Here is a 72,089-nt window from a genome sequence, read left to right as displayed (position 1 = left end):
GAAGCTGGTTATTTCCCGCCGTTTCCAGTCTTTATGCTAAGCTAAGTAGCTGGATCTTGCTGTATATATGTACCATAGAGACATGCCAGTGGTATGATCTTCCCATCTCAACAAGAACGCAAATAAAGCGTTCCCAAAAGCAGCGAACTGTACCTTTAAATAAAAGTCTACTCAAGTAATATGAATGATTGTAGACTTAACCAGGAAACAAAAGAACATGCAGGTTTGTCTACCTTATAAAACCAGTTTAAAACCCAACTATTACACTATGAACTGACTGTGAAGAGTCCCTCACGTGTTAGTATGCAGCCAGCATATACAATAAGACCCCAGTACCTCTCACCTCCCATCAGCCCTATCTGTAAAAGTAAGCCATTCTCTGACTACTCAAGCGTGAAGCGGAGGTCTTTTTTCTCCGAGCACAGTGGAAAGTTTACCTTGTGACCAAGGTGTGCTGCTGTGCTGATTACGCAAACATCCCACAGCCAGCAGGAGCCATTACACACACCAAAACGCATGCATTCACCTGACTCACGTATGACGTCACGTGCGACAGGTGCCTACCCGGGCTACAGCAGGACCTGAGGCAGCGAAGGCGCGTTTGTGTGTGGGTGTGTGTTCGTATGCATGCACTCTTTGAGTTGTTTGCGGTGTTTACACACAACAGCGCGATCGTTAAGAGTGCGTAGCCGATCACGCGTCAGGGGAACTGGGAAACAGTGAGCACTAAGAGGAGCCGGTGATGTGACACCGTCATCACCGAAGGAAAATGTTGTGCAATACCTGCGTCACTCTGCACCGGGACAACAGCAGGTCGAAGCCGGGAGCCGGCTGGTCAACCTCTAAACAACATCTGTCACATGGAGGCCTGCAGTCAGCACAGAGGCAGCGCTGTAGTGCTGCTGGTTAGTCAAGGGCCAGTGACTTATACTGCATTAGTAGGTGGAAAGCACCGTGCTGTCCAGCTAAGAAAGATAATCGGATGACTGTTGGAGGCACTTCAGATGACCAAATACTGTGGTATGTTTGTAAAAGGAAGTAACACAACCCCAAATTCAGCTGCCGTTCCTGTAGCTGCTACACACACACACACACACACTCCTTAAAAAGACACAACGATCGATTCTGTCCAGTCCAGTCAATGTGAGACCAATCTTTGTGTTCATTTTTTCCCCCTCTTAAAATCTCCTCTTGGAGGATGAGGCCAGGTCAGCCGTGAGTCACCCAGAAACAATGCTCTACGGCGCGGGTAGAAAACAAGAGCACGCTGGCCCAACCACAGAGCTACACTTCTGGGTCCTGGGCAGGTGAAAAAGATGCGATGAGATTATATGATGCCGACGGAGGCTCTTGCATTCACATCCGTTGGTGGAGTTTCCCTCGCTGTCCAGGTAGTGGAGCACCTGTTAGGAGGAACGTTGCTTTATGGCAAACAAACACAACATCAAATCCAACTGAGTTTCTTGGTGCATGTTAAAAAAACACACATGTATATATATGTATGTATATATATATACATACATATGTATGTATATGTGTAGGTATATACGTATAAACATACATGTACACACACATATATATATATATGTATTTATAGCGTTGATATTGAGCGCATATATTAAGCCTTGACCTCCTCAATGAATCATCATTACTCATGATCTGTATCACTCATATTCAGAGCGTTGACCTTTCCCCTAGTTAATTTTTCGATGCCGTTACGTATAGTTATGGCACCAAAATGTGACAAAAAAATGACTAAACGGCGCCGCTGTGGGCTGATTTGACCGCCGTTTCAAATTAGCCACGCGAACCACCGAATGGCTGTTGGATCGACCCCCTCTGCTGATTGGTGGTTGTCGGAAAGGAAGAGAGTCATGGTGACTCAAGCATAACGCCATTTTTGGACACCTGCCCAGAGTGCCAGTTGGGTTGCCATCTGCATTTTGCAGAGGCCTCCATTCACATTCTGCCTGTATGAGAAGAGGTTTTCACAGCTCACGGAGACATGTTGGCTGGAGGACTGTTACCTTCAAGGAAGGGCTGGTTTTCATGTGGACATGGAAGACGAGCTGACAGTATTTGTGGACACTGCCACCATGTGGCTCCCCTCCCCGTCCAGTGAGCCGGGGAGGCTGGTCCCTGCAAATCCTTCTCACCATCAACAAAAGGACAAAAGTTAAATATCAGCAGCTGCGAAATTGGGTATCACCTTCTATGAAGCCCATTTCTATAATGCATTATAAACATACTAATAATGTGTTATAATCTGCTTATAGCACTGTATAATCATAGTTATAAGCACTCATGTATATTCATAATGCTTTATAACAATAATCATAACACAAGTAGTATAGTATAATTCCCATAGTTGTAATACATTATAATCTTTTTATTATGCATCATAATGTGATTATAAGTTACTCTAAGTGGTAATTGAAAAATAAAAGTGGAAAATAAACTAAATACATTTTTTACTTAAAGCCAACAATGACCACTTAAGAGTAATTTATAATCACATCATAGGGAGTTATAATACACTATGATCATTGCAATAAAAACTATGTCAGCGAGTGACCAGCAATATGATACAATGGTATTAATTTATGATGCTTGACCTTATAAGTCTTTGTAAAACGCTTCATAGTGTGTTATGATTCTTGTTATAAGACAATATGAATGTGCATGAATTTTTATTTAAAAAATTATAAATACATGCACGTCTTTAGGATGGGCACTGCAGAGCTTTAATGGAACAGGGACAGTGATATCCTGCTAATCCCTTTTTACATGGTCAGAATGGCTATGAGAGAATATATATATATATATATATATATATATTTATTAATGATAAAGGACGTTCATGTATTTATGCAGAGTGTTTAGGACCAGTGAATGACACCGATTTAAATTGCTGTGAAAGCTAATCAGGTTTTTCATGTCATGCATCGAAATAATCTTCTCCAACATTTATTAGCGTCAATCTTCAGTCTTTTTGCTAAATTATTATTTGAAATTTCTTTGCTTCACATTTGAGTTCTGTGAGAGCTAAATCATCTCATGCTAATCATATTACGGTCGTATAATTAATATTAACAGAACCACAACCAACCCTGACCGCATCAGAAAGAGCAGCTAAATAATTTCCCCCTGGACATGTTTATGTCGTGATTCAGAGCCCAACTCAACGCCCACTATTGCAACCTCATGCTCTCATAGTTCATTTATAAAGAGGGAACAAAACTAACTTTTTTCCAGCAGCGTGATAAGAGACAATGGTAATATCGTCCTGCCACATGCCAGAGTGACAAAACCTCTCAAAACCTCTTAATTTCCTGTGAAATAAATGACCAGTTTTGTCTGGCAGAGATATCTTTGTGGTGATCGGCGATGAAAGGACAGGATTTGGTTAACAGCAAAGATGCCAAAGCGATCCAACTGTCTTTATGCCTGCAGGCAGTCAGACACTGTTGAAAGGAGACGGGATGGATTCATGTTTCTACTAGAATCCTTTCATTATCCTTTGAGCAGGAAATCCTCTCATCACATTGCTCTCTCTCTCTCTCTCTAAAAGTAATTAGGGGAGCAGTCGTGTTGATGAAGCACAGTGTTTTCACTGTTTTCTTTTTTCATTTCCAAATGCTCTGCAGTCCTTGCTTTCCATTCATTTCTTTATGGTATGCAAATCAATTAGCGGGCTCCTGGAAATTGCTTAAAGAGCCTAAAATCTAGATTTTTTAAATAATAACAGTGCACTGACTGGCAATGTGAAAAGGGTCGCTCATAGTGATGAAACAGAGAATCATCAGCTGAATCTGCAGCTCTGCTCGGCTTTACGGAGCTTTATTGTTTAGCCATTCAGCCCACAACTCTATTGTTCTGGTTCACTCTCAGCGCTCTAACAGCGTCGCTTTCATAGAAACAAAAAACTATGTATCCTGATACAACGGTTCATATAATATCCAAGTTACTCCTCATTTTTCATGCGTTTTCCTACGAAAGCCAGCAACACGTGTCTATCTCCGCTCCTTTTCAAAATAAACTTCCGTCTTCACCGGAAACAACTATGTTGGGTTTAGACAACCAAACTATTTAGTTAGGTTTGGGAAAAGATCGCTGTTTGGGTTCAAATAACCACGTAAGTGTCGTTACTGAAGTGTGCAAGTTACGTGACAAATAAATCAACGTTGATTCCTCGTTTCACACGGGGAGCGAACAGAAGTCTCCTGGAGGAAAGGTCGCAACATATCGTACCATAAGTCCATGAAATAAAAAGAATCAATGTCACGACCACATATCGTACGATAAGTCCATAAGTTAGATGTTGTGACAGGCCCAGCAGCATGGAAGAGTCAACGCATGATTCACTTACGACATACACCACAATAAGAACGGATCTTAGAGGCATGAAAGAGAAAAGCCTGACGGTTATCAGGGTGCATGTACTGTAAAAAGGAGATGTTGCCAAGTGCAACAACTCTGTGGACAGATCATCCATCTAGATGATCCTGTATGATGGCTGTTAGGAACATTGATCTGATGGCTGCAATGACTCTACATGCACAACAGAGGCATTGTTGTACATCGACTACGTGCACCGCCTGGACCTACAACGCTGCTCTCACATGCAACCACTCTAAAAGGAGGTGATGCTTCATAATGAGTACTTTTCCTTTACACACACACACACACACTTTAGTGAGAGTGTGTGCGCAAGATCACAAGGCACTCATGAAGTTAACTTGATGCTTCCTGTGACTCACAGCTCCAAAACCCTCGGACTCATCCGAGAGGAATCCAGGGGACTTCTGCCACATGTAGACCTTGTTGTTGCTTTGGCACATGAGAATGTGGATGCCTTCAGGAGACATAACGGGGAGATACGGCCGCAGCGTCCTCCGTCACCTCCTGACAATACAGGTGCAGCGCGATCCAGTGCATCCAGTCCATGTGTGTTAAGATGGATGTCACATTTCTTCTCTATTTGTTCTAACATTGGCAAAAATAGGTTTTAAATAGCATTGCTGGAAAATGTAAAATACGGAACATTTGCGCTCCGCTTGTATATTTGCCAATAAAAATAAATAATTTCAAAAAGATGGATGTCACAGAGGCTGCAGACCACGTGTGCCTCTTCCTTCCATTTCTGCCTTTTAGCCGTGACATTCAGCAGCAGTGGTGCAAAGTACACTTACTTAAGTACCGCACTTAAGTACAATTCTGAGGTACTTTCCTTTAGAATGTCCTTTTTCTTCTACTCCACTACATCTCAGAGGGAAATATTTGAAGTTCTGCTTACTATATCAATTACAAATGAAGATTTGGAAAACAAATGATTTGCCTGCAGCCTATATAAGAGTTTATAATTATCAACATACTGCTTACTCCTTCATGGGCGACTGTGGCGAAGTGGATAGAGGATCGGCGGTTCGATCCCCGGCTCAGGCGGCTTAGTCGCATGTCGATGTGTCCTTGAGCAAGACACTTAACAAAATCGCTCCTGTAGCTATGCAAAGGTGTCTGATACTGTAATGTAATGCATAATAATCCAATTATATGACATGCTAAGATAACATACGCCATTTCTTATCAGTTATACTTCTTCAAGTACATTTTGCTGGAGATAGTTTTTACTTTAACTTGTAAAAAAGTATTTTTATGATTTGTTGTTTTTGTTTTTTTGCTTAAGTAAAGAAGTTATGAGGGAACAGAGGACAAACACTGCCTGGATATTGAAAGTTGCATTCATAAAAACTAACAGGGGAGCATGCAGCACTAGACACTCTGATGAGCTGTGCGAGGTAACTAAATACATTTACTCGATTACTAAGGCTACCATTCTTAGCTTTAGGATTATAATTTAGGAGGCTGAATTTGAGAAATATTGTACTATGTTACACTTTTTATCTGAAATTAAAGATTTTGTTGTACACTGAATATCACAGTTTTTGGATAAATGGATCCTCAACATGTCGAGTCATCATGAGCTCTTTCTGGACATCATCTGAAGAGCTGCAGAGGTTCCTCTCCACCTCGTCAGGTCATGTCGAAGCAGAAGATTCACATTGTGGAATCAATGGTTTCTGTTTTTGTTGCCTGTCAGAGTGACACAGCATGCCTTTAGGGGACTTTACTCTCCGATGAGTAATCTAACCTTTTTATTGAAGTGCATTTACCGAAAACAACATATTTTTGAATGCAGGACTTCTTTGCTTTTCATACATTATGTCCCCATTGTTTATACCTTAATATAATAATTCAACTCTACATAAAAAACTCATAACTTCCACAGGAAATGAGTCACGAGTTTGATTACTCATGCCGGGACTTTTTTTTCACACCTAATAATAATAATGTCATGAATGGACGCTTTAAATGTCAGATATCTTCATTCATTCGTTCATTGGCACTTTACGCTCCGTGTTTACAATAACAGAAGACTTTCCGGTTTTTTCCCCCAAGTTGAAACGTTTGCGGTATAGCTTATTCATCCCGACAATAAACTCCGCCGTTTCCTCGCGCCCTGCACGAGACGCACGCGACCCACCGCGACGGCGCTGAGTCCTGTTGAGTCACCGGACCGCACCGGGGCGGCTGCCTATTTCTGGGCCGTATATATAAAGAGCTGACCGGGGCTGATGATGCGGCACTGCGGAGACTCACCAGCCTCAGTTAACATCCAGCGTATTCATATCTACAGAAGCTCATAGTTTATTCAAAAGAAGCAGTCGTTATTAAATAATAAATCAAAGGAAGTTAGAGGTTATGAAGATATGAAGAGCTCAACGAGGAGAATGTTTATTTAAAAATGTTCAATTATTGATTCATGTGAAAGATTGTTTTTAAATGTTGCAACTAATAAGGATGATGCCATACTGTTCTATAAAACGATCATAATTAATAACATTTTATGAGTTTGAATATATTTTTGTGTATATTTACTTGAAACTGCAGCTGTCAAATACAAGTAATTACATTCTCTCTCTCTCTGAAATGAAGGAGAATTGAAGCATGTTCACAGTACGGTTGCATTCAATTGAATTACTTGAGTGCAAAAATGATTTCATTGACATTATTGTGAAGTACAGCACTTGAAAATGTGAAAACGTCACTTTTTCACCTTTGCATTTAGGACATTTGTATGGATTCTTAGAATTTAATTCAATTTATTATGAATCAGATACTTGAATACTTCTGGCTACTTCCTGTAATATTATGTAGTTTTTACATAACTTTGATTAATGAACTTTACCCACAGAAACCAGGCTCATGATTATATTCAAACTAAAACTTTTCTTAATTTATCTCGATAACGAATAGAAATGAAGTCGGGCGACTCTGCAGATGAGAACGTTTGTTGGTGGGAGTCAGTCAGAGAGCATCCACTGCCTCGTCACACTTGAGATATTTGGCCTTCTGCATTAACGGTAGCCTGCGCTCCTCTCAGACACATTCCTCACTAACCCGACGCGTCCACAAATGACTATGATTTCCTCTTGGCTGCTGAAAGCACTTGATCCGCACAGTCCAAGAAATATAATGTTTGCCCCTCTGTATATCCACTTCCTGTTCTAAAACATTTGCATATGTTTTTCTCTGTCAACTCGAGTGTGAGTCACTTTTGGTTTAAAGAGTAAAAACAAATACACGCTGACTCACACGAGTGACTAAGACATCTGGAATACACCTTCAGGATTTAGGAACAGCTTTGATCCTCTTTAATAGTGTGTGTGTGTGTGTGTCAGACAAGTTAGCATCCATCTTTTTTGTTAATAGCTACAGTGACATCTGCTGGCTCCAGGTTACACTGGCTCTTGTTTCTGTTGACTTCTGGGCTTCCTATCTGTGTGAGGACATCATGGAGGTATAGTGCACCGTGTATTATCGTGTATCACATACTCTAGACTGCACGTTACATGGAACTCTTACTGCACTTGGCCCCAGTGTGTGCAGGTCAATGGGCATGGCCTCTCGTGGAGAACGGGACTCACTTCAAGTCTCATTTAAAGTCAATGGTTCTCTGAATAGCCAGCATATAATACAGTGAACATGCAGCTTTTAAGCCTTGCATGTTTGGCCTTCACAGTTCAGAACGATAAAGTGGTGTTGAAGCCCGCAGCGCGCAAACACTGAAAATGGACTTGTATTTTTCAATGCTGAGTGTTTTTGTCAAACATGTCTGGAGGAGATCTTTAAATACTTTATTCTCCTTCCTTTGGCCTTATTATATCTATATATTCGGCTCCGTCCTCTGCCCTGAAGCTCATCGTCTTCATCTTCCTCTCAGGTCGTCCCTCATCTGAACCGGATGAGCCGCTGCGCTCACTCTCTGCAGCTCTGACGTCGAGAGGAATAACATTAACAGATAACATTAAAGCACCCACAACGTAAAGTTCAATTATGCCTAATAGTTTCACAATAAAAGCAACACAACTTCAGTCATTCTCCTTCATCTGTTAAGACTTAAATAGTACAAAATAATATGTTATGCTTTAACTTGTGTGCCGCATCAACACCAACAGAAACTAGTTTTAAAAGGCAATATGTTAAAAATAAAAACTCCTCAAACATTGTAAACCTGCAAAAACATGCTGATTTAAAAAGTCTTTTAATAAATGAGGTTGTCTGTTTCTGTCATAATAAAAATCATTGAAGGATTCAGTGCAATACTCACTTTCTTTTAGATCTATTTTAGTCTAAAATAACTCGTTCACCAGCTACTCACAGACTTTGTCTTTCAGCTGCTGGACACGTAGACTTCAGTGGATTTTTCTAACAACAACAAAACGGTAACAAAAACATTAATATTCTACTGCCGATGCCAAACCCAGAGCATTAACACATTTTTGTTGCAAACTTGAACCTCATAATTACGTCCATATGCAAAAGGCAAAGTATTTAAAAGAGAAAAAGGGAGTCCAACTGCGTCCTTCTGTTAGAAACTGGCTCATATATAAAACACAGAGCGGCCTCGGCTCCCAGCTCTAAAATGTTCTTAAATGTCAGCCCCGCCCCCCCCCCCCCTTCTCATTTTTTTTAGGCAAGTGGGGAAAAAAAAGTGAACCTGAAAATTCAAAAGAGCTCATGAATAAATGAAAGGCGTTTTGGCTGAAGTGGTTGTCAGTCCATCAGACCGACGCAGCCACCTGTGGTCGTGATAAGGAAATAACTGTCGAGCACAAAGCCTGCAGGAGCCGCTGAACGATCCCACACTCATTTCACACAATGGCCGTCAGCGAGCAACAATGAAATCCTCCATCAAATGCTTTCTAAAGTTTAGAGAGAAAGGTTCAAGTGAGGGAAGACTGCTGTTGAATGATTCCGGCACCATAAATGACCAAAGAATTTCACTGATATTATAAGTCATTATTCACGCATTTCACACCCGGTGACCAAGTGTTCATGGAAAAGGTTTTCACACCAACTCAATCTGCATTTGACAGGTTTTTTTGGGTACTTGTGCTGAAAAAAAACACACCTCAGATCAGTGAAACAAAAACTGACTTTCTTACTGTTTTAATCTACGTTGGGTTGATTGGTGGATGTCTCCGGGACAGGTTGTAACCACAGACTGTATATAAGAAGTGGACGTAGTCATCGTGATGTCACCCGTTGGTTTGTGGACTGACGTTTTGAAGCCTCGAGTTCGGGGAATTAGCCGTCGCCATCTTGGATTACGGCCGTCACCATGTTGCTTTACCCTATTTGGAATGAGGAGGAGTGACGTAGAGACGCCTTATACGTCTATGGTAGCGTCAGCGACCTGTCAATCACAGAAAGCCCGCCCTAAAGCACTGTGGTCTATTTGGCTCTAAATGAACCATAATTTACTAAATGAACATCATGCTGTATTGAAGAAGACTTGAAACTAGAGAGTGAGACCATAAACTCATGTTTACAATGTTTACTGAGGTAATAAATCAAGAGAGAAGTAGAGTCATTTTCTCATAGACTTCTATACAACCGGAGGAGTCGCCCCCTGGTGGTCAGTAGACAGAATGCAGGTTATAAAACACTTCCACATCGGCTTCACTCGGCAGAACCAGAGGTTGCCGCCTGTTTGTAACATCGGGGTGAAATGTTTCGTGGGGAATCTGACATTTGATCTGCAGTGTCGGCATCCGTGTTGCCGTCCTGTCTCTCTTCTTCTTCGTCATACTCCTCATCTTTGTCTACAGGCGGGCGAGGTGAAACATACAGGCAGACGAAACTTTGTCTATCTTGTTGCTTCCCGTGGAAAAGCTGTAATGGCCATGAGGCTGAGAGACAAACATCTGGAAGATGAACAGTCTCCCTGTGACCTGAGCGAAAACAGCTAGATCTGACGGTTCAGGTTCAATTAAAAGCATCAGGCAATATATTATTATCATTGTCAATGAAAACCATGAATCATTAGTCCATCCCTCAATACTTTCCAATATGCCTGTCCTGTCCGTGGCTCTCAGCCCGAAGCACCGTTCGTGCAAAATAATGCACTATACAGAAATGCACTACAGCTTAGTTTGGTTTTGTCTGTCATGCGTTTGTCATGAATGGGCTACAAGTGAATTTCTTCGTGCATCCCTGTGTTGCATAATGATAATAAAAAAACAGTCCTTGAATCCTTGAAATAAGTTTATAAAGCTTTCTGCTTCATCTGAATACAAAGAAACTTTGACAGTGAAAACCGGAAAGCTGGACTCAAAAAAACAAAAGAATCCTGCCGTCAGGTGTTCTGGTGTGAACCAGCAATTTGTGACTGAACGCTTTCCTCCTGCTGTGGTTTGAGTGATGGGCGAGATGCATTAATAGCTTTAATCTTCACACATGTAGAGATAAATAACAATCATTTAAATACATTTCTCTGAGCCCAGTTCTTACAGCACTTTTTAGTCAAAGAGATTTACAAGTATTAAAGTAAGAGGGCTGTCTATTTTAATGTACAAGGCCATCGGCAGGTTACCCATGTACATATGCGTTACGTTTGTACAAAATACAATCTTAGGTCCAATAACTGGCTGGGCTTTGAGCTGCCACCGGCCCTTTTATTGAGGCAGTTGGAATGATTTTGGTCGAGTCTCAATCTGGAGTCCCTCGTCTCTCTCTGGCTTTAATCAGCAGTTATCTGACTTTAACTTCAAACTGTTCTTGCAACAATGCGGAACAATTTTGTCACGTCTTGTTGCCTTTTTGTCCGTATGTACCGAACACTATCTGTGTTTGTTAAACCTCTTCTTAACAATTGCACAGAAATTGTGAATTAAAGAAAGTCTGTGGATACCAGGCCGGTGCAACACGCGTTTAAGCCACGTGCCGGTAAATGAAATAACCCGAATCAACAGTCAAATAAAACATCAAGAAGGCAACGCAAACAAAGTACAGCAACAACACAACTTCACAGCCTCTACACAACTTGGAGTTCTTGCAACATCGACGTCCTCCTCTGAAGAGAGTCACTTGTTGCACTCACCTGTCTGCACGTCATCCTGTGAGTCTCGTGCGCCCTGGAGTTCCTCCTCTCGGTCTGCAGAAATTCGTTAAACATCATTTCCGGAGTGTCAGCTGACGTCTCCTCACGGAAAATCTGCCCCCCTGTGGCCGCAGACACACCAGCAGCATCGGACAGACAGACAGGTCAGGTGTGCAGACACACACAGACACACAGACACACAGACACAGACACACACAGACACACACACACACACACACACACACACACACACACACACACACACACACACACACACACACACACACACACACACACACACACACACACACACACACACACACACACACACACACACACACACACACCTGTATTTCATGTGGCTTTTGTGTTTAGCCTACTATGTAACGGATGCGACTTGAAATGTAGCGAATAGTTACAATATAAATATAACTTTTGCCGAAAAATATTTTTTAGCTCTTTTTTTTTAAACAAGGCTTATATGTGCCGATATTCATGTATTCTATTAATTCTTCCTGGTTCTACCTCTGGTTTGCTGAGTTTTACTGTTCCATAACAGTGGGTTGTATCAGGACTCCATTAAGCAGCATTAGCAGCAATTAGAGACCAATCAGCACAGCTAGTGACTATCATTATTCCAGTGCATAGGAGCATAAAGAGAGGGGGGGTGTAAGGAGCTGCGGGGAGTGGTTTTACATGAATAGGGCTACTGAGCAAAGATGTGATGACGTGATCGGCCTGCTAACATGCTGATGTTTTAGCAGGCATGATGTTTACCATGTCCATGATCTGAGTTTAGCATGTTCGCATGCTTTCATGAGCCACTTAGCACAAACACAAAGTATTTTTTGATGGAAAGATGAAAAGTCAAAGGTATTAAAATGTATGCCGAGGGGAACATTTTATCACGATCCACCCAACTGTTTTATTGTTTTACACAAAATCACAACGTTCAACCTCTTGGTGGCATTAGAGGATGCACCCTAATGATGTTTGACCTTTCCTCTGAGAAACATAAATCTCTCTACAAAATGATTTAATGGCAGTCCATCCAGTAGTTGTTGAAGATGATTGAGTCTGAACCACCCAACATTAGAGCCCTGCATGGCCAACAACACTTTCATTGTGACTGAACTCATGTTTTACATCACAGCATGCTGATAGTGTCAGACTAAATCCAGCATGGCAGAGGACTGTTACACACGGGCCACAAATAGTCACAAAACAATAATCCCTTGATTATTTATTATTCATGTTGCATTATTTTCTTTTTTATCCACTCAACCACGGAGGAAGCAAATGCTTTCTGTTCCTCTTTTACAAACCGACAATTTTCAGAGTTCCTCTTTTCATCTCCCGTAAACCGTGGCATCACCGGGTCTTTTTTTAGGAGGCTGTAAAGTAAATCTTGTGCAGAACCTTAAAACTGAGCTGCACACCGTTTAATAAGACGACCCACTGAGTCCCGACACAGCACGTGCATTGATTACAGTCAGGAACATCAGAAGAGCTTTTGATTTCTCACAGCCACTTTGTTCTGATTCATTATTTTCTCCCTCTGCTGCTCATGGACTTCATTCAGATAAAAATAGTCCCCCCCCCACCCCCACCGGAGACCCGACCCCGTCAACTGGATGCACCATGTGGGCCTTTAATGAGGCATTATGTCTTTGTTATGGTGCAGGGATCTGACTGCATGTCTGCGGTGGACTGTATGTGGTGCAGATTCAGGGCACAATTTGCAGGGATAACAGGCTCCCAGAATGCAGTGCACCAAACCCAGCGGATGAGACTTTAGCTGTGTGGATGAAACAACGCTCCCATGAAAAAGAGAAGAAACATGAAAACCATGTTCTTTTTCATTATTGCAATGTCCACCCATTACAGCTATTATTAACTCCTTAATAAACCAAAAGCTTTTTTCTTTTTTATCTCAAGCGGCCTGAACATGTAAAACTGCTTCCATAACGACTCGTTCGTCTGCGATCTGCCATCTGTATTCTTCTCACTTGCTCGGGAGCCCAGAACCGTTTCTTCCATTTGCTTCTGGTTCAGATCCAACAGCAGGAGACTCTGATTTTTCTACATTTTTAGCCACAATCAAACACAAACCTGTGTAGTTTGGGACGTCGGTGTTTGCCTGGTTACTAATTATACATTTAAAGCTATACCCTGACTGACGCAGTGCCAAGATATTTCCAGAACCACTTGAAACAATGAAAGAAAGATTGAAGTACTCTACGTGAGAGACAAGTTTTAATGGTCCTCCTGGTGATCCATTTGGCAACGTTTGAATTCTCTCGACAGCCTGCTGAGGACGAGTAAGACCAGCTGAGACGGACAAATAGCAGCCGAGAACATGCCAGAGCCTCTCTGTGTTCTTCACGCAGGACAGTTGTACATTTAACAATGAACGTCTTTGTTGAGACGACACAATCCTCAGATGGCTAAAAATGAAAAGCCAAAGTTTGTTTTTGATCCACTTGTGTGAGGTAAATATGGGAACAAAAAACACCCAAATAAAACGTAACAATACATCCAAAAGTAGTTTGGAGTCGTTACAATAAGGTGTCAGTCGCCCAGCTTTAGCTTTGAAAAGCCGATCACTCTCGCTGCTTCAGTTAGGCCCCAGAAATCAGGACAAATGCCGATGGGTAAAGATCGAGATAACGGCATCGAGTGAAACCTCAAACAGCTCGTTCACTTCGATACCGTTCTCCACGTTGGAGGAGCTCCAGGTTCTACTTCTCCAGCCGAGCGAGCACCGATCAACACTGACCTCCTGGATTATGTAAAAGAAACAATAAGTGCAACAGAGCTGCAGATGTAAATAAAGACAGTTCTTGTTTATTGACTCATAAAACATCCTTCAAACAATAAACCCATTTCAAGGTAAGGTCTCTGTACAATGCTTACTAAGCAGTTTTATGTTTATAGAAAACGTATGAGGGGCCAAGCTTAAAATCACAAGGCTCCTTCAAATTTAATGGCAGGTACTCTGGAAAAAATTACAGCATTCCATCAACAAATATTTTCAAGCAATAAATATGCATTTATAAATAGTGTAAATTTACATCAAAATAAAAAAAACAACTAATTAAAGTTCACTCTCTCGTCTATGTGCAACCCTTTTTCTTTGTGACTTGGCTGTTTGTCTACACGACTTCCTCTCCCCCAACACAAAGCAATCAAAACATCATCGTAGTTCCAGCAAAATAAAATCGAAATGTTTTAATAGATTGGAAAAAAAAAATAAAAAATGGGGGGAAATGTTGCAAATGTCTCACTCAACTTTTCACATTACAAAAGAGTTTTTTATGTGGTTCTCCCGTCTATCTAACATACAAAAGACCGGCTATGCTAACGACTCGTCTCATGGAGGGAGGGAGCAAAGCTCTTGTGTCAAACTCACCAACAGAATACAAAAATGGAAAAAGGAAAACTATCAAGTCAGTAGTCTTTGCGTGACGATGCTGCCATTTAAAACATATTATGTACAAAACTGTAATTCATCTTTTTTTTTCTTCTTCTTTTTTCTTTATGTGGGATTTTGTGTATTTTCTAGTGGAGTCCAGCTCATCCAGCAGTAGAACAGTCTGGTCATGACGACAGGAGGAGCTGCCACCCCCCTCCGGTCCACCGGGGGGAGGCAGGTTGCATAGACACACAGCTTTCACGCAGCTGCCTTGTGGGATCGCTACAGAGCGCCGTTTGAGGACCGCCGGCTTACTTCCTGAATATCAGAAAAAAAAAAAAAAAAAAAAAAAAAAAAGAGGTTTCCGGAGAGTTTCCGATTAAGTCCATTGTGGTTCAAACTGTCCTCAGAACAACAGTGTTAGCATCAAGAGGAAGAAGGCAGGGGACTCGCCTGTAGACAGATACAGGAAGAACACACTGAGCTCTGCAGACATGAAAGCATGTTTAACTGTTACCTCCTTGGGCGATGGATATTGAGTCAGACATTTATTTAAACAAAAAACTTAGAGATTGCGGCTTTAAAAGTCTCCTTTGTGTTTAAAGTGATCCGCTGTGGTTCTGAGTGAGACCGGTACAGCTGGTGGTTTTGTGCACGGTACTTACCAGAGTGAACTGGTCATAAACCTGCATGAGGTCGTCTATCTTGTACTGCTCCAGCACCACGAAGTTGTCCAGGTTAGCGCTCCCCCTACGGGCGCAGTCCTGGCAGTGCACCACATACGTTTTCCTGCTGTTGCTCTCCGTGGTTACAAACAGCAGGTCGAACACCTCCACCTGGACGGGAGGTTGACAGGGAGGGTTTCAAGTGCCGCTGACACAAAATACAGCAAAAAAAACAACCCACTCATGTAGGCGTGGTGGTTTAGGATACGCGCGCTTACCTCACAGATGCTGCAGTAATGCGCCGGCTCGCTCTGGGTCCTCCCGTGCCACACCAGCTCTTTCCCAGCAGCCAGCAGCAGTTCCCGCTGCATCTGACACTGCTTCAGAGTCCGGAGCAAACAATACCTGACATACAGAAACACACGTGTTGGGAAACAGTCGCATCAGCTGCTGGGTTTTGTGGTTTCAGAGAGAGTCCTCACTTGATCATCTCAAAGAGCCGGTGGTCCGACACTTTGATGTTCCTGGCCATGTTCCAGGAGAGGTGGATCATGGGAACGATGGATTTGACGCTCTGCAGCTTGTTCCACTCGTAACGCTCCACTGCCAGCTTGTACTGATGTGCTGAGGACAAAAAAGCAAAACAAGAGGCACTCGTCATTTAATCCGTACATCAGGGGGAGTTTACAAGTTTACAGAGCCTACAGGCTCGTGCCTTTTCTCACCTGTGAGGGGTCCAACATTCCACGCGATATTGTTGCACCAGCCAATGGCCTGAACCCAGTGAATGGTGCCCGTGTTGAGCCACACCAAGTCTCCAGGTCGCTGGATGAACCGATAGACGGGCACGTTGGTCTCGTACAGGTCCTCCAGGTTGGGCCACCAGGATCCCATCAGGAAGTTGATGTTGTTCCTGCAAGAGGAGGGTGGATTGAATTAAAAACGCGTCTCCGGAGGCTGGCTGAGAAACTCTCGAGTCGTCATTTCTGGTGACGTACTTTTCGCAGAAGTCGGTGATGACGCCCCAGTACGTTTCAGGCACCGCGAACCACTCGCAGTCCCCAGGGCCGATGTTGATGTTGACCGAACAGAAATTGTTGTTCTCTTGGTGACCTGCGAATAAAAAAAAAACAAAAAAAAGGATGGGATTACTAACAGAGTGAGACAAATACAGAGCGGTATTTGGTAGGATTGTCAATGAATAATCTAAATGTGAATATATATTATATTCAGTCATATTTGAATATGAAAATGTACTCTGATTGTAAAAACAAAACAAAAAGCAGCACCGCCGAGGCCGTCTGCCTCGCGAGCACAATCTCACTTTCATTAATTGAAAATGAAAAGTAACGCTCGGCCGAGCTCAACGATGAATAATTCAACAGCAACCGCCATGACGGCAGAGAACTCGTGTCCTAACAGCAAGCGCTACGGTACATCAGGTAAACAAACCACGTACCCATATCCCTGGAGACGTGACCACTTAAAAAGATGGCCGAGTGGGATCCTTCGACGCACATTTTATATCGTGATCTTTACTGCAAATGCCGTGCAATAAAAACAGCAGCAGGAAGGAAACTACCCGCTGCAGTGCAATGAGGAAGTACCCTATAGATTACTCTTCATCTCAACTTCTCAACTCGGCCGTTCCTCGTTCATTGCGGCGCTTTCTAAGCCAGCGACAGGAGTCAGTTAGTTCGAACTTATGTGTTATTTAAGGGCAAATACTCGAATGTCATTATTGGCTATTTTTGACAGCCCTAGTATTTAATCTGTCCGTGTGTACCTGGTGTCCTGCTCCCTGGAACCTTCATGTAGAGCTGGACGGTGTTCATGCCCAGGATGGTGTGTCCCACGTGGCTGAGCAGGTTACCGGCCGACACCACTCGGGCAAAAGCTGGCAGTTTGGACAACTCCTGAAGCTGCTGTTTCCACCTGGACGAGGGCAAAGGTTGCATGAATATTAATATTATATTCCTTGTTTCCAACTACCTGAGGAGAAGATGTGTGGTGGTCTATGCATACAGATGTTTTTGTGTGGAGGGAAACACAGTTCACTCACTTCTTTTCATCAGAGAGGTCGATGTTGGTGCCAAACTTAATGTGTTTGAAAGACCCCTTCCTTCGACGCATCGCACTGAGAGCGCATGAGAGTTGAATACAGTTAATAAATAGGAAAAAAACAAAAAAAACATGCACATTTAAATCTGAGGAGACAAGAAGGAAAAGAAAACTCACCTGTCTGAGGAACCTGCTTCTGTCTCCGGCTCCTTCTTCTTCTCATTCTCCTCCTATCACAAAGAAAAAGCATCGGAAGAATTAGAAACTTTTGGAGGAAGTCTTAAGAAGCTCGCCAAACATCCATTAAGTCAGTGCAGTTTAATCTGGACTGCTGACAGGAACCCACGCTATATGTCGGGCCCAGTTGTTATCACACCAACAATGATGGCTGGCATACAATCTCTCTCTGGTAACCCAATGTGTGCCCCGCATCATGGATACAACATGTCAACGGTTTATGGTTTCGTGACAGACGCACTTGTTCAACTCCGGTTTATCTGTTGCACAGATCAGTTTTCCTGCACACAGTATTAGTGTGTCTGTGGTGTGTGTGTGTGTGCGTGTGTGTGTTCCTCTCCCACTGACCCGCAGAGACTCCTGGAAGGACGAGGCCTGATACTGGGCGTACTTGATGACGGTGGTGTGGGAGCGGCTGCTCTCGCAGCGCCACATCTTCCTGCTGCCACTGGGGTCCCAGTTCTCGTCTGTGGGCTGGGCCAACTGGGTCCGCACCTCCACCAGATGGTCTGGGTTGGCCTCCACCAACGTCTTGGTGGAGAACAGGCCCAGATCTATGCGCGGCGGATGGGAAGAAAGAGAGGAGCCAAAGAAGGAGTTTTAGTTTCAACAGTTACCTAAAAAAGAAAAAGAGATTTCTATGAATCAAGCTTTTGTGCGTTTTCATTTTTTATACTTTTCCTTGACATTCGTACATAAACGTTTTAAACACTTTGTTGTCTTCTTATTAAAGGACAGCAACGTGAGACACTAACATTCGAGGCGATTGTCAATCTCACATCTGTAGTGCAGCAGGGTTAGGCGCCTCATTGTAGGCTGTGCGGTTCTATGTTTATTTACTCTTTTTTAAACTTTGGCCACATAACTGCTTCACAAATAAGCACGGAATAATCTGCCAGATGAGAGCATTACATAACGGGGCAGCAAGTCATTATAATAGAGGAGCAGATGTTTGTACATTCTTGGCAAAGCCAACTAGTTCTCTCAACAGCAAACACGTGCAGTAACATTCTCCACTTGCAGGTGGTGCTGTTGTAATACACGTCAAAATCCATCCACACACACACACACACACACACACACTCCACACTCATGATTAGAGACACACCCACAGAGCCACGTGAGAGTTGAGCAGACAGCAACATCCAGTTGCACATGCTCAAAGCTGCCCGTCACCATCGCAGTTTAAATCAAATAACAGCAAAAATCAAACACATTTAGATGCAGAGTGCGATGCACAGCCTCGTACCTAGCTTGAGTGCTCCAGCCAGTCCTCTGATGACGGTGACCGGGTTGGAAGGGTTGGTGCAGAACTGATGGAGGGGGGGGAAGAAGGCGTCCCTCTTGTTTTCGAGCTGTAACGTGAGAGGAGACACAGGAGCGGTCAGACATCGTGGACTGACTCCTGGCTTTATCGTAACATCGAAACATTAAAGAGGAGCCGAGTGTTTGCATTTGGCTCTGTGTGGCCGAGGTGCTGTTAATCTGACATGGCACACAATAACAGCATGGCTACTTCTCCTTCTACGGTGCGGCTGCGCTCACATAAATACTGGGTGTTGGGGGATTGAGTTTGTCCTTTGGCAGTGGAGGAGAGGGCGGGCGAGGGGGGCGCGGCGGGGGACACTTGTCCAGGAGGATGCTGCTCGTCGACAGGCCGTTCTTCCCCAGGTTCCTGCAGCCGGAGAGAGAGATCAGTCAGTTCATCAGCTAAAAGGTAGAAACAAGCCACCTGTCGCTGACAATAAACAACTAGACGCACTGTGCAACACAACGTGGTGTGAGGAACAGGCCACTAAAGAAAACAGAGCATCTGCAAGCGAAAAACCACAGTGCACAGTTTGCCCCCATGAAACCTCCCCCCTTCCACAGAACACTGAACTATGTTACGTCACCTCACTGAGCTTCAAAACACAAAACACAACATTAGGGAGAAGATTCTAGTTCACAGAATCAGGACCTGAGAAACACTGAGACGGAGGTTACCCTCTCCAGGGTAAATAGCACCGCAGACAATCGTTATCCACCGATATACAGTCAAATATGTGATCAGGACGTCGATATTTATGCTTTTCTCGTCACCGATCTCTGATAATGTTACATTGTAAATAACCACTCTGTGTTTAAACTGACAGGAGGAGAACGAAGGGCCATGTTCAGTGAAAATGAGTATTGGGTGAAGGTAAATTATAACGTTATTATGATCTCGTAAAATGTAGTGTTGGTGAGAAACTTGAATAAATCCAGATGTTTGAAGGAGATGTTTCACAGCAACATAAAACTATATTAGAGCGGGAATGATGACCTGTTTACACTAGCTCGAATTAGCTTATAATAAATGACTTTTGGGACGGTGGCAAACTAAATGAGTGTGTATTCTTGTAGAGCAGCTGCTATAATCAAACAACGATATGGATCATCAATGGTCGATAATTGGTATCGGCAGCAGAAAAAAAGAGATCAGGGATCTCTAAAAGTTATATTTGCTTTTTTTGTTGATCCGTGATACGAGCCGTACTGAGTTTTATGATCCATTGCACCACTACCAAACAGTGAGGCAGAGCAGGGACATTCACAGCTGATTAAAGCTTTTGTAAATGAATCAGTTCTGCCAAATAATGCCTGATTTCCTGTGTTTATTGTTAAATACTAGAGTATGCCAGAGGGGGTGAAAGCTAAGTGTTTGTATTCATGGCTGCTGCATATTTTCAACTTGTGCAAACCAACAGGTGCCTAAAGCTACATTCATGCAATGTCTGCAGAATGGAAACACTTCTGGTTACCCCTGCTTAGGACTGTCCACACATTATCTGCAAAGTGGTGTAAACATTGTATTTACACCATGTTAAAAAGGCCCAGATCAGCTACTTTTGTTTGGGTTCATGTTTACAGTGTATAGTTAACAGAACCGATTGTATTCAGTGTTAACATTGGATACATCAGGGTGCATCTCCCAGTGATGGAGGCTCTACAGCCAATTTCTCCAGCAGTTTGTTGACACTTCTCTATTTCTTTTCGCCAAGTAGGAGAAATTGTATCTGTCCGACTCTGAATTACAACTCGAAGGCTGTTTTTTTCTGACTTGGCAGCTCATAATGATGGTCTGAATGATGAGATGTGAACATGGCGCCCTGCATGAAGAGTGGCCTGAAACTAGTGACGAGACCAAGTCTAGAGCACCATGACAGCTCCCCACTGGATTCAAAACGCAAGCAGCTGCACCCACACATCGGGAGATGAACTCCGGCTCAGGGCTCATGATGGCACGGTGGGAGTTATGCAATCCAGCCTCAAAGACACAACGTGCCAGTTTTCCTCCAAACAAGATGAGGGTGAGAACAACCGGCGTGGGGTCAACATGCCACGTCATGTTCCCGAACGCAGCGAAAGCATCAACACATTACTCACTTCTACGCGTCGCTGCTGCGTAACCGCCACGAACATTCAGTGTCGCACGGCGTCGTCTTTCTCAGTTGACAACGAGCCGGCGCGAGCAGCGTTTTGCACACGACTCATTCAATTGCACAGCCTCTGATTTCACCAACTCATTTTTCAAGCTGTGAGCTCAACCACATGAGTCAGCGGCTTCTAAACATTCAACGACTAATATCTTTTGGGGGTTAAAAAAAACAAAACAACAAGCACAAAAATACCAATAAAGGATTCAGCACACAAAAGAGTTCTTTTAACAAGTAGTGTGACTCGTGCAGGCTTCTTACCTGCATGCTTTGAGCACCTCGCTGGAGCTGGGGTAGATGGAAACCGAGGACCAGGGTGCCAGACCAGCAGGGACAGTGTGTCTCTGAGCTCCTCCAGAAGACTCCACCTTCAGTGGGCTCTGGGAGTCCTCCGGCCCCTTCCCATTAACCGTGGGCCCCTGGCTGTTGGTGTTGGACGGGCTGTTAAGGCAGGAGAGGCTGTTGGTGCTGTGAGGGTCTGCTGAGCGCGGAGAGGGAGTGGCGGCGGCTAGCAGGGGCGCCGCCGCCGCCGACTGCTCCGACGTTGGCTTGTCGGCACCGTGGAGACCCGGGTGGACGTTGTTGATTTTCTCTGAGGAAGGCCCTCTGTGGTTACTGTTATTGTTATCGTCATTACTGGTAGCATTGGCTTTTCCCTTTAGCAAGGCGGAGAGCTGAGGATTGTCTGAAGTGAGCACGCCGGGGGCAGGAGAGCCGGGCCGAGACAGGCTAGCAGAGCTGTCCGTCACCCGCGGCTGGACGTGATTAGTCAATCCCTGCGCGGGGGTGGTGCTGGGACTTAGGGGCGTCCCTGCGGAATGCCTGACAGCGGCCTCCGGACCTGATGGCAAAGCGGCAGCGGCACCGTTGCTGCAGCTTTTGCCCCCTGAAGGCGTGGCGTCTTTGGTGTGGACCCCTGAGGTAGTAGCGGCGTGGGGGGGCGAGGACAAGTGGTTGGGTGTGGTCTGGGGGGAGGTGGGGGACAAAGAGGAGGCTGAGGAGGAGGCAGTACAGGGCCCGGAGGAATGTCCAACCTGATTCAGAATGCCAGAGGAAGAGAACGAGGTCTGAGGGGAGGAGGAGGAAGAGAAAAGGGGTTCTCCATTGGGACCTGCCGAATGTGAACCTGGACCTTTGTGAAGCCCCTGGAGCGAGAGGAAGAGCAAAGAAACACACAATGACCAACACGTTCAAGCATAAAAACAGATCTTTGTTACATTTCAACATCAAAAAACAAAGCAGTGACTTCAATTGAAAATAAGACTTGCACATAATCATTTAAATCACAGAGGAACAGCCAGAGGAGCAGCGGGGTACCTGAGTGGTAGTGTTGCGTTGTTGGCTCCTCCATGTGTCGTCTGCGTGACTGGGACTACTGGTAGTGCTGCTGGTGCTGGGGTGACTGGCGGCTGTGCAGTTGTGAGGTAGAGAGTTCTGCTGCGGGTAAGGCACGTTTCCGTTGCTCGCGCCACCACCTCCCAGTCCCAGGGTGTGATTTTTGTCCAGGTGTCCCAGCGGCCCCGCCGAAGGACTCGAAGAACAGGATCCGTTGGCGGTGGGCTGCGTGGCACACGGGGGCCGGATGGCTGCGTGGTTGAGGGGGGAGGTGCGGGGGAGCCCTGCGTGGTGGTGGGAGGACTCGGCCAAAGGACCATTGGGAAGGCCGGGCTGCGGCTGGCCGCTCGCTGCTGCCTGCTGCCTCATCTGACAGAGGAGGAGAGAAGACTCAGACCCGGAGCTTTACGTAGCATACATACTAGTCAGAGGTAACTGCGGTTTGGTATAATCTACGTTGTGTGTGTGTGTGTGTGTGTGTGTGTACCTGCTGCTGATGCTGCTGCATGAGGGAGAACTGGTTCTCCAGCTGCTCCAGCATCTGCACCTGGGGGGGCTTGAGGTTTGCTCGATTCGTCCGCATGTGATCCAGGTGCTGCACATTCGACAACAGTGTTGGATTAATTCAGCAGCTCACAGTTTCAAGTCACGTAAAGGGAAATTGTGGCACTTTTCAAGCTGGACCCAATTTTCCCACGTTTTTTTATGTCTAGATGACTAATAAGGGGACAATCACTTTAGAAATTGGTTCAGTGTTGAAGGAGAACACTGCGGTGTGATCCTAACGTGCAATGCCTCGCCGCCAACGTAAAAGCACTTGCAGGATCCTACAAAGAAATGAAAGCTTCTTTCTTTGTTATCGTGTCATGTTGCCTGAAGACACCGCTGGAAACGCGAGTGAGAGTTGGAGAGAGGAGCGACGGTGTTGTCAGTTTGTATTTGTGGAGCACAGACAGCGTCGCTTAGTGTTATCCGATAGATTTTCAATGTCATGGCTGAATATTTAGATGATTTCAACGATGCAATTTCAGACAGACTTCTCAGAGTCTTTTCCATCATGCTGTCAGACCCCTATAATAACACTTTGTGCAAAACAAGCACGTTCAGTAAATGTAAATTGACTGTGAGGAATTGCCCGATAAGATTACACCGCAGCTCTTTCAGCCTTCTGCTTCAATACAGGACCAATATTTAAAAACAAATTTGTATAAGTCACAAAAAGTAGGGTCCCAGTTGAAACATACCGAAGTTACTCTCTCAAGACACCAACCAACACCCCTGGTTCGTTCCAGCTAGGAAGCTTTGTGTAATCTCTTTCTCCCTTACTCCTTGCTCTAACCCATTTTTTGAGGAGGTTCAGTGTAGCTACAGAGGCTACATGCTAACACGATAATACAAAAACAAAATATTTCCTACCTGAAGCTTCTGTGGCGTTAGGTACCAGCTGGGGATCGGCGGCTGATTGGTGCTTTCTGTCCACGAGTCTGCCGCACCCTGTAAGTAGGACAAAACAATGTGGACCACGTCTCGCCTTCTCAACTGTCCTGCAGAATAGTACCGTTAACATTCTTAGCCGTACCTTAGCTGGGCTGGCGGTGCGTTTCCTCTTGGCAGGACTGGCCTGTGGGTCTGTGTGATTGCTGGCGGGCTGGCCTCCCTCCCCCTTACAGGCCTAGAGAAGCCAGCACAGAGACACAGCTCGTGAGGACACGCTGGACTGACAATAATAGCAGCGCTTTGTAGCAGTAGTACAAAATGAGCCCTAACATAGTACAAACAAACATTAAGTCAAGCTTTTCTGCACAGTGACGATGGAGGATAAATTTACTACAATAACATGCACAACAATTTGTGCATTTGAATGTAGGACAATACTCCGATTGAAATATGATTCATGTTATCACCTTAATCCAATTCAAAAGGAGGTTGATTAAGGTCATAATCAGAGTATTCATGCTGTGATTAAGATGTGGGATGATGCAACATCAGTTGCATCAGTGGAGGGTTGTTTGGACATGCAGATCACGTGTTCTGGTCTCCCACTGGTTGTTTACACATTCTCATCATCTATTATGCTTACCGATTGGTTACGTTACTCAATCGCACCTCAAACTGCAATAACTGACTGAGCAAAGATTTGTGTTTATTAAAAACTACATTTCAGTTTGCTGCCGTTTCTCTGTGTGCAGATCAAGCCAGTGCTGATGAGGGAAATGATGTTCTTCATCAAACGAGGATGATGTCAATGTTAAAGCTTAGAATACACAAAACTGCATGAAAACAAATTGGAACGAGGAAAATAAGAGGACTAAATAAAACTGATATGTTGATGGTGCGGTCAGCCTTCAGATGGAATGTGCATGACTGAGATATGCCTCATTCTCAAAGATGTAAAAAAAACTATCTGTGCCACTTTTAAAGCCTTTCTTTAAAAAGGAAAATTCAGCTACAAAAAGTGTCAAATACATGACACTGAATAGATGCATTGTTTAGACGTAAACTGTATCCATTAAGCATGCATTCTGCCAAATACATTTGTAATGACCGCACAAGATTTGTGCTTTTTCGCATCAAGGATGAGAGCTGTGGGACTTAACGAGCCCCTTGGAGCTTTGCTTTGTAATTTGCACACTTGTCATGTGACACGGGGAGGCACAATGAAGGACGACTACACTCTGGTAATTAGATTATCGTAATATGGGCCTCGCTCCAATTCCTTCAGACTGCATCCCCTTTTATCTTTCGGCCCAGAAGTCTAACGAATGCAAAGTTGCAAACCAGGATTTCGGAATAATCGATACGGTCTGATGCAGATTTAAACGTCTGAAAGTATGAGAGCGAGGCCTCAGCTTCAATAGTCCTCGTAAAATGTTTTGTTCAAGTAATTTCCAAGAGGCTGTAGTCTCACCTGCTGTGCTTGTGCAGTGTTCAAGGCCCCCTGCCTGGACGTGAGCTCAGCAGGAATGGGTAGGCTCCATGCCTCCTCAATACTAGGAAGCATTTTACTCTTATTCTGCAGACTACCTGGCTGTAGGTTACACAACTGAGCCTAGGAGAAATTGTGTAAGACACAAACTTTAGTGCTGAGCTTGGGTTTCACAAGAAAGCCACTACAAAGACTACTGCTTACTTATAGGCGGTGCTTAAGGTAACTGTATACAGAATATAACAGAAATGTTCAATGCCATGAAGGTATGCTTTACAATTACAAGTGAGAAAAATGTGTTTAAACACAAATATGAATTAGCATTCATATTTTAGTGGTCAGAAATCAAAATGACAAAAACACAATCTGCATTTTTTTTAAAAGCTGATTGCTTCGGCAATAAACACGGCACTTCAATACACGCACACGTACATACACACCAAAATACTGCACAACAGCAGGGGGTTGGTTGATGGGTGTTAATGTAGAGGCCGGGCCTACCTGCAGCAGCTTGATGCGTTGTGTGAGTGCAGCGGTGTTGAGGCAGGCCTTGCTGCGCGTGGCGTTGATGTAACACTTGATAGCGTCGTGCGGCTGGCCGCAGGATTCGTAGAGGGTGCCCAGGTCCATCCAGGCGGCCGCGTGGCTGTGGTCCAGTTGAACAGCACAGATGTAGGCCTGCAGTGCATCCATAGGCTGGTTCTGCTGCTGGTAGAGCACCCTGGAGGCAAAGGAGGAGGGGGATTATTCTCTTGCCATCTTCCTGGATTTAGGTCTTTATCTTTCTGAGCCATCCCAACTCTCAAGAGGACATACGCCACCCTTCATACATCTATCTATAGATCCCGTCTGAATCCCCTACTGCTCGGTTATCCACCCTCTCCCTGCGTCCTCTGTCGCACTGCAGCTGCTGCACATTCACGAGGCGCTTTGACAGCCACTGATGCCCTGAGCACAAAGCACCCTAGAACAGATGAACTGTTATAAACCAGCGACTTCTCCCTCTTTCACAAACTCACAGATGTTAAGAGAAGTCGAGATGTTGGCACCCCTATCAGGGCTCGGTATCGTTAAGAAAAACTGACGATACCAGTACCTCTAAAGAGATACCGATACGAGTACATTTGATACTTTTACTGGGTTATTTCGGTCGAGTTCCAGTACTCAGCCCTAACCCCCAAGCTTGTGACCTTTACTATGCATCTCAGTATAAAAATATACTGTCCTTACCCTATGGAGCACCAGGTGTCAGCGCTGGCCTCTGACTTATCAATGGACTGACGGTAAGAGATGAAGGCATCCTGCACCTTCCCGATACTTGAGTAGCACCTGGAGGGGAGAAGATGGACAAATCGACGTGAGGTATTAGAGACAAAAGCAAAGTTAAAAAACGTGACCGTGACATCACCTACTGGTTTGTGAGTTTGGCATTTTGGACATGGCCAACTTGATTTTTTGAAACCAGAAGTGACCATATTTGGACGAGAGGGTGGAGCCTAAGAGGCCCGACCGGTACTGTTAGCAGCTAACGCTACCTAGCTAGCTTAGTGAATCATGTTAACTGTGATATTAAATGGGATGCTACTTTTGGTTTGCAAAAAACAGGCATAAAATATGCTTCTTAATTTTGTGCACCAGATTGATTTAACTTTAAAATGTAGCCTACAAAATTAGGGGAGAATATTCCTGCAACTTTCATATTGAAATCAATGAATAATCATGTTAAACAATCAATAAACCTGATCCAAATGTTGGCGATAATCGTGCAGCCCTAGAAATAACAGAACAACGCTGACATGGTTCCACACAGACAGCTTTTTAATGGCCAGGATGTAGCCAAGCCTAGCGTACAACTAAAAGGGACAGCGTGGATCTTAAGGGGGGGGTGTTGTATGCTCATCCGCTCCAACGCCTGTGTGCTTTTAGGCTGCCTATTTGGCCCAAGGAGAAACCGCTACAGACTGTATTCAGCCAACAAAAAGCTCATGTAGCCAAGATGATTATCACAGCACACTGGCAGATGGCTTCTAGGTAAAACAAACAGTCCAATCTGGACTCCCGAAAACGTCCCCGGCTCCGACAGGTTAGAGGCTAGCCCTGCAAAACACAGACACACACACACACACACACACACACACACACACACACACACACACACAGGCCCTTGTTTGTCTTACCTGCCGAGAAAGTACCAGGACTGGCCAGAGTTTGGGTCCGCTTCTAAAGACTTCTGCAGACACTGGATGGCATAGCTGTCCTTGGTGCCTTTATCCCCCAGCTGCTCCACCGTGTGATGCATCCAGCCTGGAGGAGCAGAGCAAAAAAGTCCAGGGGTGAGTCTTCCGGACACAACAGCTGGCTTTGCCCTCGCTGCTGAGCTAGAGCACCAGAGAAGCAGCTGTTACGTGCAGCTGCAGAATTAGGAAAAACGGTAAGACTTCTGTGTGATGTGCAAATGAGAAAAAGACTGAAACAAAACAAATGTCTTGTCCTTCCACAGTTCTCAATCGAAGTGGAAGGGAGGAAAGAGGCAGACAAAGAGGTGGAGGGGGTGTTCTTCTCTCTCTCACACACACACACACACTTTAAAAGCTCTCATATGAACCAGCATTTACAAACAACTCCTCCCCATTCGACAACTTGCAAAGTGCACACACACACACACACACACACACTGTGCAGTGATGGGCAATTTACAGCAAATAAACAAACTCTCAGTCAGAGCGACCCAATCACAGACCTCCCTCGTTCGTCTCCTATACACCTGTGGCAAGCTCCACAGCTCACCATGACAACCTCAGCAGGCTACACTGGGAATGGTTTTTACAACTGTGTGTGTGTGTGTTGTGTGTGTGTGTGTGTTGTGTGTGTGGGGTCTCTCGGTGTTTCCACAGAAAGAAAAGAAAAACGTGTTAAAAGGGCGTCAATCTAACATTCAGGCTGCCGCTGCACGTTCAATGCTGTGAACTTGAAGGTGATCGTAAAGCTTCATTAATTAAAACAAAAAAAACATTCTTTCAGAAAGAACGGGTTTTTGTTTTAATCAATTAATTTCCGATACGAGAGCAGACTGCGATTTGAGAACAACCAGAGCAGGAGATTATCATCTGATGAACAGAATGCAGGTACATTTAGCCTGGAGGCGTTTGTAAACACAAGGCAAACCAGACTTTCTTGGCAATCAATCACTTTTTATGAATAAAGCAATAAACAACTGTAGACCAATTCCATTTGTATTTCATGTGAATATGGAAAGCTGCACTTTTGTCACAAGAGCATAAAGTTCTTCATAGATCTTTAGCCCTTCAAGAGGGTCAGTGTGTTTTATGCCAGATTGATGCATTTCACTTTAAAATGTACAAAATAGGACCTGAGGTTCAACCGCCACAGTCTCACAAAAATCCTGTGGGAAACACTGATTTCATATTTGCAATATAGATGTTCTTCTCCGATTACCATTGCAGCAAAACTTAACTCAACTTGAAGAGTGTGAAATGGAACTTCAAACTTTTCAAATTCTCTCTAATCACACCGGTGGGACTACAGAGTGACATTTAGGTTTCTGTTACACGATACAAAGCAAAGCAAAATAGTTTTCTATCCTCACAAACGCGACATCATTTTTGCATTTGAGTGCACGTGTGTGTGTGTACGCCCGGTGTGTGGGGGGAAGGGAACGGGAGAAAACAATGCCCTCGAACCAGCACTTTGAAAAACAGGTAGAAAATAGCAGAAAACAAAAACATGTACGCACATTTCAGCCAGTGTACTCTGTTGAGATTCCACATGTGGAGATGAGAGTATTAGCAAGGGACACTCACCAAGCTGTTGCAGTGTGGTCGCCTTCACCTGTGCAGGAAGATTCTCCGTCTGCAACAGACTTTCATACGCTTCTTTCGCCGCTCTGTATTTCTTCTGCAGGCAGAACACGAGGAGAGAGAGACAGAGAGGTTGTTTCAGTCAGACAAGAGGGTCAGTGTGTTTTATGGTTCTATCTGGACAGACACAATGAGTCTTAAGACCTCCTCACACTCGTAATGGCCAGCCAGACACACACACACACACGCACGCACACGCACACACACACACAGGGGGAGGGTCATTGTGGAAGAGGACAGGCCGGACTCAACACGTCTGGCAGGTTTAAGTGCTTGTGTGTGTCTGCGTTTAGGTCCGTGTGTGTGTCCACTGAAGTGCACGCTTTGTATTTTTGGGAAACCTGAGCTGGCTGGTCAGAGGTGAGCCCGCTGTTTGTTTTAACTTGACGACCTTGCGGACCTTAGGTCTGGACCCATACGTCGAGGTGTGTGTGTGTGTGCATTGGCCGACTGTTCTTATCAGCTCAAACAAGTCTTCTTGAAAGCAACCCGCCCACATCTCAGACCCTGCAGTTCCTAATGCCCTTGTGAGTGTGTGAGGAAATACACACACACACACACACACTCCTTGTCTGGTCCTGGACTCTTCCTGTCTGCACACACTAAAGACACCTCGGGGTAAACACCGACACTTGGGGCACATAAAGGAGTGAGGCTCTTAGTGGTTCCTTCCTGCTTGGATTAATGATCGTCATGAAGCCAGACGACAAACACTGATATGACTGAATACCTGAATAGCTGCTCGACTCCTCACCAATAAAGACTCGCTGAAATAAAGACTCAAGTAAAGAGATCTAATTCTTCTAGCGCAGAAAATCACCTCAAGTGTTCAGACTATAGTTTAGAGTAGCGCTGCTGCAGACTTTTCACGGATGTCACATGACCACAGCAAGACGTTTTAATACAGGAGAATAATGGACGAGGTGCAAAGACCGCCTGCTGTGTCCAGTATTAGTTTCATATTGGGAGACTTTGTAATGCATCATTCCATTCAAATCATGGTCACACCAACGAGAGTAAGAGGCTATGTGTAAATAGTAGGGCTGCACAGAATAATTCAAAGCTTCATTCATAACGGTGACATAAAAACTTTGTGTCAACTGAAGCTTACATTTCCCAACATATTTCCCAGCATTGCAAAGAGAACCAACGAGAAAAGAAATAAAAGTGTGCCTGTAGCAACATCCTTGCTGTAGAAACACAGACTTCTGCATGTTCTGAATCCTTCTACATGAAAAGCTGCGCTTATTCACAAATAAATAATATAGACTTCTCTTCAACCAAATCCTCCGGTTACGGGCAAAACGTAGAGATGGAATGTTGTATCTTGGTAAAGCTCTGGTTCTCAATAACTGAGTAGGCAATAAATCGAGACGTAATTGGGTACGAATTGGGATTGACAGCACGTCAGCAGCACAACACCTGGATCAGTTTGAAAGAGACGAGGCCGTAGGAGAGATTGCTCGTCTCCCAGTTATCAAAAATAATAAATGGACCGATTGACACTCTTAATGGAGACCTGCCAACCAGTTAGAATCATTTCATCATTGTTGATTGAGAATTTACAACCAGATTTCTTCTTAGTTTCATTCATAGTTTTCCAACAATGCGTACTACATATTGGAGGGCTGAAAATACTTGCCGATACAGTTCAACAATGGCGAGCAGCATGGCCCCGCTGACAGCTGTTTCGTCTGACTTAAAAGTCTAAATGCAGCATTGAATGTGTGTTTACAGCCATTCAAAATAAAACAGAAGAGTCAACCATCACCTGTAAACTTGTACATCCGTACGCAAGATTTTAATTTGATCAACACCCATGAAAAGACAATTAATAATCTTCCCTTGTGTACGATTTAAACTTTACGTCAACTCAAAGAAAGATAAGAGATCAGAGCGCAACAACAGCTCTAAAGTGTCCTCTTACTTAAACAACAAGAGACACTGGCGGCTTAAAGGGGGAAACCGTTGGCCTTCATAACATGAAGCTTTTATAAATTATGATAACATTCATGTGCTTCAGAAGGGCACTTAGAAAATGAATGGAACGCAAACAAACAAGAATTATATACAATCAACTAAACTCAGGCAGAATTGAGCGTATTTGTAGTAGTAGCCTCATTCACAGACTACTTATTGTTTGTTCAAAGAGGGGAAGCAACAGCTCATGCGTGTGAGAGCACGTCTGTATGTCTGCTAATAATAAGCAACTTCTTTAACCATTCAACCACAGGACATTGAGCGTTTTGAAGATACCATGAGATCTAAGAGATGAACACCATCTTGCTCAAAAGCACTAATAACAAAATAGAATAATAAGCCTCGTCAGAGCCCTTCTAGAGAAAATGTGACCGATGCTTCTTTTAACCTCCAGAGCCGTCTGTGCAACAGTTTATACAACAACGTATGCAACAACGTTACACTGCCCTACATTTAAACATAAGAGATTGTAACTGGTTTCTTACCTGGCTCTCATGTAAATGAGCAATGTGGAATTGAACTGTGGAGAAAGAGAAGCAGAGAGAAGAAGAGTTTGTGATCGGCGATATTTCAAAGTCACCCCGTGGACCTCAGTGGGTACAGATTGCAAACAGTATGGAGCACAGATGGGAGGGGGGGGGGGGGAGGGGGGGGTGTACATGTAATCTGAAATCACAGTGTGTATGTGCAGCACTTCCACATCTCTCTCTCTGCATGTGCTGTCTCCTAGGCAACCCCAGTCTTGGGCAGAGTCAGCAGAGAAACGGCAGCACAGAAAAAACACTGCTCCGTAGAAATACAAAAATATGTACCGACGAGCTGCTACACACAATCTAATGACGGCTTTAGGCAGCAGCGTGTGGCTGGTTTAATTATAACGACAGTACTTACTTTGGTTATTATAACGACAGTACTTACTTTGGTTATTATAACGACAGTACTTACTTTGGTTATTATAACGACAGTACTTACTTTGGTTATTATAACGACAGTACTTACTTTGGTTATTATAACGACAGTACTTACTTTGGTTATAATAACCACAGTACTTACTGTGGTTATTATAACGACGGTACTTACTTTCGTTAATATAACGATAGTACTTACTTTGGTTAATATAACGAGAGTACTTACTTTGGTTATTATAACCACAGTACTTACTGTGGTTATTATAACCACAGTAAGTACTGTGGTTATTATAACGATAGTACTGTGGTTATTATAACGACGGTACTTACTTTGGTTAATATAACGATAGTACTTACTTTGGTAAATATAACGAGAGTACTTACTTTCAGCTTTGGACAAAGTGCAGAGATTGGAGTCGATCAAAGCCAGCTGAAAGTGCTGTGGACAGGGAGAAGAAAAAAAAAAAAGGATTTCATTATAATTACATCAACTTTTACACAATCAGCTGTCTGCCTTTTACAAATTGTACTTCTACAAAAGATGACAGCAGGATACAAATAAACATCCCCTAATTCTTACTGGCAATGACAACATAAATCACCGCAGGTCTTGATGCTTGTAGAGAAATCAGAAGTTCTTAATCTTCTCCATCAAATCTGCTAAAGATCCACAACAAACCACGGATGAACCCTGCTGACCGTAACCTGAGAGCACAGCGATAGCCAGCTGAACCTTACATGTTCCTCCTCTTCCTCATGTGCAGCCAGACGACACAGCGTCCTCGATACGAGTCACTGACGTCCAGTTGTTACGCCGGCATCCTGCCCCCGTCATGTGAACTACAGACAGTGTTGCCGGGTAGGACAGATGTCTGCAGAGGCTAAGCCTGTGCTGCCAAGGCGTGGCACGCTACCAGGCAGTATCTCCATCCAGGGTCACTGAACAGATTAGTCCACGAGTGGATCACACACACTCACAGAGACGACTCTCTGGGGCTTTTTCTTCCGGTTTTATCCTGACCCTCTTTTAGGGCTGCCATTCAACTCCACTGCTTCCCTCATGTGTTGACATGTTGCTAAGCCAACCGTGTGTTCTGACCTTATCTTTCATTGTATTGCATCACAAATATGCAGAGCACATTTAGATACTCCTACCAGCAGTTTAAAAAAAAGGCACCTGAGCGGTTAGAGTGGGGAAATATCAAATTCCAAGCGAGGTGTCTGATCCTGTCAATCTGTAAAGGGAGTGCTCGGGCACCCATAGGTGGCTTCAAGGTGACAGGTTCTATTGCAGCGCCAACGCAACGCAGTCACACGCAGCTTTGTGCTTTTAAAAAAAGGCACCAGCAGTATCTGGGTCAGTTAAAAACTCCCAGCTCTGGTGCCTCCTGAAGCAGGAACTGCACACAAGGATCTAGCACACAGTCAGAGAAAAGACTGTTCTGCTGGTGGTGCCGTACTCCACTGGTCAGCTGTGGTGGATTTGTTAGAGGGTAAAAAGAAACGGTGGAATCTTATCGCTAAATATCAATATCTGCTACACACAGACAGTCAGGAGATTGCTTAGAGCAAACTCATTTTAATCAGAGCTGTGAGCCACAAAACATCACAAACACTCAGCACATCCAGATGCCTAAATGTCAGAGAAAGTGTACACACACACACACACACACACACAAATGCGTTACCTAGATCGCTGGCACACCACACTCCTCCTGGAACCCCACTGCATCCTCCCGTAGATATCTCCTATCCTTCCCTTCCTTCTCTTTCACACTTGCTCTGCCACCAGGCAGATAATACAGCAGGATTGTCAGCTTGGCATTCCACCTCCCTCCCCATGTCTCGCCTTCCTCACTCTCTCTCTTTCCGTCTCTCTGGTATCTTTCTCTCTCTCTCCCTCCCTGCTCCTTCCCCCTCTTCTATCCTGGTGTCACTGATTACTATTCAGCAGACGGCTGCAGTGGAGAGTGCAGAGAGATGACACACAATACCTCAAAGCTGGAACAGGCAGCACACACCACCTCTCCCTGTCTCCCTGTCTCCCGCCCTCCTTCTGTCTCAATTCTTTTCTCAGCTCTTCTCTACGGCTACACGGCTCTACGGACACCGCCAACTCATCACCTCACCAATATGCAGCGCACAAATCTCATTTCCTCTTTCTGTCATAAGCTAAATCAGCAGCCACTGGTGGAATGAAGTTGTCCGTGTATATCGCGGGTAAAGAAGAGCAGTTTGGTGCGGTTATATGACGAATTGCAGCGGCTGGCTCCTAATTAGGTTACAGTGTATTCTGAGAAACTGCAGGCATCTTTCCATCACTTCGCTGCCTCTATCCAATGTGCTCCAAAAGGAAAGGGGGGGATGAATGGATAGACAGCACCATGAAACACACATCCTTCATAGAGACCTCTACGTTCCCTTTATCCCGACACTCGTCATCTGCAGCAAACGGTCTTTGCCGACAATTTCCTGTTTTTCCATTCTCCCTCTCCTACCTTTCATTCAATCTCAGCTCCTCTAAGCACCCACCCCTCCCTGTGGATATCTGGGGCAGTCATGTGTGCGGTGTGTGTGTGTATGTGTGTGTGTGTGTGTGTTGCTGGCGACGAGCCAGGACCAAGAGGGAGGGAAGCGTCCAAGACGGAGTGAGGACGTGCAGCACGTGCAGCACACTTGGCTCAATACTGAACCACCTCCAGCATCAATACACACACAGATTTACACACAGCGCATCGTCTGCAAGGCACCACACACGCTTTTCATGTTTAATTGTGAAAAGATAGACTAAACAAATCATGAACGCTTACACAAAGTGAGGCATACAGCTTATTAATTAAACGTTTGTGATCGGTCCTCGTTATTGGACAACGCCTAAACACCAGGGAACAACACCGGGACTGAAGAAGGTGAAATAATATATACCTACTTTGCGAAACTTATATAATATTACATACTACTAGAGTTCATGGACAGAATTGGAGAATTAACCATTCAACGCAGAGCTTATTAGTGCCCTGCAAGGCTCAATTATACGCCAATGCATTAAAATGCATAATAAAAACTCCTGTGACAGAATGTCTGGAGTAGCACAAAGCCCAGGATCCGATAGCAGTCTGTCCCCGAAGGTAACCAGCACTCTCAGACAACAATAGATCCATAGGCTCCCTTCAGAAAGCCCTCCGTTACCGCCGGGCCATCTATGGCTCACAGGTGTCAGGAGATAGGCTCGTAGACGGGGTTTAGCTCAGACAGACGGGACAGATGATCCACCAGCCTTTGTTAATCCGAGGACTAGGGAGGTCAAGTCTGTTTAGGCAGGGAGGAGGCTTCTATCAAGTATACAATGCAGACGGGCAGGAAATGATTCCATGAAAAAAAAAGAAGTTTACTATCAGGCCCTGCTTGACCCGACCATGACCCGAACCAATATAAACATCAAGATCCACATTTCGGTCTATTGCACTCTTTGAGAAGATTTACCTTTAAGCTCGACTCGTAGTCCGTGTTGACTTTAAACATGAGTCCCAGTCTCAGGTGAATCTCTTTAGCTCTTGAGAAGCCGGGGTCGACGTAAAGCACCTCCTGGAACGCCTTGATTGCCCTGGAAATAAACACAGAAACAGTGTGTTTAATGAAAATAGACAAATAGCAAATCTGAAAATAACCCATCTTATTATTATCATCATGCCTCATTCTTCTACCACCTGATGAGATCACTTTTAATCAGCTGGTATCAGTGGTGGTTTCACAAACATTCACCAGAGCGTGGCAATATAAACTCAAACATTACAATATAACTCAATACCTCAACATTGATAATGTGGTGATCATTTGGGTATGGCTGTGAATAGATATCGGAGATTTAAAAAAAAGTGTAAATGCAACCAAAAAGCATCGGAGACGAAGTGAAAGCTTGTTGTTTTTTTTTTAAACATCAATAGGTGGTTTGAGATGAATTCTAGCCAGATATCGACAAGGTGCACATGCAGCCATCTCCCCAAGCTGCAGCTCAAGTGACACGGAAATAACAATTCATTCGCCACATTACAGCATCTGGAAGCAGATTCTTCAGCAGTCGTGTACGTTGACGATAGTTGCTAGCTGGTAACTAAACCGTAGGCTGTACTTTAACTGCTAAACCTCACAACGTGTTCTTCTACTGGTGTTTTCGTCTCCTTCAGGTGCATTACCACCAACCTCTGAGCTGTAACCCAGATTACCAGGCAGCACGCGAAGAGCAAGACAAATCCAATCAGACTTGTGATTTGGCTAACGGAGACACTGCACGCAAAAAGAATATTAAACTACACCCAGGAACGTATCCGCATACGAGACCCATGAAATGTAAATGGGGCCTATTGGTGATTGCATACAGCATTTCATTTCATGCTTTTGATTGGAGACCCTTGCTACACTACTGTATATAGATGTCCTTACATCTCGTGTAAAGTTTACTTTTCTTGCGTACATGTTATTATCTAACATTAATACCACAAACTATTACTTGGGAAATGCAATCATTTACGCTCAGGAGCCTTTGACCCCCCCCCCCCCCCCCCCCATTTACACCTGGTATCAACATGTGCTCTGTATCTGGAGGCTTTATATGGATAATGATATCTAATCATGGGGAGTTGCATTACGCCTGGTACTAAATTGTTGTCGTTATTTCATTTCTGCCTGCCTGTTTAATCTAAATACGTAAATTGGGAAGGCGGAGCTGGTTGATTTAGCACAACAACCATGGTCCCAGGTACAGTATGTGGGTTCTAATGGGACAATTACTTCACAGGCCTGAATCCCTGAAGACTTGATTCAGGGCTTTTCAGACGATAAGCTTATAACAGAGCGATGGTGTGCTTAAAAGTTTAACTGAGTCCCCTACCGACCAGCTGTCAGTCATTAGAGACGCTCTGCACGGTGTGAAACGATCAGCTGGATTGCTTAGAAACAGATTCACTACGGCATCGCTTATTTTAACAGAGAGACAGTCGACAGCAAACAAAGAGTTTGTGGATGACAGCTGTTAATATTGTCTGCAAAAATCAAGTCACCTGATAATCCTCTCACCACTTATAAGAAATAGTTACAGCGACCTAGTATCGTGCTGACATTTCAGCAAAGGACTCAATTTGTACTTCATTGGTTGAAATAAATGATCCAGCGTCTGCAGAGGGCTGCTGTCGTGTTAGCAATAAACTCTCTAATCCTCTCATAACAGTATTAAAATAAAAAGGGTTCATTAAAACGAAAACAAACGCACGTTTCCGATTGAAGCCACTCACTGTTTAGCAATGACAACAATAGCAAATGCATGTCAGCATGAAGCCTTTTCCCTGTAACGTAGCAGCAGAGCTCTGAGCTCACTGCTGACTGGGTACCCCCCCTCAAACACACACACACACACACACACACACACACACACACACCGAACTCATTGCCCCTATTCCCATCTTCCTGCACCTCCTCCCCATTTATCTGGTCCCTCCCTCCCTCCCCTCTGCGTTCACCCTTTCCTCCCTCATTGACAGAATCCAACGTGAATGCTTGGAGAGCTCAGCTCTTCCACAGAATCGCTTGTGACACACAGCGTATGGCTGACTCCGGCCAAAAGACGAGCAAAGAACGCCTCTCTCCTTTAGGAAAAGGGCACCTGACAGCAAAACAACTGCACACTTTTCCAAATAGGGCATGCAAAAAATACTGTTTGGGTTCATTTGAGATTTTATGGCATAAATGTTCCACATTATCTTGCAGCGACGCTCGTTTTGGATAAGATTTTTGATTATGGAACAAACAAATATTCATCTTTAATACCATCACAAGCTCCTGTGGACAGCCTGGATAGTCGGGCCGGTGTTTCATCCCCGCGAGGTAACATGCACCACTTGACAGCTCAGCATTCCTTTCGGGCCTCGGCCTCAGGGTGACGTAATCCCTCCTCGTGAACCCAACTTGACACGCTCCCTTCCCCCCATTAATACATTCCACAGGCCTCAGTGATGGCGGCAGCCAAACTTGGCAGGGCAACAAACACTGGAGGCCTTCAAGTTCATGGATGATGTAGCGGGGGGGGGGGGGGGGGGGGGGGGGTGCAGCAGTAGGGGCGGGGGTGGGGAAGGTCACCGCGAGCCAGAGGAGGTTTCTGAACCTTCGGTTCGGTTCAGAAACTGAACTGCTGGCTTGTGACACCTGCAGGAGCAGCTCAAAGTTGATAGTTTACACTCCCTGTAGTAAAGCTGGTGCAGCAGAAAATGACGTAATCATTTGGTCATGGACACGTGATCAGAGCTTTTCAGACGTGTCGGTCGCAAAAACTTCACTGATAAAAGCACGATGAACATGTTGGAGGGTTTTACAAAGAACGCCAATTCATTGCTTTAGAAACTGGAGGTCTTAAATATATTGCCAGCCAAATCAAGTTTACAGGATATTCAACTTTTGTTTTATTGTAATGCATTTAACACTTGACTCCTTTCTTAACAGGACTTAAAAGAAACAGTATGTTCATGAATATGAGATATGAGTTTTCTGGTAATTACAATTCCTCCTCAGCATTGTAGAGGTTGGCGCTATGGTGCCACGCACAAGTTTAAACCAAGCTCGACACAGAAATTAAATGGTAAGTGTGTGGCCTAAAATGTGCAGACTGCGCCCAATCCCGAGGTGTATAATAGAGTTCAAGCTACAGCCTTCAAAAGTGCAATTGTCGTCTCTAATCCAGTCAACAGTATACACACAAAAACACAAAGAGACATGGAGTTAAGTGGCAAACAAAGTATGATTTCCATGTATTAAGCAGCTGGATTTCATCAAGCCTAGGCTAGCCGTTAGTGGTACGAGAAAAACAAGACGTTAGCGATGCTCTGCTCCCGATGGGACAGAGAGATGAGGTTCACTACACATGATGTGGTCCCAAAATGGCCTCTGAAACTGTACGATCAAGAGAACACGTTTGACAACACAGTCCTCTCGAGAAACTGAGCCCCGGTGGGTGAAGCGTTCACCTGGGAGTCTACTGAAGGACGTTAAAATGAGCGGCATGATTTTAAATCTTAAAAGACTTGGCTTGGACTTAGAAAAGAGACCAAAGAAATGTTGTGGTTTAGCTTACTAAAGCAGGAAAATCATGCACAACAAGGCCGACTTCAGTACGTGCAAAGCGCACCATACGATCTGCTCTTATCAAAACACGATGACTACCGCCACACTAACGGATCTGCCTGCTGCCGCTTTGCAACCGGTTCTCATGCGATGGATGTCGAAGCTTCTGTCTTCTTTGTAAAACAACAGCAAACCCAAATGCACTCCATGGGGGGGACCACCAAGAATACACAAATTCTCAAACAGTAGGAAACACAGAATGACCCTGTAACTCTACTGACAAGTCATAAAGACACCCAATAAATCTGTGTGAAATAGTCAAGACTGTTTGAGCATAAAAACCACCAAATAAGTCAGAACATGAATGCAGCTTTCAGCCTGGATAGAGATCTCACTTGCAGCTCTTATTACCACAAACTATTTAGCTTGAAGGTTCTAGCTCTCCTTGTGGATCTTCAGTTTGTCTTGCTTCTTCTTACTTAGAAGGTTCTAATTAGGCATGTAAATGAGTTTCAATTCTGCCATTACACGAGCTGATGGAATCCAATAACACATGATGTTTCTAACTGAAACAGGACTCATGTTCCATGAAAAGGACTACTGGTTTACTTGGTCCCCACAGATGACCCCCCCCCACACCCAGGGGAACCCATGAAGAGAATCAATATCAATTTAATTATGTCCGCCAGTCAGATATATGTTGAACCTGGCGGGGAACCGGCTAGCCTCGACCACAACAATAAAATACAACAGCTCCAAATGACTTGTGTTTAGATATTGTATCTTGTTAGCTAGTAAGCTAGCATTTCATCTGACGGCTAGTTCAGACGCAATGGTTACATTTTGTATGCGTGAACCAGTGAAATAAACATACAACTAGCAGAGCTTCAGAGTAATTTCAAGGCATCTTTTGGGAAGCAAGGCTAGCAGTTCCTCCCTGTTCACAGTGTTTGTGCTAAGCTAAGCTAAACACATTCTGGAGCCCACTCTGTACTGAACACACAGAGATGAAATGATGATACCAACGTTCTCACCCTACTAGAGATAAGAAAGCCAACGTGTATTTGCCAGAATGTCAGTATTTCTTCAAGACAAACTAAATCTTTGATAAACCGTTACCAGAGACCATAATCATGGTGGAAGAGGCTGACGCCATGCATGCAATGAGTTTTATTTAAAGCACTTACCACTGAAATGCGTTGTAATGGAAGTAAACCATGCCAAGGCCATATAAAAAGGCAGCATTCTGGGAAAAAGAAAGTGTTGGAAAATTGTTACAAACAAGAACAAAACCTCTTCAGTACATTGTAATTATTGTTGTTCACAGCTTAAGGAGCTAGCAGTTGTAAACTTGATGGTGTCATGGCATATTCATATAGTGCATGTTCATTACATATATCTGCACCAATTAAGGGCTACACTCAAAAATATATATTCATTTATTCTTTTGCATGATAACTTCTACCAAGCTTTAAATTCATGCAAGAAACCGTTTTCTAGTAGAAGAAGTTAACCTATTAGAGAATTAAAGTCTTTACATATGCAGTACAGGTGAATTTGTTTCCCTTCAGTGCAAGCCACTTAAACAAATGTTTTAACTAATCAAACAGAAAGAAGTGGGCAGTACCGACCTACATGTGTTAAGGTATTGATCAACATGATAGCAGAACTAAAAAGACATACACCAGAATTACACTATACCCTATAACAGGCATAACACATCATACAAAGATTAGAGTGGGTACACAGAGAGATTCAGCCAATGAGAAACACCAACACACTGAGCATAAATCAATGCATTTTCCATTATCAACATTATTATGTTGACATATCTTTCCTGCCCTTTAAGTATCCCAGTTTGGTTAACCACCCCAGTCTAGCCCCGGCCAATAAAAGCCCTGCTTTTGGGCTCCAAACTCTTTTCGACATCATTACTGCTACCAAGAGAAGTCTGCTCCACCATCCCATCATCGAGCAGAGGGTAGGACCTCACACCCGCACTTCACCGTGGCAATCTGTAATTCAGAGGAGCCTAAAGCTGTCAGTTTGAATCTCAATCCAACCCTCGGCACCTCTGTTTAACAGCCATTCCAAACACTGAAGCGTCAAACCAAACGGGCCTATTCACCCACAGAGAGAGCACAGGCTGGACGCCATCGTGTCACAGCTGATTGGACAATTTAACTCCAGGCCATGAGCAGGAACTGTAGGCAATCTAAACCGAGGCAAATACTTAAACAGTGTCTCATCCACAATAAAGGTTTCACATAGTCTTAAAGTCCTATGTAGCAAGGCTCATTGGAATGACACATGCTCCATATTAGTGAAAGTAAAGACCACACAAAGGTTTCAGATATTCTGGCTGATTAGACCTCTGCTCAGGTTGAAGGTGGGCCGGAGCTTTGATGGGAATTCATTCGGTCACAAATCTTCATCTAACCAATAAAAACGATAAAAGTGCAATTTGTCCCGACCAAACAGGTTCATCAAAGCTAACAGGAAGAAGTCACACAATTAGTCTCAGCCAGATTAACTGAAAACCTGTATGGGTGAACTGTATCCTGTGAAGTGGTAGAAACTTTCAGAGCCCCTGAAGGATCACAAGGGATCTGAACTACTTTAGCATTCCCTTTAAGTTGTGCATTCCGCCTGATACACAGCCCGGTTTGGGGAAACACTGATGGATGATGTGACACTTTACATTACGCATCTAATGCTCACTACTCCTATCAGAAGGCGGAGCTCCGGTAGTGGACAGTCACTGGTTGAAGTGACTGCGGATGTTGAATGTATGGTGCTATGTATATGGCTGCAGTGGCTGTACTGTGACTACACTCACCATGGGCCAAGAAAACAAAACCACAGTAGTTCAGCAATTCAGTAGCTTCAATACAACGCTCAGCTAGCACGACCATGTCAACTACCAAAGCACAGCCAATGGCTGCAGCCACAGTTACAGCAACGGGCCATCACAATCAGCAGCACTGAAAGAGCTAGTTATTTTAAAAAATAAAAGAAATTCCATTGGGACCCTTTGGGGTCTTTGTAGGAACAAGTTTCAAGGCAGCAGTATCGACGTATGAACATGTAACGGCATGAGAGAGAAACAAGTAGAGCCCGACAGACCAACTGTCAAATAAGCAGCAACCTGCAACCATTAATGTGGTCCATTCTTGGGGTCCATATAGGCGGCTCTGTATTCCCTGTTTTATATCAGAGACAGTTGTTAACTCTCCGAGGCTCTCTTTTACCGGTAACCTGAAGATTTGCATTATTTTGTATGTGCTCGCTGTTACAAATGTGCCACATGTAAAGCCGTAACACAGAGTATACAGCCACTCTTGAGCATCTGTATCCGTCCACCGCCCTCACTTCTTGCAGTGTCTCTCTGGCACATAAAGCCCTCTCAGCAACCTTACATGCACTCAACAGTATATCACGTCCATGTGTCCGAAAGAAATGAAATACATAGAACAGGCCGACAAGCAGCTCAATCTTCTTGTGTGCACAGCACTCAAGTTACAGTACAGGAGTCCGCTTGGTCTGCATTCCAGGTGTTGTTGCTCTTACATGTATTAGGACACTGTGGGTAGTCCAGTACTTCTACATGACTTTGCGAATAAAACGCGTTTTTTCTTAAAACATGGTTAATATTGTATTGTAAAAAAAACAAATAGTGCCTGTAATGTTGAATGTTTTACAGCAAACTCACCTTCCAGTAGTCTGGCTGTAAACTGAAGTACCTCTGGTATGCAGATAATGCTGAGAAAATGGTGTGATGAATAAAGAGGGAGAGACACACAGAAGGAGATAATGAACAGTTAGTGACAATGTTACACGATCAAGATATTCAACTCAGCTAAACAAAATGTAAAATCAGAATAATCCTTTGTCAGCAGCTTTTAGCCGTGTTAACCAAAAGTATGAGTGTAGAAAAACAAAAGCAACAACGACAAACATCAAATGCCTCGTCATGAAAATCTAGCTGTCAATTCTTCATTCATTTGGATCCCCATTAGCTTCCACAACGAGGTCACTGTCTCACTGGGGTCCACATAGAAATAAACTATTTAAAATCACACAGGATCAATAAAACAAGAAGAGGCGTAACAAGCCAAATGATATAAAAGGGCAGACAATACTCAAATGATCCTGCAGATTTGAAAGGAAGAGAAAGGTGCTACAAAATAAAATAGAAAACAGCAGCCAGGAGGATTTACACATGGATTCTCTCACCTTTTGGATAGTCCTCCAGCAGGAGGTTGAAGTGGCCCAGCTGGCAGAAAATGTCAGGGTCCACTTTCCCCTCTGCTTTCAGGATGAGGGCATCGTAGCAGCTAACAGCCTAAACGAAGGAGCAAGAGCAGTGTAGAGTTAAAGGGGCGCTACACGGCTGCAATGAACGATACGGATTTAAATGCATATTACAGAAAAACTATCAACGATTAAGTTATAAAGGGTCGATAAAGCCAAGAGGTGATGATCACACACAGCTGACGATATACTACCAAAGTCTTCCAGGGCTGTTTTGCATAAAACCAACGGAATACCCAAAACACAGACCTCGTCAGTCTGCATTTAAACGTCTAAACAAATTCCTCTTGCTCGCCCACACTGCAGCCACTGAAGAGGAAGGATTAGTGAGCGTGTGGGACACAAAATAATTATGTTGAATGCGATACGTCATAATAATAAAACTAATATTCAGATGAGTCAAAATCTGGTATTTTAACGTATGCTATTCTTGTTGAGCTTTGCCATGGCCAAAACAAAATAGACACCAAATACTAATTTCTCAAATCAAATGATTCAGAAGTGTATTTGTCATAGATCTGAAAGCCTAAAGCAAAGGACTGGGTGAAATGAAGTCATCGTACTGTGACATACTGATTCTAGAACAGTTCTGGATGTCCGTACATTTCTTTTCTTGCACAGTTCATTCTGAAGACACTCGGCCCCTTTTGGTCTGTTTGTAGCATTAACAATATGTTTGTGTTCGTAACATGGGAAGCGATGAACTCAAGTATCTAGTATCACAAAAGAAGATCTCTCTCTCTCTCTCAGATGGACCCTGCAACATTGCCACGTCCAGTTATCTGGGTATAGACGTCTGCAATGCTAACGCAACAATAGCTTAGAAGCAATAATAATGTTTCTCATATTTGCTTCTTGTTTTGAAGAAGTTGTAGTAACATCTGACTCTGGACATTTTTCCATTTGGTGAGCAAGAGAGGTAATTCTGATATCAAAGTGCACAAATCTTTTGTAGCAGAAAAACTAGCAACTAACATCCCTCACTGCACAGTCCCACAGGTAGATATCAAGGATCGTTATTTGCCAGCCAAATGCCAATCATCTCCTTTGTGGAATGCAAAAAAACATGTTCTAAAGCTTCTTAAATGACGTGGCATAATTGCATCTTTACAAAAAGATTCCGTATACAACAGAACGATATATTTGTAAGTGACGAGATGAACCGCAGCCGGTCTTGTAATAAAACATGCATCACTCATCACTGGAAAGCCTACGACATTGAATTAAATGCATAAACATCAATGTTGCATTTGATTGAAATAAATGTCATTCTTTGAACAAGTGCTGTGGTGTAACATGTGTACAACTGTTAAAGTGTTGCTAGTTTCATGATCGAATCAATTAGAATTGTAGGTAGACCATGTTATTTAACTCTACCTCATATCCTCACAATCACAGAAGGAATCATTTACACATGTGCCTTTTCCACACACGTCCATGCCATGCAGCACATTGTCACCATGCATTATTACACACACACACACACACACACACACACATCTGAAGTGCTGGCATGATGCCAAGCTTGTAAATTCTGCCACAGGGGTTAGCTACACCCTGCGGAGACAGTGTGATTCAGCAAATTAAAACAATACACTTACACCTATCCTCCAATTGTAAAAAGCACAATATTGGGATGGGACTTAAATTAACGAGTATCCTTATCTTTAGCCGAGTGGACTCTGTATCAGTTTAAACAGTACCTCATGCTGAACTAATACTCTCCCTTCCCCCCACATTTTAAAATGGAAGAGTCCAGAGAGAGGATGTAAAGGGAACTTGGCATCAATATTGATTCATTCCACAAAATTATTTCATGTGACACACACAGCCTTATACATGTGAATGTTATCAAGAAGACAACCCCTACAATCAGATATTATAGGTGTGATGTTATCATATGGATAGGCCTGAGTATGGAGGACACTGACAGCAATAAATGAGTGCATGGCTGAGCCTAATCTGGAAGTACATCCGAAACAAAATAACGTTACCAGCCAGCCCTTCCATAAGAAACCCAGAAGCCACATGTTGAAGACATGGTAACATGGAGTGCATCTACCCGGTGGCTGCGTGTGCACCTATCGCTACACACACTTAGTTAACTTCCGCTTTTTATAATTGGTCATCTTTGTTTCAAACACTGAACGCCTTCGTCGGGATATGGCTTTTTGCAAATGGTGATTAGCCTAGCCACCGCTGCTAGTTAGCTAGCATAACGTTTGCTAGGTATTTTCTTCTTCCCACCCCCGCCATCTTGGAGCCAATACTACCAGCCATTATTTATTTTTTAATGCAACCCTTAAAACTACCACGTTTTGCGTTTATATTTCTCCCCCTCGATAGTGTCAGATGAGATGCACATATAGTAGCTATGTGTGCTAGTGGCAGTTAGCCGCTACATGCTACCAGAGAGTGAGCTGACGCACAACCCAAACTCTTAGCTGCCGTTATTGAGGATGGGACGGAGGGTTTAGTGGGATATTATATTATTTATAAGCAACTTAATGTCTCTCCTCTCGTTAAGGATGTGTGCTTTTACCCTCTTCTGAGGCTCGTTGTCATACTTATAACAGTTGGGTGACAAGGTGTTAAAACATCAGCTTAGTTTAGCTCGACCAACGTTACACATCAAATGTAACAACAGTTGTAACAACAACGTGCTTTCCTCTCCAACACACACACATATACCTGCCGCTACAGGCCCATTGTGTTTATACCGATATCATATTTATATATCATATGTGTTGATAGTATTCATATCGTCCTGCAATTGTACCGTTTGGGGCTCATTTAATATTGATAAACATCACAAGAAATGTAGCGGAGCCGTTTGTATTCTGTGCTTTAGCGGTGCAAATGTTGCCTAGTTGGGAGGTCTGTGCCACTTTATTTCAGGTGTGTTGTGCACTAATCAGAGGAGATATAACCGTGAGAGGAGCAGACACTGTGTTTCCTATTCTGTGGCATACCTTTAACAGCAAGGCCTTCGTTCTGGCGCCATCTTCTTGAAGCCTATGAAATCCAAACAGTGAACTGCAAGTAGAGGACAGACAACACACACAGGCGGTTCCGTGTTACTTGAGGGGGTGGGGGGGTAATCATATTTGTTTATTTAAACATGTATTGCCAAACATTAAGAAGTGGGTGAGACTGTTTACATAGCGGATCGTCTAACCTGTCAGTTTCGGCCAAGCTCTCTTTTTCTTGCGCTGTTAGCTTCGGAAAGTCCTCTTCGATATCAGTCGCTGTTCCCGACGCCATTTTCTCCTCGTCATTACCAGCAACGCCGAGGCTCCGGGCGGCAGCAGATGCGGCGGCGGTGAGCGACACTCCGCACGATTTCATGGGAAAGAAATGGGAAGATCGACGGGACCGAGTGACTCCGGGAAAACGCAGTAACAACGAAAGTGTTGCACACTTAACGTTATCCAGGACTACAACGGGGCGTAGCGGTACTTCTTGCCAAAATCCTCAAGGAAATGATCCCTTCAAGTTACCTTCCACACTCCTCATTGTACATCAAAACACAGCGTGTATTCCAGTGCCAATTTATGCATGAAGTTGATGTAATGTTGGGTTTTAGGAGTGAGGGTTTACTTGGTAATGTCGCAAACTTCCCCAACCATCGGCTCAAAGTTGTTGTAATTGTGTCACATAGGCAAACGCACGCCGCCGCTGTCGACACGCCCTCCGTTCACCCTGGCCAATCAGTGGCCGGCGTGTGCCGCCACGTGACGGTCTCCAGTTGATGTGTTGCGAACACGCGGACGAGCACGCGCACGCACACATCAATATGCACTTCACAAGACCCGCCCCGAACGCCTGCGATTGGCTCCGCACGTTATATTATGATTACGTAACTGTATTGTAAAGCAAAGCTATTGGTCAAAATAGCTGTCACGTATGTTTGTTGCAACGTTGCACAGATAGATGATGGATGGATAGATAGATAGATAGATAGATGTGATGAAGTAATTCGAATTAAATATAATTTTGTGTCATTTTAACATTAAGAGGAAATGGTCATTTCCATCACGCTACAATCAAAGGTGTTTTTAAAACAAAATTACGAATGTGTTTTTAAAATTATCGAATAAAATTGTACACACAGATGTAATGTATACGTTTATTTATTTTCAGAATTTTACAGATAATATTTTTACATTATTTAGATGAAAGTTTTCAAATGTTTTAGTGAAGTCTTTCAGTTAATTTCTTACATGGTACAATCATGAGTTTTTCAATTCTATACATTAATTGTATACGCATAACTGCACAAAACTACAAAATATTATAAGTGTGACTGTGTTATTTTGTTAATTAATTTGACTTTAAAATATGTGTTGTGGTGGAGATTACATTTTTTGGTGGAAAAGACTGCATTTATTGCAAATTACATGTGACAAACAATGTTCACTTTTATTGTCCCCGACACAAAGTAACATTACTTTTGAAATATAACTTTGTTATCCAAACTTAATGCACATTAAATCAAATGTCAGAATATTGCTTCTTCCTTGCTGTGATGTTCTGAAACCTTTAATCAATTCCAAAGGCTGGACTTCATAAAGTGCAGGGATGACGGATTTTTGTAAACCAACACCGGACGTTGGCATCGCACTTGTTCCCTCGACAGATTTCAGTATATTGCAGAAAATAAACTCTGTTGCAAAAACGAGTTTACTCACGCGTTTTTGTTTAGCAAAGATAACCTTCACAACGGAACCCAACTTTTATGATTTTTGAAGCGTATTGCCAAAGTAAATATCTAACGTTAGGCTTGAGAGAACTCCACCACGGTCGTATTAGCACGAGTACACAAAGAGGCTGTGAGGGAGGACTGATATGCATGATGACGTTTGGTTGTCTCATTTAGCCACTTGTTAGCAACAACCTTTTTTAAGACACTTAAATTCACGAGAGGGGTATGGATATGGATTGACTTTGATGTCATTTGATTATGTTGTTGTTGGGATGGAAAATGTCGTATGCAGGACAGATTTTGAAGCCCTCCGAAGCAAATTTGTGTCTTGTGATATTGGGCTATACAAAGCGGTCTGCTGACGTATTTTATATCATAGAACAAAACTTTAAAATCTCTATAGCTTGTTTCAAATTATATTATTTACTTATTTATTATCTAATATGCCACTAATCTAATCAGAGACAGTAGAGCATCTTTACTATCGCCTCACAGTTCATCTCTAATAATCAGGGGTAGAGAATTGAAGATGAAATTTGGAATTGCTCATTGGAAAAATGCAATGTTGTTGATTGTTAAAGACCCCAAGGGAGGACGGTGTCATTTGGTTAGCATTAAAAATTGATCATATTAAAGGCTGGTATTCTGCTTCAGAAAAATTCTTGTTGTATTTGTTTAAATTCTCATTACATCCCCACCGCAATGGCTGCTCTTACATAAAACAGATATCTGGTTTCTGTGGCCTTTGCTGGACTGTAATAAGCCTGAAAGTAATACTCATTACTTTCAGCATGAATGTAATGATGCTATCTTAACAGCTGTGAGTAATAACACTAGCCATGTCTGTTGTTCACGTTCATAATCATCATTTTGGCTTTGGAGGGAGGCCTGAAGAGACGGGCTGTCAGTGTTGCTGACTTGGATTTAGCCGCTGTTGGAGCTCGTGCTGCTTGCTTCTTCATTGGGAAAGAGTTGGCAACACTGGGCTGGGTTTTTTGGGTCAGATAATTAAAAAATATATAGTGTCCTCTTGCGAGATTACCAACCCTAGCTTTAAATTGAAATAGGAGGTCCCACCCCAAGGAAGGACAGCAAGAGGAAGGCCTCAAAATATAGAAAAGCGTAAAGGGTTGGTTGAACTAAACCATTAACAAATCTCAATATCGTTGATCTTTTTCTCTCTTCTCTGGAACCCATTATTAAAATTCTGATTAAAATGCTTCAACAGCGACACCTGCCGGCAACAAAGTGGTGGTGGGAGGCAGACGAGGACGGTCCTCTTCTGGGACCGGATCCCATCAGTTTGCTGACACACACACGAGGTTCATTCCCACCCACAGCCTGCAGTGATTGTTTGTCAGAAATATTGTAGGCAAGTGGTTTAAGGTTTTCCTTTGAGGAAGTAGAGATAAGCAGCCAATTAGTGTAGTAGCAATAATTGTATGTACACAGCACTTGGAAAGTTCTTTTCATATTCAAAGATTTACAGAATAAAAGAATAAAATCAGAAACCAGTGTACTTAAACTGGAGCACGAGTGCACATATATCAAGCAGCAGTGAAAAAAATAAACACATCAAACATAATGTTCATTTTTTAAATTATTTCTGTGACTTCTTGGGTCTTGTATATGAGCCTTACAGCTTAAATTAAACATTTCTGTGACTTCTGGTGTGCTCTATGTGAGCCTTACAGATTAAATCTAACATTTCTGTGACCCCCCCCCCCCCCCCCGTTGTCATCTCGTCTTCCCTCCAGACGAGGCGCACTTCATCTGTGGAGAGAAGGTACCTCCTCCACCGGATAGCATCCGAGGACACAGTATCGCACTCCAAAATGGCGAACCGCGACAAGGGTAAGCAGGCCTGTAAACTAAGTAGATCTTCATCCAGACAGTGACACCGTCCATTCTGAGCAGTGGGATAATCGAAGCAGCTCTTTTAAACTTCCATTTAACAATTTGGGTATCTTTATTTAACGATTCCCTCCCGCTGACTACCCTTTACCAGTGCGTGACCAGTGTGATGCTAACTTGTTGTCAGGCCTCAGAAGTTCCCTTTGTTGCTAATGTATGCTTCTGTCTGTTTTATATTTTATATGTTTCCCTTGCAAGAGCTGGAAGAGGAGATTTACGAGAAGGTCGTGGACCTGACGGAATACGCCAAACGTCAGCGATGGTGGAACCGCCTCTTCGGGAAAAACTCCGGCCCCTTAGCGGAGAAGTACTCCGTGGCCACACAGTTAGCCATCGGGGGAGTGAGTGGATGGTAAATATTCTCCTTTAGAAATGCATTGTGTTGCCTTCAGGTGCTCCTCATTTCCTCTCGTTCTTGGGTTTTCTATGCACTAATATACACGTTGCAAAAGAATCATTCGGACTGACTCGGACATAACCAAGTGCTAAATATGATGTATTACGCATGGTCCCTGGAGCCTTGGATTATTTTCAGATGTATCTTTCCCCCATCTGGTCCCTCCTCTCTCTCCCCTGTTCTCCCTTCTGTCTGAATGGAGAGGTCTGCCTTGTGCTGCAGGAATATACAGTCCACACTCATTACTACTGAAACTCAGAAAGATAAATCCCCCTTGTGTCCATCCTTTCTACCCTTAAATGATATAATTGTGCACTTGGTGTGCATCATACTTAACAATGTGTCTGGTAGACTTTTAAGTGTTGGGCCATTCACTGTCATGCAAACTTTACAGTTTTCGAGATAAGATAAAACTTCATTCATCCAGAGGGAAATTGCTGTGCAGCATTTGCAATGCAAAGTGGGAAGAGTGCAAATTTATAGCGCGCACACATACACCAGTCTAAGTTAACAATAAGGTGCCAATCCAAAATAAGTACAATATTTAATATGCCAAAAATAGTCAACAGTATAGATCATAAAAAATATAAACTTAGGTGGGGTTGCATATAGATATGTATACAGTATTCGTACGACGATGTGGTTAATACAGAATGCTCATGATTTATTTAAAGACTGTTGAAGTCATTCATTATGTTAGATTACCCATCATGCTCTCTGTCTCGATTCATTTCAGGTGTGCAGGGTATCTCTTCCAGAAGGTCGGAAAAGTTGCTGCTATATCTGTAGGAGGAGGTCTTCTGCTGTTGCAGGTATTCTTGCGACACTATAAAGACATAAGGAAATCACTGTGGTGAAATCTGCCTCTCGTCTATGTTTAATTTTGCCGTGACTCCTTCTCCAGATAGCTAACAACAGTGGCTACATCCAGGTGGACTGGAAGAGAGTGGAGAAGGATGTCAACAAAGCTAAGAAGCAGATAAAGAAGGGCACCAATCAAGCCGGCCCAGAGATCAACACATTTGTCGAGAAGGTAGGACCTTTAGTGTGTTTAGTTTTGATTGTCACATTACACATCACATTTGATTGACTTTTTTGTTTCCTGTCAGTATTTACGTTATATACTGAGACACGTTTTCTGTCCTCTTCAGTCCACAGTGTTTGTGAAGAAAAACATTGTTGTCACAAGTGGTTTCATTGGAGGATTCCTGCTCGGCCTGGTGTCTTAGGGTCTGCCAAAGAACAACAGTCTGTATTCCTTCAAATGTTGTGAGAAGCTATAGGGAAACATTATAAACCATTGCTGGAGGGTGTTGAAAGTGTTTCGACAGCAAAGCAACCTATTTAAGATTAGCTTGTAGCTCTGTGTTTCTACACAAGCTGCACTTCCTTTTGTCTACTTTAATACTGTACACGTGACGAGCACCGTCGATTTATAATGTGGGACTTCTGGGATAGAATTCTGGAAAAGTAACGCTCACCGAAAGGTTGTAATGAGGTGCTGATCACTGGAAGTAAAGTAGGGAAAACGTGTCGCGCACTTTGCCTCCATATGCATTTCTATTTCATTCAGATGATGTTTCAGCAGTCAGGCCTGCTTCAAGATCCACGATGGTTGACCCGATCCTTTGGAGAGACCAGAAAGATCCTCTTAAAATACTCCACCTTCCAGGCCAAATAAAGATGCATATCATGCTAAATTATTTTTAAGAGAAGTGTAAATCGGCTATCGGAATGTTTCTATTTATTTATGAAAGAAGAAGAGTATCGTTATCGCTGCCTTGTTGCGCACAATGAAGCCAAGCATAATGCAGCTAAGAGCAAGTAGCTTTAAATTCCCCCTCACACGGCAGGTGGTGTCCACAGGATTCCATCAGTGCCCGTGTTCTATTTTTCAATTCCAGACATTGACCTCAATTATCTTGCTGATGGATAAGCGATTGTTATGCCTTTTTTGAGATATGCCACATGTTTGATGGGTTATGTCTGCCTCCCCTGCATCTTTTTTATTTTTATTTTTTTTTAATGTATTTTGTGTAGCAATACATTGATGCTTTAAGTACCAAAGGCTATGGTTTGTCTACACTGTAAGTTTGATGAAGAAATAAAAATAACAATCAGTTGAATTTTGTCTCGTGTATTTTATGACAATGTATTTTCCCTCTTAACCTTGAGTCTTTGGAGTAATCGCATGTCAAGTGTTTATTATCTGAGTTTTTCTTACAGTGTACCACAGATGTATGTGCCCATAATTAACGAGTAAGTGAAAGTATGCATGCCTCTTTAGTTTACAGCAATGGAGGAAATAGTATTCAGCTTTTACTTAAGTAAATATAGCAATATTAAAGTGTGAACAAACTAAGTAAGAGCCCTGTATTCAAGTAAAAGTACACAAATAGTATCATTACTCTTAATGCAGAATAGCCCATTTCAGAATTGTGTACATTGCTTTAAAGTTGCAGCTGGTGAGGGTGACTTTAATAACCTCATATACTCCTGAGTAGCTTAACCTGTAATGATATAATTATTTGTTGGTTTATATTTTGAATTTATAATCTGTATCCGCAAATTAACTAATTTACAATAACTGCAGTTAAAAAGTACAATATTTGCCTGTAAAATGTAGTCGAGTAGAGGTACAAAATGAAAACACGTCTCAAAATTGTATTTGTTACAGCACTAGTACATTTAGTACACATCTAGTATTTTCTTCTTTTGTGCACGTGTTGATATTTTACAAGTCCCGCCCCCATTCTGAACGTCGCTAGGAGACGTCCCCAAACAAAAAGGTTTCCATGGTAAACAATAACAGCCCGTTGAATGTCCGCAGCTGCTCCGACGCATAAAGAAGTGAATCGACCCGTTTTAAGTGTTACAGCCATGGCGTTACCTTTTCTACCCGGGAATTCTCCCAACAAACAGGTACGTGTACTGCGTTCAGTGGCGCGATAGTTCACCCACGTGTTGTGACTTCAGCTGAGGTCTGCTTTACTGCATTCCTTCAGTTAGCTAGAAGTTAGCTACAATGTCAGCTAGCCAACGTTGCGGATAGGAAGCAGGCCAATTGTGCATTCAGCAGTTTAATTTTCTATTTCTTACTATTTATGACATCAATGTTTCTCAAATTGGTGTTTTTATTTATAAGATTCTTTCAGGTGAAGGGAATATACCTGATCACTTCTAAACCTAAAGTCAGTTCACAGGTTCACTCTTACTCAACTCCTCAATCTTCACATCTTCATCCTCCTAAATTACAGTAAAGGACAATTTTCAATAAGATTTAGTGGAACCAAATTGTGGAATTACTTTTCCCACCTAACAAAAAAATGTTCCTCTATAAAATGTTTCAAAAGGTGCCAAAAAGAAAATCTAATTGCTGTTTTGTAATTACTTTTTTATGTATTATTGTTCACGTCTTCCTTGTTTTAGCTGTTATATTATATTTATAGTTGTTTCACTCATAGGGACTTGTAGCATTACTGCTTATTATCATATTTCATATCTTGTAAAACGTCTTGTCAATATATTTTTCGTAGTCATATCTTATGCATATTCATTTTATGTTCTCTTCCTGCACTGGGATATTAATTTATCTCTGTTATGTTTGTTTATTTTTATTTTATTCTTTGAATTGTGCAAAATAAATAAATAAACTAAACTAAACCATCTGCCTTAATGTATGGTTGTGTAGCGGATAATGTAGCGGTGGGTATGTAACTGATTCAACAAAAATAATGTTAGATATGAGTTGAAGTCACAAACGTCCCCGTTACATAAAGAGGTTTCTTCACCTTGTGTAAACTGTTAAGTAGCGAGTATTGTAACGTTACTTAAGTACAATTTTGACATGGCGTTACTTGTAATGTTACTTCACTTGAGTATTTCCCTTTATGCTACTTTATATTTCTACTCCACTTCAGTTCAGAGGGAAACTTTCTACTCTACTGCATTTGTTTGACAGTTATAGTTGACGTTACTTGTTGCTTTCCACATTGAAGAACCAGTAAACCCATAAATATGTAGTAATCAGAGACTTGGCTGTAGTGGAGTTGAGCATTCTCAAGCACTTCAAAGTCTTGAACTTGACAATAATGTACCGCTACTGAATGTAATATCAGAAGTGTAATTTCCAGGTTATGTTCCTAGTATTATGCAAATACACTTTATTGTAGGCAACACTTAGCTCTACATAAATGCCTGCGTTGTGTGCACTTGACCTGTTCATAGGTTAGTTAATTATAAATGCATCAAGTCATTAGTTGATGTAATGATTGTATACTATAGTAAGCCCATATTACAGTACGTTTTTCATAGAAAGCGATCATTCCTTTAAGGTTGACAGCTGAGTAGAGACACTTTTCTCTTTTCTGTACGACAGCTGGGGAAGCAGAGATTCCACAAATCCCAACAGTTTGAGTACTCCAATGGATTACCTATGCTGGTGGGATTCGAGAAGCCAGGCATTGGAGGAGAGCTGTTGGTTGGCCAGAGGATTAAACCAAAGTATTCTGTCTACCCCAAAGGACAGGGCAGGGATATACCGTCATGGGTAGCCTTCGACAAACAGGTGAATTGATCAGTTTTAAACAACTTCAGCAGTGGCTTTAAAAGTGAATATGTTGCAAACAGCACAGCTAATGTTCTCTTAGTACAACACTTCTATTGGATTATAGTATTGATGAGTTTAGTTTGAAGCACCAATGCTTCACTTGAATTCACATTTGCATATTTCTGTTACATCGTTAAAGAAATCTTGAAAAATCAATGACTTAAGAGTTATAATTTGATGAATCTCTCTCACAAAATGCCCTTTCGCTCCTCCAGGTTCTGTGTTTTGAAGCATTCTTCCAGGAAGCTGTGCCTGAGGCACAACATGAGACGTACAGGATCAGGAAGTGTAAGATCTACTTCCACCTGGAAGATGATACCGTTCAGGTGGTGGAGCCAGAGTACAAGAACAGTGGCATCCCTCAAGGTGTGTGTGATATCACAGGAAAGGTCTAGTCAATGTAGCTCAAATGAAAATGTTTGATTTTATGCATTCAAGACTCCAATTGGCCAAATGAGCCATTACACAAGTCAAACAAGCCAATGCACGTCACTGTGTAATTTAATACCTGTCCCTTACCATTGCTGTGTCGTTGTTCCCTGTGGTAGGAATACTTATTCGTCGCCAACGTGTCCCGCTGCCTCCCCCAAATGATGACCAGTTCTACCACATTTACCATTTCAACATCAACCAACAGATGGTGCTGTACTCACGCACATTCACCATGACCAACTGTGACTCTTTTACGAGGAACTTTCTCACAAAACTTGGGGTGCGCCTAAATAACCCCGCCACTGTACCTGATGACCCTTACAGCAGACACCGGGAAGAGGTAGGAATCAGGTTTTTTATTGTCTTTAGAGGATGAAGAGATTTATAAAAATAGCAATGATAGAATCCAGTATTGCATAGAGGGGAGTTACTTATGTATTGATTATTTTTACCACATGGTCCCTCGTCCAGATTGAGAAAAATATGAAGCCACTTCGGCCGTACGAGAGGCGTGACACACTGAAGCAGTTCCTGGAGCACGACCACAAAGTCCTGCGCTTCAACTGCTTGTGGGACGAAACAGAGAATATGCTCGGGGACCCGCGGGAGCTCATTCTGCACTACTACCTGGGTGATGACACCGTAGAGATCCTGGAGATCATTCCCTCAAACTCTGGGAGGGATACTGTGCCCAAGTTCCTACGCCGCGGCAAACTACCCAAGGTGAGGCACCACGATATAAGTTCATCAGGTGTGTCGAAGTCTCTGGGCCGTGGGAGAGTAGACGAGGACTACATTTGTTGTCAGAGGAATAAAGAAAATACACAGATCCTACAGCATAACGGAAATTGCTGAATTTTCTATAATATAGAGAGAAACATGCTTGACAGGAAACGTCAGAGAAATTGATGAATTCTCAAGGGTGGTAAGGAACATTTAGGGAATACATGAATGTAGCAGAATGTGTTTCACAGCTTGTCTCGCGCATTTAGTGTGCTCATTTTCCATGTCCATTTGCACGTTTTACATGTAGATAGTTATTCCAAAGCGAAAGGCTTGCAGTGACTCTCTTTCTGGTTGGGTGGCTTCTTTTCATCTTCCTCCCACCACCCCTCCCTTCACCCAGGCCTCATTCAGTCTGACAGGACGGCTGCAGCATCCAGTCTCCCTCAAGCATTTTGGCTTTCTCCTCCAGTTACTGACTGAAGCCTAATTCAACTTGAAAGACAGCCAGGCCTCAATCGTGTGTGTGTCGTCCGTGTGTGTGTGTGTGTGTGTGTGTGTGTGTCTGTGAGTGTTTTCAGTCCAGTAATTTTGTTTGTTCTGATGCCTTTTATTAAATGTCAGCCCTAAAGGTTGACCAGAATCCTCCATCCAATGGGATTCCACCACATCCTTAAAGACAGATCCCTTCTTTACTCTTTCTCTTAATTCTATTAGACTGCCCCCCCCCCCCCCCCTTCGTTCTCTCTCTCTCTTGGTCTCTCTATCTCTCTCCTCAGAGAGTGTGCATGAAGATCTTGTACTGTACAGTGTGTTTTGTGTAACAACAGTTTCTGCATGTGGTTGTTTGTTATTTCTCTGTAGCATTCGGTCCAAATGAGGCAGCCTGGACAGATCACGGACCGCACAGTGCTCAATGTGATCGCCCCCACGAGTCAGGAGCAACGCTACATACTGGACAACCTCAAAGTATGTCCTGAATGAATGGACATTACTTTATGGATTTATGAATCCATAAAGTAATATGAGTAATGTCTCATTTGTGGTCGTTCTGTCATCTCATTCTCCCCTTCATCCTTTCTCTCTCTCTCTCTCTCTCTTTTTTTTTCTCCCCCCCCTGCAGACTGGAGCTGTCCATGATGAGTTTTATGAGGACTGTGATCTGACTTTGGGTGGAGAAGTGAATGTATGGGGCAGGAGAGTGATCCTCACTGACTGTGACAACTTCACCAAAGACTACTACCGCTCCAAATACGGCATAGGTAACCAATAGAAGTGTTTGTTTGCTGTAGTGCTTCAAACGTGTGACCTGTTTCTTCAGGTGAAATAGGCATCTTTAAAACACTAGTTTAAAGGGTCTTTGATGTTTCATAGACTAAATTATTAATCAAATAGGATAGATTGATTTAGAGTAACGGGTTTTGTCTGTGCAACAAGAACCTGATCTTTTGTAACAAACTGAATAACATGTACATTTACACTCGTCATACATTTGAAAGGATTTAATCTTCAGTTATTGGTTGCTCATGCCTGCAGTACATTCATCTGAACACTCAGGGGCAGTAAGAGCAAGCACCAGCAAGAGCTATCACCTTCCTACAATATTGATTCCTGAGACTGATGGCAGACTCTTGTTCAGAGGATGAAGTATTTGTATCTGTATACTCACTACGACTGAAATGTTACGCGGCAGCCCCATATAATGTTGTGTTTCTTTCGGTCACTTCTTGGTCGAAGGATAATGTAAGAGCCAACTACAGCGTAAAGCACCACTGTCCGCCTGTCATCAGATACTCTGGCCCTCCAGCACTGGTATTTCTCCATGCCTCCACAGTTAAAGGCACTGGGGACCACAAGAGGCACAGCGCTCCCCAGCAGGAGAAACCCAAGCTGGTCCTGGATGTGTCTGCCACCTTGGGCAGGTTTTGGGGCTTGCTGCATTAGTCACGGTAGTAAACCAGGCAGAGCCCCCAGTGACAGGCCACTGTGATGGAGGGTCCTGTCTGACTCTGAGAAGTCAGAGTTCAGCTCAGGGTTACAGTCAGACCCAGGCTGCTGTGCTCCTGCATGGATGGATTACCCGCTGCCCTCTGATCATTTCAGCTCTCCTCCTGCGTTCCTTTCTTCTTTTAAGTGTTTTGTCTTTTATTTCCCCTTCCTCCGTTCAGAGGACTTCACCCCAGTGGTGTACAAAGTTCCCCCAGCCCCTAAGCCCCCAAGGCATGTGCCCCCCTACAACGGCTTTGGCTCGGAGGAGGACTCGCTAAGCTTCTGCCAGAGCCTGCTGCCCAAGCCCCCACAGAAAGATTTCCACAAGTTTATGGAGAGGTCGGATGAGTTGTAGTCACAGTCACAATCAAATTACTTACTGAAATGTTTGTGTCTCTGTGTGTGTTAGTGGCAGTCCTCAACTCTGCTGTGTATATGCCCCCCCCAGTTGCAGTGTGCTGAATTTCTGTGCCAAGATGGTCACCACCGATCCCTTTGACAGAGACAGGATGTTCACCATCTCCTTCTTTCTCTGCGATGACTCCATCTGTATGTTTGAAACACCACAGAAGAACTCAGGTGAAAAAGTTTGGCCCAACGCTGCACCACACCTGCTCCTCGGACTTGACATACAAATCTATAACTCTCGTGGTAAACATTCGGTTTTTCAGACTCAGTTTCCAGTTCCAAACTCTTTTGAAAACAGATGAAATCGATGACGTTTATTTCAAAGACCCATTTTTTCAGGGATGGAGATATTCCCATCATTGTAAATCAGTATTTGACAGTATTTTCTTTCAATGTAAGATGAGTATGTCATGGGTTCAAGGATGAGATATCCAACCCCTGACATGATGTAACACGATGCAACAGTATACGTCTTGATTCAATTTAGATTTGAATTCAATTTTAAAAGTATAAAACCAACATGAAAAAAAAGGCCAATGCATTCAAACTGCGGACCAAGCACCAAGTGAAAAGAGTCATTGAAATTGATAAAATGAGTAATGTTTCAACATCTTCCTTCCCTCTCTCACACATCATGCCCCAGGTATGCTTACTGGTAAGTTCCTGCAGCGTGGTCGTGTAAAAAAGCCCGGCCAGGAGCTGTTTAAGAGCGAGATGTCTGAGTACTTTAAAGCTCAGGATCTGTACGTTGGCGCTACCCTCAGCTTCAGCGGTATGCACTTCCAGGTTCTGGATGCGGATGAATACACCCTCAACTACATGGAGCAACATGCTGAGGAGGTAAGGAGGGAACTGCAGCGGGGATATTGCTTTCCTGTGGTTTTCTAAGGTTTATGTGGGGTTTTGTATCAAAGGTTTTGGGTATTATAAACACTGGTGGTCTTTGGAGCAGGTTGCCAGAGCTAACATGATTACACGGCCCTCGTTCCTTGGTGTTACGTAATGCTATACCCCATTGCATGTTTGTGTGTAAATGTCTAAAGTTCCCCAAAGCCAACGTGGGAAACGTCCTCAGCAAACTACGATCCCTTCCGGAGGAGAAACAGAGCGAGATCAGGAAGTTTCTGACTCTCAGTGACCCCAGCAACACTGGCTTCATTTCCTATGAGTCGTTCAGGTACAGTAATACAGCCAATATGTGCAGCACACCCCACGTTGCAATGATCTAGTAATATGAGTCTACTTGGATGGAGCCATGACTCAAATTTAAGTCCACCTGTACATATTTAAGATCTGATCATGAAGTTTAATTCCTCTTAACATTATAATGTTAACGATCGTGTGTTTAACCAGGAAGAACAAATCGAACAGGTGGCGGGAAGCTTAGATAGTGTTATACTTGCTGAGATACAAAATGCATGTGATTACGATAAAGATCAAAGGATGTCAATATTACGAGAGGAAGTGACAAAAGGAAGCAATTCTATACATTCTTGGTTTAAAGTTAGGACTGTGAGATGTGGTTACGTCCTATCAGATTGTGTATGTTAATATATTTATAAGCCTGTATGTGCCACAGGGGCCTGCTAACAGGCCTGGACTGCGGACTGTCGGAGCACGAGGTGCTGGTGCTGGGCCGAAGTTTCTCAGAGCGCGAGCAGCCTGAGGCCGACGTGGGCCTGATGCTGGCTGTGGCCCAGGACTTCCTCAAGAAGAAGCCCTTTGAAGAGTTCCCTGACTTGGACAAAGCCTTCACAAGCCGCGACCTACAAAAGTAGGCGGTCGCACACACACACACACACACACACACAGATCTTAGTTTAAGACAAAATACTGTAGCAGAAACACACACACACACACACACACACACGCAGCGTCACAACAAGACATCAATCGTGCAGTCAGTGGCCCCATATCTCAGGGCAACGATTAGTTCCAGTAGTGTGAGAGTGGAGCATTGGAACCAGATGGACCCTGAAGACCTGTATGGCACGTAGCTCTGCAGATCAGAGGACACACACATACTCGGTCTCTCGCTGTCTTTGTGCCTTCCTTCTTTATTCGTGCACAGCATCACATGTTTAACGCCTGTACGCTCCATGGATCCGGCCATCCATACGTAGTAGACCTTTAACTTGGATGAGGTCAGCGGAAATGGATGGTGCCACACAGTGCCACAAGGTTAAGCTGACTTGTATGTTCATGTGGCTGCGTTGACACTCTGAGTTGGTGCCAAATTGTTCATCAGCATTGCTGTAATGAAGATGGCATGACAAGAATGGGCCTGTGGGCCGCCTGGCATCACTGTGGAAAACTCTGGTCTTAGAGGACAAGCAACTTCTGTTTCTCTCACACACACACACACACACACACACACACACACACACACACACAAACACACTGTTTTCATACAAATTCAGTTTGAACATTTTTTCTCCAAATTTCTATATAAAAATGATAGCTTTTTAAAAACCCAACAAAGGCCCACTCATGTGCTGCTGATGACATATTTGCTTATGTGAGATTCAAGCCTCAGCTCGTGTATTTTCCTGGAGCTTCATTAAAAAAAAAAACCACTACAAGTGGCCAGACATTGACTGTATATATAGATGGACAACGTTTCTCCATCTTCACTGTGCAAAAGTAAAGCCACGTCATCCTTTATATACAGTCTATGGTCCAAACCCCCAGTTTTGCTTTCGCTTCCTTTTTCGATACGTTTGATGCCGATGTCTCTCCTTTTCTTTGTGTCTCCAGGACCGGTCGTCTCTCCACCAAGGAGACGAGGACCATCTGTAAGGGCTTCCACCTTCCCCTGCCTGAGAAGCTGCTCGGAGGTCTGCTCAGCAAGTAAGAGCCCACCAATCACAGCAGAGTTCAGGGTAGAACTGTTCAAGGTTCCCCTGCATTTTCAGAGTGGTTTGAAATATGTCATTCATTGTAAAGTGAAGTCCAGTTCTTTGCCCAGAATTATTTCTTGGCTTGGTTGAAATATCTCCGAATCAGCATTTAGATGGAATACCACTAAAAGATGATGTATTGGAAGTAGAGCAAAATGGCTTCATTTAAATCAAGTGGAAGCTCTAAACAGTATGCACCTGTTTCACATCTGGATGCATGTCTGCTGTAGGTTTGCAGATGGGGACGAGATTGACTACCACGCCTTCCTGGCTGGCATTAACTGGATAGAGCACCTTGCTCCCACAGTAATGCCCGAAGACACGTTAAAGGTAAGAGAGGGGAGCGGCAGTACAACATGCAAAACAAAAGTAGCACAGAAGTGGGGAGAGAGAAAAACCTTTTAGATGAAAGTGAATCAGAAAAGCACAGTCGGTGCTTTCTCAGTGTGTGCGCACAGATTTTTTAATTGAAAATCAATCTAAATTTTGCCCCTATACCTGCGATGACTCAGTGGACAAGTGAGCCAAAAGCAGAATCAAGTGAGTTGGAAGGAATGTTCAAATGGACAGGAGGACAATTTATTGTGCACAGAAAAGGACTTGAGAGAGAAGGAGACACACACACACACACACACACACACACACACACACACACACACAGAGGTGGTCAAAAAGGAAGGAAGTAGCTCCTTTGTTCCTCTCTCTTGCATTTGTATCTTTCCTATGTAATGCTGATTTAGCATGCTTTGCCAAAGCCAAATCTAAGCAGAAACAGGTGAGCAGGAGAGATATACACCATGGCACGACAACAAAGGGAGGCCTGCCTGCACAGCATGGAAGTGGACTGAGTCTGTGTGTGTGTGTGTGTGTGTGTGTGTGTGTGTGTGTGTATACCGATGCAGTGCTTACTTCATTCTCCATTTTCCTCTGTCACGGTTTCCAGCTGCTCTTTGCCTTCCCGGATTCTCAGCCCAAACTAGTCTCTCAGTCTCTGCTCAATGACTTTGCCCTCCTTAAAAGGTTCTCAGGTACATTCTGTCTCTCAGTGAGGACACAACAGTAATGTCATGTTGATGGACCCAGATTGACTCGCTACTCTCTGGGTCTTTCTGGCCTTTGCTGCAAGCCATATGCTGTTTAGTATGGACAATTTTCATATTACCTCTATTATTTCCTTTCTTTCTATTCTTTACATTTCATAATCTTGGGACCAATATCTGGGCCTGCTCGAAAGAAATAGCTCAATTGCATTTGTTCTGTAATGTTAAAAAAAAACAAGTAATTTTGTTTCCTAGCGTATGAGGTTTAGTCAGTCTAATGGAGGTTTGGGCAAGCATTACCTTTTGAAACTTTAAGCAAAGCAGTGTTATTTACACAGCACGTTTGCTACACACAGACATCTTTTCAAGCTGTTTAAAGGACATAAAGCAGAGTAAGACAAATAAAGGAGATATCTATCACAGAGAAACAATAACAAAGGACAGCAACATTGTAAAAACAAAGTGGCGTATAAAATAATAAATGATTGGCAACGCTGAATAACAAAATATTTAAATGTAGTCAGACTTGTGCAGTGACTTGTGTATTCCTGTCGTCTCCAGTTTGATGTGAACGCCAGGTCTGGCGCCGCTTGGGCTACAGGGAAAAACGTCGACTATTCTTCCCTTCTGAGGGATGTATTCAGCTTTCCCTCCAACAGCGGCGACCCAACGGCCACCACCACAACATAGGCACAAGGTGGGAGGTGAAACGATTCTGCCTCTCGAACACACACACACTGCTTGTTCTGCAATTAAAGCACACGGTCTGTCGGCTAAACCAGCGTCTGTGTTTTCACTGTGTGCCGTGATGGAGATGTGTAAGAGACTACAGGGGGGGGGGGGGCGGGATGCAAGTGCATGTTTTGTCTTCTTGTATATGAATAATTTGGCGGTAATGGTCTCAACACAAAACTGGAAAATGTATGCTTTAGGGGGGGGGGGGAAGTCCTGAGAACGCTTTCTGAGACGTTTTGTGATGTGCTTGTGTGTTTACACAAGTTAGCGTGAATCCCTCTGAGACATGGCAGAAGACAGGTGGCGTTAAAGCAGAACCATATTTCAGCTCTGGGCAGCGTGCGCTCACTCACATTATGATGACAGGGTATTCCACTGCATCCTCCAACACTGTGCTGAGTAGATACAGAGGGATGGGGGGGAAATGTCCTTGAAATTAATGATTAGTGCTTTATGTTGACTTAAGTTGGCTACATCTACCAACAAGACAGAAGCCCATAGGTGTGGAAACCACATATAGATGTGTTTCCAGGCCACAACGACCTCATATGTTTATCATCAGGGCTAAATCTCACATGTTACGGTTGAAAAAATAAATAAAGTTAATTTCTGTCCTCTTGGTTATCACTCTTCTGCACCTGTTTGAGATGTGTTGAGGCTTATTGTCAGTTATTATTAGTGGTTTATTGTTGATGATGTGATTCATTCTCTTGTATTAATTGGATAAAAACAAACAGTGAGGTCTAATTTATAAGGAACTGCGCCCCCATTATGTGTTTGACTGTCTGTGTGTGGCAGTGTTAGTGTTATAAAAAGGCACAGGTTGGTCAGGTTGAGGCGCCACTGTAACCAGAGCCTGCGTTGTAAGGGGATGAGTCAAACATTAGGTAATCAACCAGCCAATCCTCTCTATGTAACCAGCACACACACATCGCACACACGCACCCGTCCTGCCTCCCCCCCCCCTTCACACGGAGCACAGAAACGGTGCATTACATCACCGCGGGCATTATCAGGTCTTCTCTGTCTGCTCTCACACATACTAAAATATTAGCTTCCCCAGTCACCCACTGCCAAAACACAAAGGGTGACGTCGATGCGGTCGGTGGTGGCAGAGAGCTTCTGCAGTGCGTACTTGGCCTTTTTTGTTGCCTTGTGAAGCACGCTGCGGGGGAGGGAGGACAGCGAGGGAGGAACTTCGACACCTCCTCGTCCACCGCTCCTTTCCCTCCTGTCAGCCGTCTCTTTGCGCCCACACATCCCATTTTCTGCCCTGTCATGCTCTGTGGCACAGCAACAGTAACCTGAATGAGTTGCACCCCTCATCGTTGGTCTTTGAATGTAATGGTTGCAAGGTATCATGTACAGAGCATCCTTCAGGTTTAGACAAATACTATGACCAACCAAGGACAGTGCAACAGTGAGACTCACTGATGTTTTTTCAAATAGTTTTTGGACATAAATGGAGCTCTAAATGGCACAGAGGAATAAGATATATCAAGCTTTGATACACACACAATACTTTTTGTTTTGGTCTTTTGATGGGATTTGTTGACAAGAAGACTGGCTGTATCCTTTAATCCACATCTGTATTAAAGGGTGGCTTTATTTTTGTGAATTTCTGTGTATTTTTCAATATCATCAGCGATTTAACGGCTTCAGTTCCCTATCCAAAATGTCTGTCTGATGTCAAGGTAAAGCAGTGAAAATATTCTAAATATAATGTACACTGATAACGGCATTATTGGGGAGGGCATTGGCGTAATTTACAGAAACATTTTGTCAAAACTCAACCACCACGTTGACTAACTTGTGAATCGAACTTTGCACCAAACGCGGGGATAAAACTGTCATGAATCTGGTTGAGTGACTGCTTTCTGCTGTCTCTCTGTCTGTACTCAGCAGAAGCAGAACGTGGAGGTTTGTTATAAAGAATCTGCTTCTCTTGTTTTGTTCTCGCTCCACTTTACTGCTGTTCTGCGCGGGACCACTGCACGTTAAAAACTGATACACAGGAAGTTCATAAATGTCTCTGGGGTTGAGAGGATCTGAGTGTGTTTGTGCACTTGCAAGTACGTGTGTGTTTGTGTGCAGGCCTCATGCAAGTCTGATGGAGTCATGGCTAATCTATGAAGTCTAAACAGATATCTGAGAACAAGAGGGGAAAAGTCTCTGTTTACTGGCTGCATGCCTTTCTTGTCTCATGACAACAAATCCTGGAGCTGGAAGCACACAGACACACACACACACACACACACACATCACAGAGCACCTGCATTCAGATGTTTTTCTCAGAACTGTTCCCCCAGAGCAGCAGTTTTTGGCCCTACGGTTCACTCTGAATGAGCTTCTGTCAGTTGATATCACGGTGTAAGTAATTTGGCTGCTTCAGTTGATTATTTCACAATTTGAAACCCTTATTTGGGATTGTTTTTGGGCCTGTTTATGCAATGTATTTCCCCCATTCAAAACAGAAAGGTTTGATGAATAATTAACCGGCTTTCGAAGGGAAACGCATGAAAAAGGAGGAGTAACTTTTCATACAAACCGTCGTATGAGGATACGTTGACTAAAGCGGCGGACCAACCGAACCGGCCGATTGATAGTCCTGGAGCCAAGCTGCTAACATGGCTAAAAATCTGTCTTTACCAACTTAAAAGAAAATATAGGCCTGGTTTGAAAAGATTCATGATGTCGACAAACATTTAACAGCATCAATATTACTTTACGTTTAGTTGATGTCTAGTGTTTGCCAATCCCATAGGCACTGTCAATCAAGTTGGGAGTGAAAGCTGGTGTCTTAATTTTTGTTGACACAAATTCTTGAATACTCCCTTGGCAAAATTGGTGACTACCTACCTGTTGGCATGTTACATAAAGAAGTCAGTCGGTCAGAGCCCTTCGGTGTCCCTGGAGGGCTGTTGAAAAGATGGAGCAGCCCGCTAAGTGTTCTCCGTCTGCAACTGGAGGCCCTCTGTAACGGCACTTCTGTAGAGATGAAGAGAGTTCAGCAGACTGTTTTTGGCTGCTCTCCCTCATTCCAGTGGTTCCTCAGTGCCTATGGGGCATTGGCACGGGGAGAGGGGTGGAGGGAGAGAGGGCTAAAGCTTAGACCCCGCTTTACAGGGTCAGCCACTGCCCCAGGTGCACATGGGGAACCACTTAGCTGCTCTCTCATTATTCCATATCTCCTTCTATCGCTGTGAATTTTTCACTTTCTCTCTTTCATCCCTTTCTCTCTCCACGAACCCCCCCGCCCGCCGCCCGCCCGCCCAGGGCTGCTGATCTCATCCCACATGCGATATCATGCACACAGCTCCGTGTGTTTGTGTGTGTGTGTGTGTGTGTAAATGAGTGTTAAGATCATCAGCTACACTGTGGTCTGCACTCACTGTGTCCTAAGCCTCTCTTTGATGCCGGTGTGTTATTCCTGTACGAGACATTATCCCCTGATTCTGAGCACTTGTACTGGCTAACTGTGTTCCCCCATCTGAACTCCAGAACCAGACCTGGTACACTCATCAAGCATCAGTTGTCTTTGGCAGCTGCTGTGACAATACTTTACCTGGTCAAGAGAAGAGAAAGTTATTCTACACTGGCTGTAAATCACAACTATGGGACTTTTTTTGGGAGGCTTTTGGCTCCCAGCGGAGACCATTTTTGAGGCAAACACGCCTTTTCTTTTTTTTTTCTTTTTGCACGCCGGTCCACATAAATCTCCTAAAATGATAGCCCCTTTTTTCATGTAGCTTGAAATAAGGCTGGAGGTCAATCATCCAAATGAAGACGGAATATGTCTGGTGCAACATCAGTCGGTCCATTTGTACCCATCACAGATAACACGAACCAGCTCGAAAGCTTTCCTGCACTGAAGGAAAGAACTGAGAGCTTTGGTTGAAAACCGACAGGGAGAGATATTTAACTCTTCAAGTAGGGGACCAGAGTTTTACGATTGTGTCAGCCCAAATTCTCGCACAACGGAGCAAAGCTAAACGTGACTGGTGTTGGGACGCCGTTGCCCAAAGGCCAGCGAGTGTGCGACTCAGGTGTGACTGAGCTGTGATCTGACCCTGCCCTGCTAATCCCTTTCTGATGAGATGATGACTCGCGTCACGTCAGGTCCAGTCACATCTCTGTTGCCGGTGCACAGCGTGTGTGACTGCCTACAGCCAAGGTGGGACTCCATCAAGACAGGGACAACTGCAGCATCACACTCTTTACCGTCACCGGCTTATACGCCGATGAAACGAGGGTGCAGCCTGACCTTTGGCCTAACCACTAGTGTGAATGGACAAAAAGCTAACCAGGCAGTCACACATCCCTGAGATGGACTTAAGTAAAGGGGTTTATCATAACTGTGAAAAACCTTTCATCAGCAGTTGCATGTATGGATGGCATTACTTAGCTTTTTATTGCTGTCCATTTACCCGCTATCGCTGCAGAAAAACGTCCTCGCAAGTTGTCTGGGAGCTGCTTTTGCGGTGGTATGTCATCTCGGTGAATCCCCTCCTTTTGCTCAATATATCTGCTGTCTCCTCCTGGCTCTTTCCCCCCCGCTCTCCGCCTCCCTTCCCACCCTTCCTCCCCGCCGCATATGGGATTCACATTTGGCCGCGTTGACCATTTCCTTAATGTGATATTATGATACATTATCTGAAGCCATTTACTCCCTGTCACCACCCCTCATGTGGACACAAGCTGAGTAAGCCAAGGAGGGGCGGGCAGATTCTGTCCAGGTGAGTAATGGCCGTTTAATTTGACACTGTTCGCAGTGGTGATCATTTACAATGCCTGAAAGGGTATTCAAAATACCAAACTGTGCTTACGTGGGTCTCTCCCTCTCTTTCTCTTTAGGAGCCTGTTGGTGGTGTATAAGTTTTCAACCTCTCCTGCTGCTGGCTGTAAATCGCCGCTATCGAAGGTGTGTGTGTGTGTGTGTGTGTGTGTGTGCGGGTGTGAGGGAACAGAAGGTGAGAAATTTGGGGGTCAGCCGAGGTCTTTCAGGTAATTGTGCTTCTTAAACTTTTGACCCACTAAGCCCTACTTAGTGTGGTGCTTGCTCCCCTTATTTCCCCCGAGAGTTTTGACTCTGCATACCAGGACGTGTGTGTGTGGTTGTGTGTGTGTGTGTGTGTGTGTGTGTTTTTGATACAATGAGTGTCTGAACATATGCGGTCAGCCTCACACAGCTCATGTTGTTCTTTTTCACCTATTTTGGCAAGGCCCTCATTGTTCTCCCCACGCAGTTTGACCGCCCTTTTGTAATGTAATCAGGCTATAAAGATATATTAGTTTGTCATGTACGAGAAAATACATTAGTTTGTCATGTTGTGCCCTCCCCAACCTGCTCCCCTCTTCTCGTCCGTGTGAGGCACGTTGAAAGAATGCATGCTCAGGCACCAGATGATGTGACTTATTTGTCTGTGTGTTCTTCTTTCCACAACTCAATTAGAGGATTACACACCTTTGACATCAGTTTTTGATATCACTCATCTCATGTTGGTAACTCAAACTGTTTAGAATAAACCCACCAAAACCTGCAAACATTCCAGAGATGCTGAGAGGGAAGCAAAGCGGCTGACGTAATACATTGCAATAATTTGGCAGCGGTCGTGCGCGGTGCCTCAGATAAAACGTATCGCTCATTGTCTCGGGGTAACAGTGATGCCTCCCTCGTTATTAGCCTCCCATTCATCATGCTTTGTCCCCTCTCTATCTTCGGGGTGTCTGTCTTCACGTTGAGCCATGTGAGAATGACGGATGAGGCCGTTACAGTTTGGATCTCCTCCGCTACGCTGCTGGGCTCTGTCGCTGTTGTTTTCATCGTTTCCAATCATACAGGCACGGCACCGTCATATAATTGTTTACAGATGAAGACAAATAATCCAAAATGAAATATCGACCGAGTGAGTAGTGTACTAACAGTTGACCCACTGGGTCCTGTATATTTTTGAAAAAGTGAGTGATGAATGCATTGCTTCTTTTTTTTAGTGTTTGAGAAATGACCTGTTCATTTGGGTGTAATTCTGAACATTTGTAAAACTTTCATGATGAGTGAAGTTGAACATGCTGTAAGCTGCTTGCTTTTCTTTTGATGATATATTCAACATGTATATAACTGTAACTTGCAGGTGGAGGATATCCCAACGTAACTACTTAAAGGCACAGATGCTCCCATCAGGAGACGATTGCTGAGGTGAGTTATTTAACTCCTCTCCTTTTCTCACTTCCTTCCCCTCACCCACCCCACCTGCACACACCCCCACCCCTCATGTCATGGTTGGAGAAAGCGCGTGAAGAGGACGGCCACGGGGGCCAGTTGTTTTTAAATAAACCAAATCTGCTAACAGTTTTATAACCCTGACCTCGTAAAACTGGCTGCAGCTTTTGGTCAGCTCTCTCCTGATGGGACCAGCAGAGCCGTCCAAGGCTGGAATTCCCATTTGCCGCTGTGGAGCGTGTCGCTACGTCAGCTGGTGTGTGTGTGTGTGTGTGTGTGTGTGTGTGTGAAAGAAAGAGAGTGAGAGAAAGGGCGTATGATATATGATTGCTGTGTCACGATCCACATGTGACGACCGTCCTCACAGGCAGAGCATCCAGGCTGCTCCCTCTTTCTGGTGATTTCCCTGTTGAAGTGAAAGTGAGAGAGTGTGACTGTGGGACAGAAAAGAGAGAGAGAGAGAGAGAGAGAGAGAGAGAGAGAGAGAGAGAGAGAGAAAGAGAGGAGGTGAGAGAGACAGAGAGAGGGAGGAGAGAATAGCGCTCAGACAATCTGTGTGTGAGAGAGAGGTAGAAACAGGAGGAGAGGGGAGCTGGCTGGGAAACAATAGTTGAACAACAAATCCAGTGTTGCGTGCAGGATCTCAGCCTCTCTCTGGATACCTCTGCTGCCGGGCGCTGAAGGTAAGACCACCGGCCTCGGTGTCACAAGTCAGGATCAGCACATTTACAGCTACAGGAGGATCCTGTCTAATTGTTTTTAATACCCAATTTGCTGACGATATATTCTATTCTCTAGCTACTTTTTGAATTCAGAGTAAACTACTTGTGTGGGAAATAATGTGTTGCATGTTCATTTTACATTTATGCATTATTACACAGCAGTACGTGCGTGATACACACAGAGTTTGAGCTTAACTTCTGCTCACTATTCCTCGGCTGCACACATCCCTAAGCTCAGGTGCACATTCCTCTTTTATTGCAGGTTTCTGCTCCGTGTGTGTCCAGAAACTGCAAGTGGTTGTGATTAGGAAACAGCGTGACATGATGTGTAATAGGAGGAAACATGTTTGTGTTGGCGCCGGTGGATTCACTAATCAGGCAGTGACAGCGATGCTGGAAGGATATAGCGGAGCTCGCCGAGCTTGTAGGGAGTGTGTGTGTGAGTGCCGGAGCACGAGGTTAATAGCGGTGTGAATAACTTTGGATATGTATGGATATGTGTTTTACAGGTGCGTGCGTTTTTGTCCGTGAGTGTATGATTAACTTGGCCTGTTCTGTTGGACCCTGAGGCTGCTGGCTTATGCTAGAAGGAGATGATGACAGATATAATAGGCTCTGTGGTAGGTAGGAGGAGGAGGAGGAGGAGGAGACGAGCTACCACTTCCATCTAACTGAGAAGGAAAGGCGTGTGTGTGTGAGAAAGAGAGCAGGAGAGAAGGTGTTTAAATGAAAAATGAAGTGGCTGCAAAAGAGTGGGGGATAATGAGAAGGGGGAAGAGAAGGATGTCCAAGTGGGAGGAAGAAAATACATCTGAGAAAGAGACGGGAACAGTGAACCCTTCGGAGGACAGGCAGTGACAGAGAAGGACACAATAAATAGGAGAAACAGAATGAAACTGAGATGTGTGAGAGGGGGAGGAAAGGGGGGAGAGAGAGGTGAGAGTAACAGAGAGTCTGACACAATAGGAAAAAAAAAAAAAGGAGATCGAGACTGTGATCCAAACATCACCTCCAGACATCCATCTCCACTTCCAGTGACACCAGATGAAAAACAGTTTTGCGCAGCGAGAAAAATGTTTTTTCACGTGTGCCGATTGAGTCTGCATCCTCCGCTCGAACCAAAAGTCAAGTTCGGAGAGAGAGAGAGAGAGAGGAAGGTGAAGAAGTGGAGTGGGAGGTGTGTTTGAAACATCGCACGTTCAGCCAGGTGCGGATAGACAGCAATGCTCTGGCAGAGCAGTGCGTGGTTGGTTTTGTGTCTCTGCTCTCATGTTTCATATTCTCACACATGCAAACACACACACACACACACACACACACACACACACACACACACACACACACACACACACACACACAGGGGCCCATTGTGAGTGTGTTTATTTGGACAGTGTTGAAGCTTTCGATAGGCAGTTCACAATGTCTCACCGCCGCAGGAATGTGCTTCTGACAAATGGATGCTCTGCACGAACCGCGGGCCATCGAGAAGATCCTTAACGCCGCCTTGCCAGACGAGCATGTGACAGATCTCTGCTGCCCGCGGAAACCTGCAGTCCAACGCGATA

The 72,089-nt window shown here is 43.8% G+C and overlaps 3 protein-coding genes across 4 annotated transcripts; 2 read left to right on the top strand and 1 right to left on the bottom strand.

Annotated features, from left to right (window-relative positions):
• Positions 1-14,273: 14,273 nt before the first annotated feature.
• kdm6a (lysine (K)-specific demethylase 6A) lies at positions 14,274-47,387 on the bottom strand. 2 transcript variants are annotated; one of them, XM_076110094.1, is made up of 30 exons: positions 46,909-47,387; positions 46,703-46,766; positions 43,653-43,761; positions 43,129-43,178; positions 40,604-40,662; positions 35,793-35,913; positions 32,694-32,748; positions 31,887-31,921; positions 29,365-29,458; positions 27,721-27,847; positions 26,774-26,872; positions 26,045-26,264; positions 25,526-25,666; positions 24,197-24,289; positions 24,034-24,111; positions 23,105-23,212; positions 22,600-22,986; positions 21,544-22,427; positions 19,370-19,499; positions 19,074-19,179; positions 18,173-18,378; positions 17,765-17,817; positions 17,589-17,663; positions 17,313-17,461; positions 16,525-16,639; positions 16,252-16,439; positions 16,009-16,150; positions 15,805-15,931; positions 15,527-15,697; positions 14,274-15,179 (listed from the first exon to the last, which is right to left on the bottom strand). In XM_076110094.1, exons 1-30 carry the CDS (start codon positions 47,076-47,078, stop codon positions 15,144-15,146), a joined length of 4,392 nt encoding a protein of 1,463 aa, XP_075966209.1. In that variant the 5' UTR covers positions 47,079-47,387; the 3' UTR covers positions 14,274-15,143. The 2 variants fall into 2 exon arrangements, with proteins under 2 accessions (XP_075966209.1, XP_075966218.1); XM_076110103.1 differs by having other exon boundaries at positions 15,169-15,314; positions 46,909-47,386.
• A 2,805-nt stretch (positions 47,388-50,192) lies between these two features.
• On the top strand, positions 50,193-52,872 carry fundc1 (FUN14 domain containing 1). The gene is made up of 5 exons (XM_076110113.1): positions 50,193-50,289; positions 50,548-50,701; positions 51,483-51,558; positions 51,651-51,779; positions 51,898-52,872. Exons 1-5 carry the CDS (start codon positions 50,271-50,273, stop codon positions 51,973-51,975), a joined length of 456 nt encoding a protein of 151 aa, XP_075966228.1. The 5' UTR covers positions 50,193-50,270; the 3' UTR covers positions 51,976-52,872.
• Positions 52,873-53,626: 754 nt separating this feature from the next.
• Positions 53,627-63,593, top strand: efhc2 (EF-hand domain (C-terminal) containing 2). The gene is made up of 15 exons (XM_076104391.1): positions 53,627-53,668; positions 55,125-55,313; positions 55,571-55,721; positions 55,904-56,127; positions 56,259-56,510; positions 57,375-57,479; positions 57,634-57,772; positions 58,679-58,847; positions 58,948-59,078; positions 59,551-59,747; positions 59,951-60,084; positions 60,487-60,681; positions 61,665-61,757; positions 62,038-62,137; positions 63,409-63,593. Exons 1-15 carry the CDS (start codon positions 53,627-53,629, stop codon positions 63,535-63,537), a joined length of 2,250 nt encoding a protein of 749 aa, XP_075960506.1. The 3' UTR covers positions 63,538-63,593.
• The last annotated feature ends 8,496 nt before the right edge of the window (positions 63,594-72,089 follow it).

This window comes from Anarhichas minor, unplaced genomic scaffold (assembly GCF_050575085.1).
Source record: "Anarhichas minor isolate MPS153535 unplaced genomic scaffold, ASM5057508v1 ptg000004l, whole genome shotgun sequence".
NCBI lineage: Eukaryota > Metazoa > Chordata > Actinopteri > Perciformes > Anarhichadidae > Anarhichas > Anarhichas minor.
This window is presented reverse-complemented; position numbering and strand designations above follow the sequence as displayed.

Excerpts from the sequence above, each read along its gene's own strand:
- kdm6a (XM_076110094.1), bottom strand. The coding sequence starts at position 47,078 with ATGAAATCGTGCGGAGTGTCGCTCACCGCCGCCGCATCTGCTGCCGCC. Across the intron at positions 40,663-43,128 it reads TACAGCCAGACTACTGGAAG|AATGCTGCCTTTTTATATGG; the intron begins GTGAGTTTGCTG and ends TCTTTTTCCCAG. Across the intron at positions 15,698-15,804 it reads ATTACTGCAGCATCTGTGAG|GTGGAGGTGTTCGACCTGCT; the intron begins GTAAGCGCGCGT and ends CCTCCCGTCCAG.
- fundc1 (XM_076110113.1), top strand. Across the intron at positions 50,702-51,482 it reads ATCGGGGGAGTGAGTGGATG|GTGTGCAGGGTATCTCTTCC; the intron begins GTAAATATTCTC and ends GATTCATTTCAG. Across the intron at positions 51,780-51,897 it reads TCAACACATTTGTCGAGAAG|TCCACAGTGTTTGTGAAGAA; the intron begins GTAGGACCTTTA and ends TGTCCTCTTCAG.
- efhc2 (XM_076104391.1), top strand. The coding sequence starts at position 53,627 with ATGGCGTTACCTTTTCTACCCGGGAATTCTCCCAACAAACAG. Across the intron at positions 53,669-55,124 it reads GGAATTCTCCCAACAAACAG|CTGGGGAAGCAGAGATTCCA; the intron begins GTACGTGTACTG and ends TCTGTACGACAG. Across the intron at positions 56,128-56,258 it reads ACAGCAGACACCGGGAAGAG|ATTGAGAAAAATATGAAGCC; the intron begins GTAGGAATCAGG and ends TCCCTCGTCCAG.